At 44.1% G+C, this 72089-nt stretch overlaps 2 protein-coding genes across 2 annotated transcripts; both read right to left on the reverse strand.

The window, feature by feature from the left end:
* Positions 1-16032: 16032 nt before the first annotated feature.
* On the reverse strand, positions 16033-16899 carry LOC132571923 (vomeronasal type-2 receptor 26-like). The gene has a single exon (XM_060238715.1). The coding sequence runs from the start codon at positions 16897-16899 to the stop codon at positions 16033-16035; it is 867 nt and encodes a 288-aa protein (XP_060094698.1).
* Positions 16900-52053: 35154 nt separating this feature from the next.
* On the reverse strand, positions 52054-52977 carry LOC132571924 (vomeronasal type-2 receptor 26-like). The gene has a single exon (XM_060238716.1). The coding sequence runs from the start codon at positions 52975-52977 to the stop codon at positions 52054-52056; it is 924 nt and encodes a 307-aa protein (XP_060094699.1).
* Positions 52978-72089: the final 19112 nt, after the last annotated feature.

The following is a 72089-nucleotide window of genomic DNA, read 5'->3' on the forward strand; positions in this document are numbered from 1 at the left end:
AATTCCACAGGTCAAGCTATTGTGGAAAATGCTAATCAGACATTAAAAACCACTCTTTAAAAACAATTAAAAGGAGTGAAAATGAGGGTTCAAATTGAATTTTGTCTTATTAACTTGGCATGATCCAGTTCCCCCCTTACCTGGGAGTGCAGGCATGCTGCTGTGTTTTCTCTTGCAGGTCTTTTGTGGGTTCTGGCATGTTGAGTTTGCCCGGCTAAAGATGGCATGGCATCAGGGTCTCCCAAATCTGATTCTCAATTTCAATCTCAGCCTCAAATGCTGGAAGAGGCTGGGCAAGAGCCTTCTCCAGAGAATTTGGTGGCTGCTATTTTTGCAACTCACAATGAAATCCATGACTAATCTCTATTGTTTGTATTTATATATTTTGTCTCCTGTTAAGGCTATTAGTTTTACATTTATCACAATTTTTCATCTTCACAATTTTTATTCATTTAAATTTGAAAATTCTTTTTGTTGTTGGTACTAAATCTTTATTTTCTGCAAAGATCAGTGCTTTAAAATTCTACCTCACAAATTTTGGTTCCTACATGACCTCTTTTCATTTGAAGTTATAGCATGTGTTATAGAAGAACATCTGTACCCTTCCTTGGATAAAACTACCCCCTCACTGTGCATTTTCCCTTTAAAGTCTTGAAAAACTAATGCCTTGTCTTATCAGTGACCCAATTACTCTCAGTGTCATGTTTCTCCTAGAAATACCTTTTCTAGATCTGTTGGTGATTCACTAGGCAGAATTCCTGAAAACTCTTGGTCTTCATTAGAAATCTAGACTTTAATAGTGTTCTGCATTCCTCCAATGTATATCTTCATTTGCTCTCTTAATGTCATTTATCGTTATTTCCATCTATGAACTGTACATATCAACCTTCCTTTTTATTTATTTATTTTTATTTATTTATTTATTTATTTATTTATTTGAGATTTATATCCCGCCCTTCCCACGAATGGCTCAGGGCGGCTATTTTAGCTATTTGGTGAACCTCTTACCTGTGGAAAGAGGCATCTACATGCTTATCTATTTTATTTTATGCCTCTATAGTATCTTGTTCGAGTTTGACCTTTTCTGAGTGTTTTGCTTAGAAAATCTTTTCTATATTTCATGTTCTTATCATGGTAAGACTCCAGTTCTGCTTGATTTTGTGTTTCAACCCAGTCTACAGTCCTGGCCAGGCTTGCTACTGGGTAAAACATTTCCATTTGCTTGTTTTAAGTTTCAGCCTTTCCATTATTTCAACCATTCTTCATCAAGGTGCATGTTTTAGCACCCTGCTTTATGCATCAGTTCTAAATTCTATCTTTGCAGTGCCCCACACATCTTCTTGGCTGTGCAAGCTCCTTATTAGGTTTTTTCCTAAGTTTATATATATATATTGCATGCTTATTATAAATAGATTTAAGAATTGTTTTGTGTTTTTGACCAGGTATTAACCATAATTTGATTTCTAGGATTTTTTCATTGTGTTATTGTTTGCTCATCTTTTCTTTCAATATCTGGACCTGTAAGTCAAGTTTCAATACATGTTCATTAGGATGGTTTTAAGAATTGCTGGTATGTCTGTTAAGAATTGTTTGTTTAAGGATTAATTATTATTTGTTTTTAGGATTTTGTTGTTAAAGTTTGTTGAAACCCACTCTCACACCTATGTGAGACCCACAGAACAAATTTTAGATGAGCTGGCACAGAGAAAAAAGGGGTTCAGTTGGACTTGATCAACCCACTGATTTCCAATGGTTTAAATTCTCTGATCCAGTTCTCTAATCATTTTAAATTTGATCCCTCATATACATGCATGTTAAAAGCTGACATTGTTCTATTGAGGCCTCAGTTTTATTTTGTTTGTTTTTAAAGTTTTTTTCTTATTTTTGACAATTTCATATGTTCCATAGCAAAAGTTTTTCTTTCCTTTTTGTGACCATTTTTAAAATCCAGGGGTAATTTCAACTCTGGTAATCTCTTTTTGGCTGCAATAGAAACACATTTCCCCGTGAAAAGATTGTCTTGCATAAAGCATGCAAACTCTCCATGAACTCAAGAAAGAAGACCTTTTGTTAAACTAAGGGGGAAGGGGAACAAAAAATGAACAGTGACATGGTTTTTATATTGTAATAAGAAGCCAGTATGGACTGCCCATTTCTGGCACTGCTTTCACCTATGTTAATATGGCCAGTATGGGTTTCCCATTTCTGGCCATGCTCTCACCTAGTGTATCTTGATCACCTAGGCTACAATATGTTGCTTGCCATAAAGGCACATGAATTGATTCAGTTTATAGCATGTCACTTGCATATGTCCCTCAGTATTGCTTATGTGCCTAGAAGTTAATATATTCATCTTATATTTTTGCAACATAGCTAGTAATGTTTATTGATAAAAAATTTTCAATACCAAGACACATAGCTTTCCCTCATGCATGAAGAGCTTACTTTTTGGTAATTGACATTACCATCCCCCTCTGGTCTCAACTGTGTTTTAACCCTGGTTGTTTGAAACCTAAATGAGAGCACATCATGCAATTTGGCCTACACTCTCCAGGAATGGAACAGTGCAGGAAGGGGGAGAACTGATACCAGGGTGCTATTGTATAAAGAGGGTAGCCTAGTTTCAAAAGAGACCTGGTGGGCCCTCTCATGCGAGAGGGGGTAGCCTAGCCTCAAAAGACATGGTGGGCCCTCTCACGCTAGCCTGCATACCCAGCCCCATGATGGAGACTTAAACAGCTCTATAGTGGAAGGCTGGCCTGCCTAGCCAAAAGTATGCCTCTGAATAACACTTCTCCCCCTATATATATGCATCTTTTCTGGACGGACAAAAATTAAATATTAAGATGTGCCAGTGTGAATGCATAAGTCTGTCATTGTTTGTTTCCCACCTGTGGCTTATCTTTACCCCATCTTTATAAGTACACCTTTTTTGTTACCACTTTTGTAATGTCAATTCCTTCCTTCCTGGGAATGTCAAAATCAAATTGTTATTTTGCTGCCCTTTGCAAGCAGCCATATAATAAAAAAAAGAGAGTGGGATGTAGAACCATATAGCTGAAATGGTATCTTGATACTGTGACTCCTAAAAGCGCAGGAGTGTCATGAGATCAGTTACTCAGACCCTGTAATGTCTGGAAAACGTAGACGCTCTCACATCAGTCACATTGAGACAAGATATTATGGGAACTTGCTAAGTACCGTGGATTTGTTGCATTCTAAGCAGAATATTTTACATGTTTCCTATGAGCATCCTTGTGTTGCTATGACTTAAGCTGAGATCTGAACCCTATAAATTAAAGGCCGCCTGCTTTGCAAGCTAAGCATTTTTCCCTCAACACATGTGTTGTGTGGTTCATTCCAACCGTCTTGCACTTGCTATATTTAAACTGTGTCGTGGGGTGGGACATATGTCTCGTATCTAAGTAAAATAATTTTTAAAACCTTTTAAAAGGGTTGCCATTTATGAGGCTTTCAGTGAAGAGACTGGCCCTTCACGACATTCACTGAGTAAACTAGGGTGAGCTTTAGTCAGAGCACAGCCAGAGGATGTACAGCCTTGGCTGATCCTTTCCAGAAAGCCTCTGCCCAACGGAAGCTAAAATCAAGAGCGGTTTCCAGTCTGAGTAGACAATACTAACTTTGATGGACCAAGGGTCTGATTCATATAACGCATCTTCATATGTTCATCAAACACCCTCCAACAGACTACAGCTGACCATCTTTGGAACATCTTGATTCACGTCAGCAATTACTACTGCAGCAGGCTGCAGGCTTTTCTGTGCCTACTCTAAACTGGATCTATTTTTGTTGTGGCCTCGCCTATACTGGCTTCTGTCCATCTGTTTGCTTGAGTCTGCCTCCAAATGCCTCAGGGATCACAATAGGGAAAGGCTTTGGTCTCAGTACCCTGTCTGCATGTCTTCCAGAGCACCGGATTGGTCAGATCCATCACAGTTCTTATTTCTCCATTTTGTCTTCACAAGAGTGAAGGCTGAAAGCCAAGCTCAGCCTTTCTGGCAGATTGGGGACTGTAGCCTGGGTCTCAGAAGAAGCAAACGTGTTAATGAACTGGGCAGAAGAATCACCTTCCTTTAAAAATAAACAATCATTAAATGAATGATTAATGTTACAATACAGTTTGCTCACACTTATGAATGACTAGGCAGTTGTTTGGAGAGAAAGCGGGAAAGCTGCACTGGTACATCCTATAGAGATGGCTTGAAAATAATGAGTTTAGCCTCAGGCAAAAGCTTCTTACAATATTATACATTATCCTACTTAATAGTTGAGAATGAGCTCTCCTGATGCAGCATTTGAAATCACAGGCTGAGCAGATAGGTTGCCTTACTGTTAGTACAGTCTCAGATCTCCCCAAAGGACAAAGCAGAAACATAAAGACATAGGAGTTATTCTAGATCAGAACAAGCATTCATCAGTTCTAGTACTGTGTTTCTCACACTGGCCAATCAGGCAAATGAGGGATATAACCCCCCCAAGATAGACCCCGAAAACAGGGACCATCCATGGTAAAAAGTACAAATGCAGAACTGGGTTGAGTAGTATTAAATAAATCAACACATCATTACGTACGGCTCAAATTCTATATAGGGAGGCTTGGAGAAAACATGTGGCTCAAAGAGAGCATTTGTTGTAGAAGTGATTCCACTGATGGCAAAGTCCCCCGGTCTGTAATAAATCAGTGGGCTTCTTCGGTACGTTGCTGTATTGAGTGGGCACTTTGCCCTCAGAACCCTGCAGGAGAGATAGGGCACCAGCTGAAGGAGCAGCAACAGCAGCAGTTTCAGGCTGAGTATGCCTGTTAAAGACATGTCCCCCGTGATTGCCCTCAAGCACATATCGCACTAACTAGAAGAAGCCAAACCCTCTTCTTACTCCAAGGATGCAGGCACAGTTACCAGTCAGATGGACTGTGGATTCTGATCCAACAGGATGAGTCTGAATCTTACATCAGCCTCATCCCACACAAGCTTAGGTCTTCTGGAGTTATTTGTGCAGCTGCTTCTCAAGCTCAGCTCAAGAAGTCGCTGTATGTTTTTCTTCAGTCTAGTACTTCCATTGTTGTTCACAAAGGCAATGCTTGGAGAAATCCCTTGAGTATTGGTAAGAGGAAGAGGAAATTACCATGATTTTCTTCATTGCAAGTGCAAGTGCCATCCTCAACACACTGTGACTCCACGTGCAGGTGCACGGCAGGAAAGGAAAACATGTTTGCAAGTCTCATACTTTTGGCTCTCAGTGCTTTAAGGGGTCAGATCTGTGGGGTCAGATTGACCTTTATAGAATATAGATAAATGCTGATCTATTAAGATTTACCTGCCTCTACCAGGGCCAGGCCCTTCTCGGTCCTGGCCCCAACCTGGTGGAATCAGCTCCCTATGGAGATCTGGGTCCTACCTGTCTTGTTAGCCTTTCGTAGGGCCTGTAATATGGAGCTGTTCTGCCAGGTCTTCGGGTGAGGTAGCAGGCATCTATTCATTAGATCGATTGGCCTCCCCTACTGTACTATTGTACTGTGCTAATTTGCTGTATTGTCCTGCTGCACCATCTTGTTATATTGCTCTGCTGGACCATTCTGTTGTATTGAATATTGTAATTGGTTTTATATTATCATGCTGTTGTGATTTTATTATTTATGTTGTACTTCGCTCTGAGCACCTATGGGGGAATGGGCGGAATATAAACAAATAAACAATAATTATATTGTTTATACAACATGCAGCTAAGGCACCCAGGAAGAACCACAACTATGCCGTCTACCAAACATATCCCAGAGCCACACAACTTATGCTGTTGAGCCAGCAACAGTACAGAAAGCAAGGAGGATCTAGAACGTGGTATTCAGTCTCCACTCTGGCTTTATAATCTGCACTCTGCACTCTGGCTTTAGAAAACTCTGGGTTGTTGGTTCCATCTTCAGTGTGAACATTTTGCTAGCAGACCAAAAATACAACTGTGTGACAAATGAATAAAAACACTAATGAAAGTCTGTATTGTGTCAAAATTTATACTGTCTCTGAATCCTTTATCATGCGTACAATCTTTATCACTCTTATACAGTTGTCAGGTCTATGGCTGTCTTCAATTATAACAACTCTCAATTTCCTCAGGATTAGTGTTTATTGTAAGACAAGACAGTACCACTCACAACGCCAGTGGTGGTATTAAGGCGGGATGCAAGTGAGTGAATATATAGAGAAGCAGTTAGCCGTTACATGTGCACCTAACTTTCTGGCGCGAGATAAGTTTAAAACACTAAATTGTTACAAGATAGACATTCTCATAGCACAGTATACATTAGCAAAACACTTTAATAGATAGGGCTGACCTTGAAGGACAGACAGTGTTAGAGGGTCAAAATATTTTCATTTTCCCAGCAGCATAGCAGGTGTTTCAATACACAGCAGGAAGATGGTAAAGCATTAAAAAATGGCAAGGGATTTTGACAAAAATTGCACAATCATACACTACAAAAACACCACAGAATACATATGAGTCCTTTATAGGAGAGATTTAGTATAAAGTTCAGACAGGGAATATTCTAAGCTTCTTGAAATACGCATACACCAATCTCATCAATGCATAGAAAAATAAAAGTCCAGATTATGTTGAACAATAGTTCCTTCGTGTGTTGTATGACAAAATCCACATTCCATAGAAGTCAGCCTTAAAGGATGAAAAGTTTCCCAAGGGGCAGTTCCACTGTATTTCAGGGCCGGTGCGTGGGGTTCTGCTGCCTGAGGCAGAACCCTGACATATGCCTACCCCTCAGCTGCCGAGGAACAATGTGCTGCGCTTTCAAGCCTCGGCGCTCTCCAAGTTTGGAGAGTGCTGATGCCTGAAAGCGCCGTTGTTTCTGGGAGCTGAGGGGGCAGGGGATTTCCTCTGACCCCTTACTTCCAATCGGAGGCTCGGGGATGGCACAAGCGGGGAGGGGGCGCCCGCCCTCCATCCCTGTTGGGAGCTGGCACCCTAGGCAATTGCCTAGGTTGCCTACTCCCATGTGCTAGCTCTGGTATTGTCTTCCAAGATGACTGGAGGATGGACATGTTGCAAGTAGTATTCCCTTTCTGAGTTAGCGTGAGCTACCTCACACATTTTTAGCCTCCAGCTCACAAATTTCTGTCTTAGGTCAGGAAAAATGGCCCCAGAGCACGATAATTTATGCAGTAGCTCACAACTTTAATGCCAGTAGCTCACAAAGTAGAATTTTTGCTCACAAGACTCTGCAGCTTAGAGGCAACATTGATTGCAAGCATCCCTCAGCTGCAGGCCTCATGCCAGGGATGGAAGTAAAGGGCTCATCCTGTGCAACAGCACCCTACATCATGCAGTGCTGGAGTTCAACTTGAAGGGGGCTTTTAACATAGGGACACATTTATTTCTTAACCTCCAGCTTAATAGGAAGTTCTGGAGTACTTGAAAGCTATTCAGGGGTGCATGCTGGTAATTAATAAAGTTACAGTTATGTATTGAATCCCTTATGTTATTGTATGTGTATGGTGTTTGGTGGGGTGGTGCACAGCGGCACACAATTCATGTGGCTCTTTTGGTTGATGAGGCCCTGTGTGAGCTGTACATACAATAGAAGAAGAAAATATTAGATTTATATCCCTCCCTCCTCTCCGAATCTCAGAGTGGCTCATAATCTCCTTTATCTTCCTCCCCCACAACAGACATCCTGTAAGGTGGGTGGGGCTGAGAGGACTCTCACAGCAGCTGCCTTTTCAAGGACAGCTCTGTGAGAGCTATGGCTGATCCAAGGCCATTCCAGCAGCTGCAAGTGGAGGAGTGGGGAATCAAACCCGGTTCTCCCAGATAAGAGTCCACATGCTTAACCACTACACCAAACCGGCTCCACAGGAAACCACAATGTACAGATAATAATAAACCAACAAAACACTGTGTATAAATCATCTCAAATAATTATGCTAAGCCCATCCATATACTTTATCTTTCATCGACTTTTATGCAGTGTAATTCATAACATTTCAATCAAACTGATAGTCGATAGATCCACTTTAAAGAGAAATCCAATCTAGGATGCTTGAAATCAAAACCAGGTACTGATTTCTCCTGCTGTTCTCATGTATTCGGAACCCAAGTAGGTCCATTAGTCTCTGTGGGTGAGCCTAAATCAGCTCCTCGCTTAGAAAGGAGGGGGCTGGGGTAATCAGTGAGCCTTCAGGGCAAATGCTCTGACCATGGCACTGCATCAATAGTAGTCAGATCTATATCTATCCCCATACCAAAGTTCACATCCAATGTGTGACCTGTTTGATGTGTGGGACCTGATGTAATTTGGGAAAGTCCTCTTTATAGTACTAGTTAGATCAGGGGTGTCAAACTCTTGTTATTAGGGCCGGATCTGACATAAATGAGACCTTGTCAGGTCAGGCCATGTTGGGCCGGGCCGTGTGTGTTCCTATTTAAGATTAGGTAGCAGAGATAGAAACTTTATAAAGGACACAAAGTTAAAAAAAAAAACAACTTAAAACATGCTGAAAACATTAGCACTTGCTGGTTCTAAAGGTGCTTTCTTTGTATTTTTCTGATGGGATCCAGGGATCTGGGCAAAGGAAACTCTGTCTCTTTCCTTCCTTCCTCAGGGGACTAGAAGGGTGAGGAGCCTCAGCCAACAGAAGGAAGAGGCTTGGCTCAGTAGGTAAAAAAGATTCTATGACAGCTAGCCTTCCTGTCTCCCCTTGGAAGAGCAATGATATTGGGGAGGGGGAATTGATGCAGCATTCAGCTTGCAAGCATGTATATGTGGTAGGTGAATAAAATGTATTGTACTTGACTGTAGAGGAACAGCCTTGCTAAAATGCCAGTCTTGTCCTCTGAGGTGTCTGAGCATCAGAGGGTGTTTCCCTCCTCTGCTGACAAAAGAGCCATTCTCCTGGCTTTCCCAGCCTTCTCTCCCACTGGCAATACTTGGTCTCTATAGGAATTGCAGACTGAGAGGACCAAGTTGCCAGTTCCCTGCTTAGCATTGTCAGTCCTAAGGGAAATCAATCCTGACTGTTCCCTGGAAGGCCAGATGCTGAAGCTCAAATACTTTGTCCACCAAATGAGAAGGGAACACTCACTGGAGAAGATCCTGATGCTGGGAAAGACAGAAGGCAAAAGAAGGGGGCGGCAAAAGATGAGATGGCTGGACAGCGTTACTGATATAACTAACATGATATGCCACCTGGTGGGAAGGGCGGGATATAAATCTCAAATAAAAAAAATATAAAAATGAGCAGACCAAATGTAATCAAAGGATATTCATTAAAGTGTGCAAGAATATTTCAAAAGAATATTAGCAATAAGAGCTAAAACAACAACAAAAAAGACCAAACAGTTAAAATACTAGCTGCACATTAGGTCATTAATTCATACTTACCAGATGTTACAGTTCTGGGTTGGTCAGGCAGCTCTTGGCCAGGCAAAAGCCTGGTCCATCTTGAGGTTAGCTCATTATACCTCCTTGATAGCTGGGGCTACCTAATGAACAAAGAAAGACTAAGGCTGATTCTCCACTAGCCTTGTCCCAGTTTTGTGCACCTTTTCCCTGCAGCGCTTCTACCCAATTTTGCATATGCTGCTTCAAAGCCGCAACTCACCCCGCCTCTCTCTCAAGTTCCCTCTGCAGCTGTAGGATTCTCTGAAAATCGGATTTTGGAGCTGCGGAGAGAACTTGGGAAAGAGGCAGGGCAAGTTGCAGCTCCATAGCAGTGTGTGGCTCAGTGGTAGAGCATCTGCTTGTTAAGCAGAAGGTCCTACCGTAGGTTCAGTCCCCAGCATCTCCAACTAAAAGGGTCCAGGCAAGTAGGCGTGAAAAACCTCAGCTTGAGACCCTGGAGAGCTGCTGCCAGTTTGAGTAGACAGTAATATAATATAATAATAATAATAATTTTTTATTTCTATCCCGCCCTCCCCGCCGGGGCAGGCTCAGGGCGGCTCACAACATAAAACACACATTACATCAGTTATACTTATAAAATAGTTAAAACAATTACAGAATATTAAAATTAACATAACAGTATGGCGTTAAGATGAGATGGCTGGACAGCGTTACTGCTTTTGATGGATCGAGTATAAGGCAGCTTCATATGTGTGCAAGATCAGGCAGAAGCTCCTTGGGGGAAAGGTGCATGAGACTGGGACAAGGCTAGTGGGAAATGGCCTAACTTTTTAAAGGCCTAAGATTTGAGTGGGCTGGGGCTCAAGCCCAATAAAAAGTCAAACCACTGAAGTTATGTTGACCTGTTGCAACACATGGCCAAAAAGGGGCCACTTTGTGATGGGATGGAGGGGCTATCTGCAATGTAACCCATCCCTGGTGTAGCGTAAATCCCAGCACCAACTGAAGGATGCTTACAGGGCTTAGTCAGGACCTACTATAAACATAAAACATGGCCACAGACCCTTGGTTACATTGCAGTACGATCTCTCCAGGCTGTGAATGGCTGTCAGATTTTGGGAAGGGGGAAGAGATGCTACGCCAGAGGGTGCAGATGCCCACTTGAATAGTGGAACAAGAACAGACAATGACGCTGGCTGAGCTCTTTCCCAGCCATTTCCTCATCCTGCTACCAGGCTTTGAGGCCATGAGGCCACCACAGTGTGGTGAGGCCACACTGTGAGGCCACCACAGTGACAGTTTTGGGCAACACAGAAGAGACAGCAACATGTTGTGGGGCCCTCGAAGCCCCCACTGCCCCATTGGTCTGCTTGGAGAAGACATTATTCTTTTTAAGTCACTTCTTCAAGCCAAGCCAGCCTGCAGCTTGGAGAATGCATTTAAAGTTGCTTTTATTCCACCTCTACCTCCCTCCTCTCTCCCCATCTATTTTCCTCCCTCCCTCCCCCTGAACTGTTGGCAGGACAATGTTGGGTAGTTCAGTGCTGGAAAGTGTGCAGGATCACAGAACCAGCGCATTGCAATGGTTAAAGTGTCAGCCTAGCATGTCGGAAACCCAGATTCAAATCTCCACTCTGCCATGGAAGCTGTCTGGGTGACTTTGGGCCACTCGCACACTCTCACCATAAAGTACCTCTCAGGGCTGTTCTGAGAATAAAACTGTTATGCATAAGGTTTAAGTATGGGTTTCCTGCCTGGCTCACTGGAGCCATGACAGCAGAGCTTGGGGACTGGGAACAATGGGCAGTAGGAGCCAAATACCTGCTGCCCTACATCAGTCACAGCCCCCCTGCCTGTTTGAATGACCCAATAACGTGCCGGCACGGGAACAAGTAGTTGTATATAGGTTTGGTCCCTGGGTTCATTTCTCAGTCTTGTTGGGAGCAGCCCTTGCCATGCTGCCTCTAATAAAGTGCTGTTATCACTGCTGCCTCCTCTCCTCGATGCTTTGAACCCACTATATTATAAAAACAGAACAAATGGAAACTGCTTTGGTCCCCCACTGGGGAGAAAGGCGGGACATAAATAAACTCATAAAATCTATAGTTAAAGTCAGCTGGGGGCCGGGGCTCTTAAAGCTTGGGGAACGCTTATGTTATCTTGAGCGTGTTATTCTAGCTCTGCAAGGAGTCTAGCAGGGATCAACCTCCCCGCCACCATGTTATCCGGCCCTTCTCGTTCAGCCTCGCATCCCTGACAAGGTTGTGTGGCCGCAAGGGAGCGAGATGGGCGGAAAGGGCGGGCTAAACCCGCACTACAGGAAAGGGGACGGCGCGGAGGGAAGTTTGGAAGCGGAGAATGCTGAAGTCGCAAAGCCAGAGCTGGGGCAGGAGCTGAGCGCGGGGTGTAAAGGACCCTTCCCAATGGAAGCGAGCAAATAGTTCTCCTTCAGGAGCAGAAGAAACCTCCTGCTTTAGCCAGCCAGGGGGAAGCTCAACGGGCAGAAAGGGAAGCCCGTCGTAAGACGAGGGAAGCTCTGCTAGAAGCCCTGCGTGAAGAAACCAGGAATTCTGAGCGGCTGCTGGCAGCATCTGAGGACGTGATGAAAACTCTTCGTGAAAGTGATGAGCGGTTCCAGGAACAGCTGTCCAGGCACAGTGACCGTCTGGAAAGGCTTGTGTCCTGGCTGGTCCCCACCAGGAAGCAAAAGACCACCTCCCCCCGCACCGTGTCCTCCATTGGAGAGTCAGTGCTCCACAGCAACCTCGCAGATGCTGAAAGCACACCACCCTCCAAAGCTCCCTGCCTGGAAGGAACATCCCTCATGCATGTGTCTCTTCCCTCCAGCTCCAAAGTCCCCAAGACAAGGAGGGTGCGCCTGGCACGTCATCGGAGGTGAAATAAAGCATTGTAGTGGGTTTGGATTAAGGTTTACTGATGGGGCAAATGCTTCTTTTTTGAATATCTAGGGCTGGTGCATTTGTATGTTGAGACGTTGTTTACATTCCAGAGAACCGTTTTCGTCTTATTATTTGGATACTTTTCTGCAAAACCATTCCTCCTCTCCCCCCTCCCCCATTGTATGACAGTGATAATTGCCGAGAGTTGTTCAAGCTCTTGGGGGGGGGGGGGGATCTTGCCTTGTGGTCATCCTCTGTGTTTGTAGTTCAATAAAGCGTTTTTCAGGAGAGCCTGCTGCATGTTGTCGGTTGAGTGCTCTTTTCTTGCAATACGTTTTTGCAATTCTTTAATCACATAGACCTTGATATATCCTCTTGAGCATTGTTCCCCCACCCCAGGGCACAGATACTGCATTGAAGTAACTTTCTAAACTACCAGTGTTGGGTGGGAGAATCATGTGAGCAGCTTTGGGCAGAGAGTTGCTGAAGGCTTTGGTGACTCTCAACCTGGGTTGTTCCCTGTTATCTTTCTTCTTTTCTTTCAGACTCTTAAAACAGCTTGCGCCCTCAGCATAACCCCCCCTCGTTTTGTTTCTTGGCTTCCGCATGCCTAATTGATAGCTTCCCTGGCAATCCCAGAAGTCCAGTAGTTTCTTAAAGACAAACGTTTATTTCACTTGAGGTTTTGTGACCTGTGATGGAGGACAGCTCACACTGAAATCACTGTTGTTAGTCTTTGAGGAGCCATCAAACCCATGTTGTACTTTGCTAGGATAGACCAACAGGGCTTCCGTGCCACTACTGTTTCCTGGGAGATGGAAGAAGGCTATTTTTGGGGCAGTTGGAAAGTTTCGTTGTTATTATTATTATTACATTTTATTTATATCCCGCCCTCCCCGCCTAGGCAGGCTCAGGGTGGCTAACAGCATTCAATAAAACATTATACAAATACAGTGATTAAAACAACATTAAAATTATAAAACAACATTAAAATATACATAGTTAATACATATCTTAAACTGATGCAGCATATATAATCTGTAGCTTAACAGCAGCAGAGCTGTTCCAGGCGCTATTTATCCATTTGCCTATTTAAATGATGGCGAGAATCGTTGAAGGGTCGCTTTATTGGATCCTCCGTTCGGCCATCCTCTGTCAGCAGTCTGGGAAGGCCTGCCTAAAGAGGATGGTCTTGCAGGCCCTGCGGAATTGGTCTAAGCTCTGCAGGGCCCGCACCTCCTCCGGGAGTTGATTCCAGAGGCACAGGGCTGCCACGGAAAAGGCCCGTGCTCGTGTGCTCTGTAATTTTTTCTCCCTTGGCCCAGGGACAGTCAGCTTGCTCTTCCCTGCTGACCTCAGTGCTCTTTGGGGCTCATATGGGGAGAGACGGTCCTTCAGGTAGCACTTTGTAGCGAATCCGGTATATAACTGGCAGCCAGTGCAGTTCACGCAGCCTTGGCTGTATATGCTCCCATTTTGAAAGTCCTAATAACAGCCTGGCCGCTGCGTTCTGCACTAGCTGCAGCTTCCGGGTTCGACACAAAGGCAGCCCCAAGTAGAAGGCATTACAGTAATCCAACCTTGAGGTGACCGTCGCATGGATCACTGTTGCTAGGTCCCGGCGCTCCTGGAAAGGGGCCAACTGCCTTGTGCGCTTCAGATGAAAAAATGCCGACTTGGCAGTGGCAGCTACCTGGGCCTCCATCGATAGTGAAGGCTCCAGTAGGACCCCCAGGCTCTTGACCTGGCGGCCGCTTTCAGCGGCGCACCATCAAAAACCGGGAGAGGTATTTCCCCTCCCAGAGCACCTCGGCGCACGCAAAGGACCTCTGTCTTCGTCGGATTCAGCTTCAGCCCACTCAGCCTAAGCCAGGTTGCCACGGCCTGCAATGCCCGGTCCAAATTCCCTGGGACGCAGTCAGGCCGGCCATCCATTAGCACATAGAACTGGGTGTCATCTGCATATTGATGACAGCCCAGCCCAAACCTTCGGACAATCTGGGCAAGGGGGCGCATATAGACGTTAAATAGCATCGGAGAGAGAACCGCTCCCTGAGGCACCCCACAATCAAGCGTGTGCCTCCGGGAGAGCTCACCCCCGATTGCCACCCTTTGTCCCTGTCCTTTGAGGAAGGCCATTGTAAGGCCAGCCCCCTAACCCCTATGTCGGCGAGTCGGCGGGTCAGTAGCCGATGGTCAACCGTGTCGAATGCAGCCGACAGGTCTAGCAACATCAGCACCGCCACGCCACCTCGATCCAGCTGCCGTTGGAGGTCATCTGCCAGGGCGACCAGCACTGTCTCCGTCCCATGGCCCGGGCGAAAGCCGGACTGGGAAGGGTCTAGGATGAAAGCGTCATCCAGAAACTCTGAGTTACTCTGAAACTACTCTGAAAGTTTTTATATTAGAGTGAGGGAGAGAATGAAGGAAAGAACAGTGGTCTAACCTCAGTTCTTTGAAATTATAGTAAAATCTAGCCTCCTTTGCAACCGGCTGAGAAAAATAGGAGGGAGTTCATTGTCAGAAACGTCAAAGTTCAGTGGTCATAGTGGATTTTTTTCCCGAGGCGGGGAGCTCCAAACTGTGTGAGTGTGCATGTGCACAAGGGGCCCTGTAGGTGGTGGAGGAGAAGGAATACGCACGGAGGAGGAAGGATTATCCATACACCTGTTGCAGAGTTGACTCTGTTGACATACACCACTTTTTGTTTAGCAACCGCTGCTGCAAAGTGACAGCTCAAACTGGTCCAATGCCTCAGAATGGGCAAAACTGAACACTTGATTGCCAACGGAAAAGTCAGTTTTGTAAAGCTGTGAGACGCTGACACTGATCAGTACTTGGAGGAGAAACCACCAAGGAAGTCCAGGTTAAGAACATAAGAGAAGCCATATTGGATCAGGCCAATGGTCCACCAGTCCAATGTTGTGTCACATAATGGCCAAAAACCCAGGTGCCATCAGAGGTCCATCAGTGGGGCCAGGACACTAGAAGCCCTTCCACTGTTGCCCCTCCCAAGCACCAAGAATACCGAGCATCACTGCCCCAGACAGAGTTCCATCAATACTCTGTGGCTAATAGACACTGATGGACCTCTGCTCCATATGTTGATCCAATCCCCTCTTGAAGCTACCTATGCTTGTAGCCGCTACCATCTCCTGTGGCAGTGAATTCCATGTGTTAATCACCCTTTGGGTGAAGAAGTACTTCCTTTTATCCGTTCTAATCCAGCTGCTCAGCAATTTCATTGAGTGTCCACAAGCTCTTGCATTGCAAGAAAGGGAGAAAAGTAATGACCAAGGGCCATTGGAATATAGCAAAAAGTATGTGAGTTGCACAGCAGGACTCACAAGCTATTAATGAATTGTGAGTGCTCACTGAACACCCTATCTATTTTCTCCAATGTCAAAGCAGTACTGGGTCTAAGAATAAGATGACCTGGCAAAATTATATACTCCTAGTTCAATGATACTAACAAGAACAAACAAAAATGTACAATACTAATGCTTTGTACAAGCTCATTAATTAATATGGCCGGTTCAAACGAACGAACAAAAAAAGAAAATGGAACAGCATTTGTTTTTTCTGCAATGCAGTTTCCTCTCACTAGCACTCAGTGTGTATCTATATGTCCTATTATAGATATGGATATTTAATCTAATAGCAGTTTTGGGAAGTAAATTTCCCCAGATAGTACAATGGATTTTTAATAGCATGGAGACAGATTGCCAACAAGTACAAAGAATGCACTGAATTTACTCAAAATCAGAAACCATCTTTTTGTTTCACCATTAGTTGTTCCTTTGTATTCAGATGAGGCCTCAGTATAATAATGTAGCACTTGGGAAGAAAGATGCAGCCCAGTAAGCCCGAGCTGGAGGCCAAGATAGAGAAGACCTGCACAGCAACCATGTACTTCCCCTTAGTGCTCAGGTACGTGGGCACAAAGGACACCCAAACACTGCAGAACACCAACATGCTGAAGGTGATCAGCTTGGCTTCATTGAATGACCCAGGCAGCTTTCTAGCTAGGAAGGCTACAGTAAAGCAGATAGCAGCCAGAAAGCCCATGTAGCCAAGGGCAGCATAAAACATGGCCACAGACCCTTCATTACATTGCAGTACGATTTGTCCTGACTGGGAGTGTATATCAGACTCTAGGAAGGGGGGAGAGATGCCCAGCCAGAGAGTGCAGATGCCCACTTGAATACTGGAACAGGAACAGACAATGAAGTTGGCCAAGCTCTTTCCCAGCCATTTCCTCATCCTGCTCCCAGGCTGTGAGGCCATGAAGGCCACCACCACAGTGACAGTTTTGGCCAACACAGAAGAGACAGCAAAGGAGAAGATAGTGCTGAAGGCAGTTTGTCGGAGAAGGCAGGTCACCTTCTGGGGCTGACCAATAAAGAGAAAAGAGGAAAAGAAAGAAAGCAGGAGGGAGATGAGGAGAACATAAGAGAGGCTGCAATTGTTGGCTTTGACCAGTGGCGTTTCTAAGTATTTGATAAAGATTCCCAAGACAAAACATGTGATGAGGATGAAGGAAAGAGTAAGTACATTTAGGATGATCCCCAAAGGTTCTTCATAGGACAGGAAGGTGATATGCTTGGGAATACATTGGTCTTGGACCATGTTTGGCTGATGATCTTGTGGACACTTATCACAATGACTTGCATCTGAAAGGACATATTAAGTTTAATATCACCACAGCTACTTTACTTCCATGATAATCTTTGTTCTGTCACATTCAATGAAAATACATACTTAGAGGCATGCACTTCCATGCCAGAAAAGCTGGACAAGAAGAGGAGGAGGGAGAAGTCAGGAACTAAGAATGACTAATGGGTTGGAGGTGGGAAACTTCCAGAGTCAGACTGTATGCCTTCATTGATGAACATCCTGGGTTTAATCTTTAGCGATGCAAGCCAAAGTGATTTCAGATACTAGTGCTGATATAGCCCTCAGACTCTGGACAATGAATACCAATCAAAGTAAGGGCAGTGCAGGCAAAATGGTGCAAAAAAATCTAACTTGGCATAAGGCATGTTGTACATAGCCTTGATTGCTGTAGAGTGACTGGTATAAGCCAATTTGGACAAAGTGAATCTGGGATGGAAGCATTATTTTTGCCCCCTCCCCTCCCTCTAACCGGGGCCCTGTAGTCTGACCTACCTTCCTGAGTGGAGATTGTGCCTTCCCCACAGGGAAAACAGTCATAGCAGCAAATTGGTTTTCCTTCCTTGATTACTTTAGTGTACCCAGGAAGGCAGATCTCAGTGCACCTAGAATGAGGCAGTGTCTAAGCATAAAGACAAGAAATACCAAGCAAAATGTGTTAGGGGCTTTGTTTTGTGTGTTCATTACCTTTATCTATAGAAACCAAGGCTTTCTTTTTTTAGCAGGAACTCACAGGAATGCAATTCCAGTTGGCTTGTTGTCAGGGGGTGCGGCCTAATATGCAAATGAGTTCCTGCAGGGCTTTTTCTACAAAAAACCCCTGTGCAAAACAATGATGGTGTCAGAGGGTGTGGCCTAGTATGCAAATCAGTTCCTGCTGGGCTTTTTTTCTGCAAAAAAAACCCCTGAAGAGACCTGTTGTTCGAGTGCCAGCAGGCACCACTTTGTCTTCAGCAGACGAGCCTAGGCCAGAATCAGGCTGCTGATCTTTAGGTGAAATATAGGTTCTAACAGTCTTAGGATCCGTTCTGTGTGTGCTAGATATATTAGTAGATTGTTTGCCCATAATATTTAGATGCTGAGTGCCAAAAAAAGCGATTAAAAAGGATTACTGGGGGAGGGTGAGATGGGAGCCGATCTAACACAAAGCCTCCATCAACAGCATCACATAGAAGCTTTCATTATTCATGGCTCATGTTTGGGGCTCATGGATGTGACTATCAGAAAGTGTTCCTTTGGGATCTGGATTTGGGGGTTGTTGCCTATAACCCTGACTAGGCCCTTAGACCATCATTAGCATCATAAGAACATAAGAGAAGCCATGTTGGATCAGGCCAATGGCCCATCCAGTCCAACACTCTGTGTCACACAGAGGACTTTGGCCTTTTCTGTTGCAATTGCACACTGTCTTGACATTTTCAGTGAGTTATCTACCACAACCCCAAGATCTCTCTCTTGGTCAGTCTCTGCCAGTTCAGACCCCATCAACTTTTATTTGTAGCTGGAATTCTTGGCCCCAATGTGCATTACTTTGCGCTTGGCCACATTGAACCTCATCTGCCACGTTGACTCCCACTCACCCAGCGTCAATAGATCCCTTTGGAGTGCCTCACAATCCTCTCTGGTTCTCATCACCCGGAACAATTTAGTGTCATCTGCAAACTTGGCCACTTCACTGCTCACTTCCAACTCCAAATCATTTATGAACAAGTTAAAGAGCATGGGACCCAGTACTGAGCCCTGTGGCACCCCACTGCTTACCGTCCTCCACTGCGAAGACTGCCCATTTATACTCACTCTCTGCTTCCTATTAAATAGCCAGTTTTTGATCCACAAGAGGACCTGTCCTTTTACTCCATGACTCTTGAGCTTTCTAAGGAGCCTTTGATGAGGAACTTTATCAAAAGCTTTCTGGAAGTCAAGGTAAACAACATCTATTGGGTCCCCTTTGTCCACATGTTTGTTCACCCCCTCAAAGAACTGTAACAGGTTAGTGAGGCAAGATCTTCCCTTACAGAACCCATGCTGAGTCTTCCTCAATAACCCATGTTCATCAATGTGCCTACTCATTCTGTCCTTGATAATGGTTTCTACCAACTTTCCCAGTATTGAAGTCAGATTGACTGGTCTGTAATTTCCTGGATCTCCTCTGGAACCTTTTTTAAAGATTACATATTTTTGTCAGAAGAGCCACAAGTTCAACTTTGCGTTCTTTCAGAACTCTTGGATGTATGCCATCCGGAGCTGATGACTTATTAGTTTTTAATTCGTCAATCAGTTGTAGGACCTCCTCTCTTGTCACCTCAATCTGACTCAGGTCTTTCAACACCCCTTCCAAAATTAGTGGTTCTGGAGCGGGCAAACACTTCTCGTCTTCCACAGTGAAGATGGAGGCAAAAAATGCATTCAGCTTCTCAGCCATTTCCCTTTCCTCCTTCAGTAATCCTTTTACCCCTTGTTCACCCACTGCCTCCCTGGCTAGTTTCCTGCTTCTAATATATTTGAAGAAATTTTTATTGTTGGTCTTTATGTTTTTTGCAATATGCTCCTCATAGCCCCTTTTTGCCTGCCTGATCACAGTCTTGCATTTGATTTGCGACAGCCTGTGTTACCTTTGGACAGCCCATCTCCAAACATTTAACTCATCATACTTCTCTCTGTCATTCTCATTACTTGTGTTCTTAGGCTATAAAATGATTTAATAGGAATAACATTGATGTTATTAAGAGTTTTTATAGGGCATGAAGTACATTTCTACGTACCTCATTAAACCATTTGGGCCACACAATGACATGATTTGGTAGGAGTAATATTTGAGAAGTTGTTAGGAGTTTTTATGGCTTTCTGTTGTGTTCCAAGTTCGTTTCAAGGTGTTGGTGTTGACCTTTAAAGCCCTGTATGGTCAGGGACCTGTCTATCTGCGGGACTGCCTTTCTCCGCATATTCCCCAGAGAGCACGCTGTTCAGGGACGAAAAATCTATTGTCTATCCCTGGACCAAAAGAAGCCAGGTTGCGTATGACACGAGCCAGGGACTTCTCGGTGGCAGCGCCAGCACTCTGGAATGCTCTCCCAGAGGCCATAAGGGCCCTGTGTGATTTGTCTACATTCCGCAGGGCCTGTAAGACCGAATTGTTCCGACAGGCCTTCGACATTTAACTGAGAGAGAGCTGCCACTGGACATCATATAGAGCACCATGTAGAGTACCGAGGGTCAGCATCGAATTTTTAGAACCACTCTACTGTACTGTATTAATACAGCACCATGAAATGTTTTAAATAATTTAAATTTAAATATGTAATTTAGTTTTATATGTTTTATTGGTTTTAATGGAAGTGAGGTGATGTTGTGAGCTGCCCTGAGTCTGTTTGCGGAGAGGGCGGGATATAAGCTTAACGTAATAAATAATAATAAATAAATAAATTATAAGGCATGAAGTGAAATACATTTTCCTCACCTCTTTAAACCATTTGGGCCACACAATGGCATCTTGATCTATGGTGAACTTTATCTCTGGAGCAGCATGTCTCTCCACACTCCCAACTTTCACTCTTATAAGAGACTGATTGGGCATTGCCACCCAGTTCACAATATCGAAATCCACTGCCATGTCCCCATTCTCATCAAAATAAATTCCTTCTGTGGAATTCTTGTAAGACTGAATGTTTCTCAGGAATGGATGAAGCTATAACAACACAAAAAACCAGCAGTATTTAGAAATATATTTGGACTTCTAGTCTCCTATGGTTCATGGCCTTTGCCAATGGACTCCATACTCAGAAATGTCTTTTTAACATTGTCGATGGATTTGAGGCCCTTTGCTAAGTCTTCTTTCTCAGCTTCAGGGTTTTGAGAAATACTAACAGTGCAATCCTCAGCATAGTTACAGTCTTCCAATTCCACTAAAGTAAATCTGTGTAAAGTTAGATTAATCAGACACATAACTTTGGCCTTGCGTTCCAAAGAGCAGAGGTTTTGTTTTGTTTTGTTTTTTAGCAGGAACGCACAGGAACGCAGTTCCGACTGGCTTGGTGTCAAGGGGTGTGGCCTAGTATGTAAACAAGTTCCTGATCGGCTTTTTCTACAAAAGCCCTATGTGAAACAGTGGTGATATCAGGGGGTGTGGCTTAATATGCAAATGAGTTCCTGCTGGGCTTTTTCCTACCAAAAAAGCCCTGCCAAAGAGAGCTGTGTAAGCAAGGATCACTGTTACCAGACATAGCATATCAAACAGAAGATCTGAAGCACAGTTAAAAGGCAGGGAATTGTTGCATTAGAGTTTTATGGCATGTGTGTGTTTGTGTGGCGGGAACAGAATTTTGATTTTCAGCCCCAGGCAGTTAGTTATGTTTAAGCAACTGTACACAGAGCTTGCTGGATGTACTGGCCTTTTTCCGTCACGTAGACCTAGACTATCTGGTACTCTAGAAAAGGTTAACTTCTGGCGTCCCCCCCATACATCACTGAATCACATGGGATGCCCAATTGGGCTTCCCAGGGGGCTGGAGCCCTAGGCAGTCACCTAATTTGCCTAGTGGCAGGGCTGGCCCTGCCGTCACATCTGTCTAGTGTAAGTAAATGTGCATAGAGGATCATAGAAGTGATGTCATTCAGGTAGCCACAAGGAACTTATATCATGGGACTGAGCCCCCATCCATTTAAGGATGGTCTTTGTAACTTAGGAATCTAAAGATTCTGCACTGGATCCTATGATGTCTTTTCTATGATCCAAAACCAACTGATTTAGGGCTTGTAAGCAACGTAGTTGGTGCCCCTCAGTTCCTTTTTTGATGATATCCGCTTTCTAAATCTTTGACTTTTATAAACCACACACATACACAGACAGACTCCTTCCTTGTGTTCATACTACAATTGTTTGCAAGTGGATTTGGATTTTTCCATTAAACATTGTAAAATCTAATAGCAAATTGCATTAAAATGGATTCTTATGTGTGTGTGAATGCACCTCTTGTTTCAGCTGTCTTAAACAAAGTAGAATGGTGAGATAGGGATGTTTTAACACACCTATTGTAAAAAAATTAATAAAATTAGTCTTTTTGTCTGCATTTTCATAATGAGGAAATCCTATGATGCTTCCATCAGGAGCCTTTACTCCTAAACATTCCCTCAACACTTCAAATTCTGGCGCACTTCACCTTAGGAGGGTTGGTCTCTGGGCACACCTGAGGCTAACCTCCATCAGGAGCCACACAAACTGGATTTGCCTTGGAAATACACAGAATGTCAGTCTGTATTTGGAACTAAACAACTTACAGTGGTTTTCAGTAATACTGTCTATGACTATGGCCAGGTTGTGTGGAAATAATAATAATAATAAACTTTTATTTATACCCCGCCCTCCCCGCCTAGGCAGGCTCAGGGCGGCTAACAAGACATGGTAAAACCATGATACAATAAAACAGTATATAATATAATTAATAATTTAAACAGTAAAACCAATAAAACAGTATAACATTATGGTACAATCAATTATGTATAAGATGGCTTGGTGTTATTGATATTATCAGGAGTTCCATCTTAAAAAGCTAGCTGGAAGAGGGCAGTTTTGCAGGCCCTATGGAACTGGTTAAGATCCCGTAGGGCCCGCACCTCTTCCGGCATTTGATTCCACCATTGGGGGGGGGGGGGCCTTTGTAGAGAACGCCTGTTCTCTGGTAGTTTTTAATTTGGTTTCTTTTGGCCCAGGGATTTCGAGAAGATTTTTTGAGCTTGATCGCAGTGCTCTCTGGGGAACATATGGAGAGAGGCGGTCCCTAAGGTAGGCAGGTCCTCGACCATATAGGGCTTAAAGATAATGACCAGCACCTTGTAACGAACCCAGTAAACAATTGGCAGCCAGTGCAACTCCAGCACTCTGGGGTGACATTGCTTTCACGACGTTTTCACAGCAGACTTTTTATGGGGTGGTTTGCCATTGCCTTCCCCAGGTTGGGTGAATGGGCCAAAAAAGTACAAAGTGGTGTATACTGAGGAAGGCATGTAGGAACAGCAACAGGATCAAAAAGTTTTTGCTGCCAAAAATGGTGTGGGAGGGAAGGCTGAAGTGCCTTGTGATGCTGCAGTCTTTGGCACTTCCGACAATTTTTAAGGTGAGCTGCATTCGGACATAATAAAAAAAGAATAAAGGGGGATTCCATGCCAGGACTGAGAATACAACTGACAAAATAATAGATGCCTAGATACAAGGCTCTGCTGCAGGCACACTAGGAATACCATGTACAGTTCTAATTTAGTTTAGAAAAAAGTTTCACAGTGGGGTCCATAAAATTATGCATGGTATATAGAAAATTAATACAGCAAATGTTTTTCTCCCTCTCCCATAATAGTAGAACTTGGGGTCCACCAATGAAACTGGCTTTTACTGTACTATAAACCAAGTGAGAAATTTTTAAATATAAAGCTGGTCTAGGAATAAACTAAATTCCAATGGTAATAGGTTCAAGGCAGAAGAAAAGGAGCATTTGACACCAGAGGCAGTTGACTTTGGACAAATACTGCCATGATGTGGTAGTGGCCACCCCTTAAAAGGTAAAGGTTGTCCCCTGTGCAAGGACCAGTCATTTCTGACTCTGGGGTGATGTCGCTTCACTGCAGACTTTTTATGGGGTGGTTTGCCATTGCCTTCCTTACATGGATTTAAAATGGGTTGGACAGATTGCTGGAGGAGAAGACTGTTGTTGGGTATTAGGCATGAGCTAAAGTGGGCTTCCAGCTTCAGAGGCTGAATTCCTCTGATTATCACAGGCTGGGAAGCAATCACCAGCTGAGGGCACTTGTTTGTGTGCCTTGCTAGTGAGTTCTGGGGGGCATCAGATTGGCTGCTGTTGGAAACATGACATGAACATGATAACAGTATTGGTCTGATGCAGTGTAGCTACTCAAATACTCCCGTTTTCTTAGAGAGAACACATACCTGCCATGGCTGCAGCTTCTGAAGTCCCAGCCAGCCTCCTCTCAACTTCTGATTAGATCTGGATAAGAAGGCAGCACTTAAGGCATGTGCCACCACCTGGATAGAGTTGTAAATGATGTAGGTATTCTGAGACAGCATCCTTTCAAGATCCTCATGGGACGGGGTTACCCGCTCCTCTTTCTCTCTGCATCTTGTCCAGCCTTTCACAGGCAATCCATCATTTGAATAGGAGCAATGAAATGTTCCCTCTCCAATTGTACTGGGAGTACGGAGAAAGGAGCCCAAATTGTCATAGTCAGTGTTGCTGTTTGCTTGGGTCAGAAAGGAAAAAGAGCCATGGATATCAAACATCTTCAAAAGTAAACTCAAGTTGAAATCATTCAAGATTACTGTGATCCAGACTTTTCCCACAATGGATTTTTTTGTTTTTTCAATGTATTTAATCGAAACCCCAACTGCAAGCATGGAGTAGGAGTTTCCATGGAAAATAAACACATTACATTTTCTTTGCATGTAAATGTAATATGCGTGGGAAAGAAACTTGATGCCATCACCATTTGGTTCTGGGATGCTGTGTTGGAAGGCAATGCAAATCTCACTCCTGAGAAACACATGGGCCATAGTCCTCATGAATCTTTCTCCTTGGGCATTATCTGAAGCAAGGAGACCGATCCACGTCCATCTGAAATGCAGGAGCATCTTCACAATCCCCATGAAAAATGAATCTTGCTTTGGGGCCATCCGGTACAAAAAGGGAAGCTGAGTCTCATCTTTGAACCCATGGTCCTCCAAACTATAGCTGATCTAGTTAAGAAAGGAAGAGACTGAAATTTGGCTTTGTATCTAAGAGAAAACTGATATACAGTGTAGCCAATTAGCAATTCCCCAATCAAGCAGGACATAATTTGGCTCTAGAACAATTTGGCTCTATTCAGGATTCTCTAAACGCATATAATAGCTATAAAGTTAAGGGCTACTCTTACCTTGCATATTTGATCTCTTTTCCAACGTTTGATCTGATTTCCATAGCAGCAACAGGGGGAAGAAGAAAGACGCATTTCTGCTGGGTCATTGGCAAAAGCCCATTGAGGGCAGGGCTGGCTCGCCCACTAGGCATTTGCCTAGGGCGCCAGCAAGGTGGGGCACCAAATTTGGCCAACTCTCTCCTCTCTAGGCAAATGCCTAGTTTGCCTGCTCCCCAGCCTCCTCTTCCCTCCCTTCCCCACTAGGTCTATTTCAATGCCCGGGAACGGGCGGTTGACCACTGTACTCCTGGGCTATTTAAAGGCCCCGCCCTCGCCGATCAGCTGATTGGTGGGTAAAACCGTGCCAGAAGCTCCTAGCTCCTATGCTGGCCCTCTGGCGCACTCACCGTCAGTGCCCCCTCAACCCAGTGCTGATCAGCGAGGGGTGCCTTTAAATAGCCCGGGAGCACGGTGCTCGACCACGTGGGCATTGCAATAGACCTGGTGGGGAAGGGAGTGCTACGACGGGGGCGGCAGGCCAGTCCTGCTTGAGGGGGGAGGCCAATCATTGCAGTATTTCTGCTTTTGCAAATGGGAGTGATTTGATTTACAAACTGCATTTCCAGTTACTTGCAAATTGGTTTCCAAAGACCATCTAATTGTCTTGCTGGATAAGACAATGTTTTTGGACTGGAGAGACAAGCTGCCAGGCTGGCTTTTTGCTTTGGCTTCTACTCTCTGCCTGAGAATCTCCTGGACTTTGGATCAGATCCTGTTCTGCCCTGTCCAACTGGAGCAGCAGACAAGGAGGGAAGGGCTTGGTTTCCAGCATTTTTAAAAAAGTTCTCTTCTTGCTGTTTCTTGTTCTTTAGGCCTTGTGGGTGGGTTGTGGGTTGTGTGGTAGAGGCTCATGGCCTAGGCTGTGGCCTCGTGCCTAGTGTCTGCTTCTCTTTGGTTAGGTTCTCTTATTCTTGATGGGTTTTTTTTTTTGGGGGGGGGGGGTTCCATTGAGTTTGGTTTTAATAGGCAGACGTCTGGTTTCTGGTTGTTGCACTTGGAGTTTGGAGTTCTGTGGCTTCTGCCTTGTTTGGTGATTGTGGAGGGGGGGGGGAGACCTGTGGCCTAGACTGGCCTTCCAGAGAGAAGATGCGGGAGACACAGAGGGCAGAAATGCCCCCCCCCCCTGAGTTTCTGGTTCAGAGTTTCTCTGGTTTGACCTTACTCCTTCTTTTGGGTTTTGGCATTGCTCCAGTGGCGCTGGTTCTGCTGGGCACATTGCACTTGTTCTGCTTCTGGCCTTGCAAAGGTTCCCCCCTGCCCTCCACACACTTCACTTTATTGCACAAATACAATTACTATACCGGAATTAGTATTTGGGACATTCAGTATTTAATGATATTCTTTAAGGCCCAATAAACCCAAATCCAAAAAATACCATTTTTTTCTTTTTTTCACACCCCTAATGCGAAGCAAAAGAAATTAATTTTTAATGGATAAAAGCAGGGCTTTTTTTGAGCAGGAACGCACAGAAACGCAGTTCTGATTGTCTTGGCATCAGAGACTGTGGCCTAATATGTAAATGAATTTCTGCTGGGCTTTTCTTCAGAAAAGCCCTGTGTGAAACAGCGGTGATGTCAGGGGGTGTGGCCTAACATGCAAATGAGTTTCTGCTCATTTGTCTTAATGTCATTTGTCTTAATGTATGGAAACAGAGGGTGTGGTTACATGTTGCCAGAAGAATGCACCTATAGCTAATGACTGGTTGGTGAAAGTGGAGAATTATCCACATTCTGCAGGGGAATGCTGACACAGAGCTCAAGAGGTGAACACCTCATTACGATCCAGTTGCTTGAGACCTGAGTCAGGTGAGTAAATACTGCATTCTATATATTCTGTACAGTTAAAATACGCACCTATGGGGGTGTGATTGACTACATACTCTTCTAAATCCATTGCATCTAATGAAATTAGAAGGATACACACGGGCTTCGGATGGCATTGTTAGACACAGCCTCCCTGACCATATGCCATGTACCTGAGGTATTTTATAGATGCTTAACATGGTAGAAATCTGGTTGGAGGTTTTGGAGTTGACCCCTTCAAGAACGGCCAGGAGCGTATTCCGTCCTCCACAGCTGTAGTTTGGAACATTCTTCTGTCCACCAGACTGCAGGTCTATCACCGCATCATAAGTAAATCTTGCATTAAAATAGTTCTCATAGATGTTGTAACCCAGAGTCATGTTGGGTAAGAGATTGGAATGTTCATTGATTCTCTCAGTGGCAAACACGAAGGGCAGAAGTTCCAAATACTTAATGTGACCTAGACTGCAACACAATGTGTTTAGTTACATTTGTCCTGGTATTCTGTGCTGATATGCTAAAATCTGGCTTCTTTTCCACTCAGGAGCTATGCAGGTAATACAAATATCTAGGTCTTTCCCTCAGAACTAACGCCATGCTGTTCATATTCAGAGCTTGAAGTAGAATAGCTGATTCTATGACAATAGCGTAGGAAGGGGTATATTGTCATTTGCTTTTAAAAACAAAAGAAAAGAGGGCTTAGATCATTCCCAATGCTGAAGAGGAGGAGAGCACAGCCTTTGAAGCATGAATTCTTTATAACAAAATTCCTTTAAGATGTTCCTGATCTAATTGGGGAAGGGGGGCATTATTGCAAGCCACACTAACTTGTCTTGTGTAGAACCATATAGCTGAAATGGTGTCTTGATACTGTGACCCCTAAAAGTGTGGGAGTGTCATGAGCTCAGTTACTCAGACCCTGTAATGTCTGGAAAATGTAGACGCTCTCACATCAGTCACATTGAGACAAGATATTTTGGGAACTTGCTAAGTACTGTGGATTTGTTGCAATCTAAGCAGAATATTTTACATGTTTCCTGTGAGAATCTTTGTGTTGCTATGACTTAAGCTGAGATCTGAACCCTATAAAATAAAGGCTGCTTGCTTTGCAAGCTAAGCATTTTTCCCTCAACACATGTGTTGTGTGGTTCATTCCAACGTGTGGCGCCCGAACAGGGACAGCTCACTGAAGCAAGGACAGGTCACCGAATCAGGCACAGCTCAGCTCCTGGGACAAGGGAGGGCTCCTGCTTTCAGGTATCACTGGCACAGCCCAGCAGCTCAGCTCTACTTATCAAACACCTGGCCGAGGCCCCAAGTGCACATTCCGTCGTTTTCAAACGACCCCTTTCATTTGGTAAGTAATGGGTGGACAGTTTTCTCAGGCTGAGCAGAAACATTTAAGTGAGTTAAAGTTTTTGATCCAAAAGTCCGGCGGGTCCGTGACTTCTGGCCAATTTAAGACTCTGTTACAAGAGATCAGTAAACAATGCCCCTGGTATCCGAAGGGAGGTTCTTTTAAACTTCGGGACTGGGAGAAAATAGGGAAGACCTTTCACACAGAGCCCGAGCTTCTATTGAACTGCTGCAAGTCTGGCATAAATGCAGGTATGCAGTAGAGAATTTTATGCCTGTTTCTAACCCAAGTCAGCTCTACAAAGATTATTCCCTAAAAAGCACTGGTGTTCAACTAGTGCCCCCTGCCTAGCTAGAAACTCATCCTGAGAATTTTTAATTTGATCTAATGTAAGTATATTGGCATACATCCATTGCTTCCATTTAATTTTTTGACACCCAATTTTTACTAAGGGATTGTCCCACAATGTCATTTTTTCATGTGAAAATCTTTCAAACTAGTCTAGCGCTTAATCCTTCCCAGGCCGTCCTAGTTGCAACAATTGCAATTGGTATTTCATTATCCCTATTTACAAACTGAGACCCCAGAGCTTGCCAGCCCAATATTGGATTAATAGCCGCAGTTTCCAATTCACCCCAACTTGTTTCAGGTAATCCCGTTCGCCAATGCTTAATCATAGATATCATATATGTCCAGTGATATAACTGTAAATCTGGAAGCCCAAAACCACCCTCTGTAATCGGTATCTGTAATCTCTTTAAAGAGATTCTCGCACTTCCTACACCCCATAGAAACATTCTAATTAACTTGTCAATTCTCCTAAACCAATAAGCATTAATTACAACATGTAAACCCCTAATTATATAAAACAGACGAGGGAGCACATTCATTTTTAGAGCATTAATCCTGCCCCATAAAGACAGTGGTAGCTGCCCCCATCGTTGCAAGTCCATCTCCACAGCAGACAATATATTTTCCATGTTAATTGGGACAAAATTCTTAACATCCTTCGGGATCTGTATACCAAGGTATTTTAAACTTTCCGATTTAATTTGAAATTGCGCTCTAATTTCTTGTGATAGTGGGGTTCCCTTACCAATTTGCAATAGCTCTGATTTATTCCAATTGATTTTGTACCCTGCCACTTTACCAAATTGGTTTATAATTTCCATAATTATCCGCAGTGACACCTCTGCATTAGTAAGCATTAATAAAATGTCATCTGCGTATAACAAAATTTTATATTGGTATTCCCTAAACTTAAAGCCCTGAATCAACCCATTTTGTCTAATTGCTAAGGCTAGTGGTTCTAGGCCAAGATCAAATAGAAGTGGTGAGAGCGGGCAGCCCTGTCGCACTCCTTTTTGTAGTGAGATCGCCTTAGATATCACACCATTAACTTTTATTCGAGAGGTAGGGTTATAATATAATGCCCGAACCCAGTTAATAAAATAATTTGGAATAGCCATTTTTTCCATTATAGCTATCATGTAATTTGAATAATAACCAGCTATGGTGTTACTATCAACTGAAACATTTATTAAGAGCGCAATATGGACCAGATGCACTGGCTGCTCCAGAGTGTCCAGAGATACTACAGGTAGTAATTGATAAAATACATGAACAGGATGGTCGAAAAAAGATTTATAATAAGCTGTTAATAAAAAATGTACATGAACTGGCTGAATTAAGACATAAATGGAATGTGGAGTTGAATAACGTCTTATTGCCACAACAATGGAAAGCGATTTGTCAAAATGTAAAGAAAACGGCATTTGAATTAAGATTAATACTAATACATCAAAAGATTATTTTTAGAACTTACTGGACGCCGATGCGGCTATATAAACGTGGTATGAAACCGAATTCGAGATGTTGGCGCTGTAATAATTTAGAGGCAGACATAAAACATATGCTATATGAATGCCCAATATTATCAGAATTTTGGCATCAGATTACTCGACATGTTAAACGTGTACTGAACCTACAGGGTCGGTTTCCCTTGACATTATATATTTTAAATTATGTTCCGGCACTGTGGGGGTTAACAATGGAACAGAAAATGTTGTTATATCGGGCAATGATAACAGCTAAAAGAATCATTTTAAGACAATGGAAAGGCCCTTTTTCTGGCTCTCTTCTACAATGGAAAGATGAAATGTTACAACTGGCATGTCATGAAAAAGTATTTTGTGTACGACAAGGACAGGGGGCGAAATTCGAATGAGTGTGGTTAGATTTTGTAAATAGCATTTAGGATATGAGAAGGTTAACTAAATGTTTACGAGTGGCGAAATGCACGGGGTGTGGAGAAAAGTGACACTGGGTGTTTTATGTTGTATGTCTCAATACAGTGATAAAAATAAAAAATTATTATTTAAAAAAAAAACTAGTGCCCCCTGCCCCCCCTCTTCTTCCTCCTCCTTTTCCCCCTCCTCCACCAACAGATCCACCTGTGGGCCCACCATTTAACGCCCTGGGACGCATGGTCTGTGAAGTTTTGGAGAAGGAACTTGATCAGGCTAAATTGGAAGATGTCCCAGAATTGGCAGAAATGTTGTCTATTTGCCCTGTACATTTGACAGGAAAAAATTTGGCTGATGTTCAAGGGCATGACTCTAATAGGGCTTATACTGCTGAACAGCTATATGAATCTGGACAGTTCAATACTGTTAAAACACAAACTGGGCTCCCTGTTACAAACCTTGCTGTTGTGCCTCAATGTGCTTTACAGAACTTTGTCAAGGTACCTACAGAAGGGAAACAAGCCCATAGTTTTGCAACTGTCTGTCAAAAACCACAAGAGCCTTGTTTAGTCTTTATCAATTGTCTTCAGGCAGCAATCAGAAGACAGATTGATAATCCTGATGCAGCAGGAAAATTGATGATAAAATTGGCCAATGAAAATGCTAATTTGGATTCAAAAAGAGCCCCGTGGCACAGAGTGTTAAAGCTGCAGTACTGCAGTCTTGAGCTCTGCTTACAGCCTGAGTTTGATCCTGGTGGAAGCTGGATTCAGGTAGCTGCCTCAAGGTTACTCAGCTTTCCATTTTTCTGAGGTTGATCCAATGAGTATCCAATTTGCTGGGGGGGAAGTGTAAAGGACGCACTTTGCTTTGTGGCAATGCTCAGTGCAGCAGGCTGAAATTGTTATTTGCACTTAATTTGATTCATCAATTTCATGTTTTATACATGTATCTCTCCAAATTGACCTTGTTTTGATTGGCTATATTTTTAATCTTGCAGGTTTTAATTTCTTGTTGTTACTTTTCTCATTGCTCACTATTTAAAGTCATTTTAATCTTCCTGGTGTGATTGCTCAGGGCAATATACATGCTGATGAGATTTTAAAAAGTGTTACTTCTGCTGTTTATTTATTTTTTCTTTCTCAATCATGGCTATTTTTAACTAAAATGCCAAAACACTAGACAAACCATTCTTGTTGCTTTTGACTAGACTTAGCAAATTTTTTTTCTTGTGTTCACATTGGGCTAATAATCCCAGGTTTGATTCCCCGCTCCTCCATTTGCAATTGCTGGAACAGCCTTGGGTCAGCCATAGCTCTTGCAGAGGTTGTCCTTGAAAGTGCGACTGCTATGAGAGTTCTCTCAGCCGCACCCACGTCTGTTGTGGGAGAGGGAGATAGAGGAAATTGTGAGCTGCTCTGAGACTCTTGAGGGAGGACGGAATATGAATCCAATGTTTTTTTTAGGCATACACACATGCACATATATATGCACATCTATATTGTGGCTAATAGCAACTGATGGACCTCTGCTCTATATTTTTATTTGCACTCTTGGGACTGGCTATGCTTGTAGCTGCCACCACCTCTTGTAGCAGTGAATTCCACATGTTAATCACCCTTTGGGTGAAGTACTTCCGTTTATCTATTTCAACCTGACTGCTTAACAATTTCATTGAATGCTTAGTAGAATCCAAAAGCAATTGGCACACTTACCCATTTTTTTCCTCATTGCTAACAACTCTGCTCTGAACTTGCACACCAGCCCTGCAAGGCGGGTCAAGTACAAATAACAGGCTTGTGCAATGAAGAAAGAAAAACAGCCCACAAAGTCTTACTGCCAATAGACGAGCGGCAGACGGACAGATAGCATTACTTTAAAAGCCCCAGCCAGATTTTTTTTTTTTTACAAAAGTTGCTCATTCCCTCATAGAAGCTAATATTTTTCAGAATTAAGATATGGTCTTACATGCACACACACCAGCAGTAAAAATGGCCCTGGTAACTTCACATTGCCCACACAAGCGTGCATCTAAAAACCTGTCCCCTCTGTAAATAGCAGTAACAAACGATGGTTCCAGACATACATCCTCCCTGCTGCAAGAACACAAGGGTGGTAATAACAGATTTTACTATGTTCCTGTTAGTTTTGTACATGCTAGACAAAGCCTCTGTCTATATTTTTATATTTCTTTTGCTGAATCCCATTTTATTTTACCTGTTTTTCTGAATTTGTTGATTTTTGTACACAATGGAACATTTAATTCCAGCATGGCATTTCATGTAATTCCACAGGTCAAGCTATTGTGGAACATGCTAATCAGACATTAAAAACCACTCTTTAAAAACAATTAAAAGGAGTGAAAATGAGGGTTCAAATTGAATTTTGTCTTATTAACTTGGCATGATCCAGTTCCCCCCTTACCTGGGAGTGCAGGCATGCTGCTGTGTTTTCTCTTGCAGGTCTTTTGTGGGTTCTGGCACGTTGCATTTGCCTGGCTAAAGATGGCATGGCATCAGGGTCTCCCAAATCTGATTCTCAATTTCAATCTCAGCCTCAAATGCTGGAAGAGGCTGGGCAAGAGCCTTCTCCAGAGAATTTGGTGGCTGCTATTTTTGCAACTCACAATGAAATCCATGACTAGTCTCTATTGTTTGTATTTATATATTTTGTCTCCTGTTAAGGCTATTAGTTTTACATTTATCACAATTTTTCATCTTATTTTGAATTGCTTCACAATTTTTATTCATTTAAATTTGAAAATGCTTTTTGTTGTTGGTACTAAATCTTTATTTTTTGCAAAGATCAGTGTTTTAAAATTCTACCTCACAAATTTTGGTTCCTACATGACCTCTATTCATTTGAAGTTATAGCATGTGTTACTCTTTCTTGGATAAAACTACCCCTTCACTGTGCATTTTCTCTTTAAAGTCTTGAAAAACTAATACCTTGTCTTATCAGTAACCCTATTACTCTCAGTGTCATGTTTCTCCTAGAAATACCTTTTCTAGATCTGTTGGTGATTCACTAGGCAGAATTCCTGTAAACTCTTGGTCTTCATTAGAAACCTAGACTTTAATAATGTTCTGCATTCCTCAAATGTATATCTTCATTTGCTCTCTTAATGTCATTTATAGTTATTTCCATCTATGAACTGTACATATCAATCTTCCTTTTTAGCTATTTGGTGAACCTCTTACATGTGGAAAGAGGCATCTACATGCTTATCCATTTTATTTTATGCCTCTATAGTATCTTGTTTGAGTTTGACCTTTTCTGAGTGTTTTGCTTAGAAAATCTTTTCTATATTTCATGTTCTTATCATAGTAAGATTCCAGTTCTGCTTGATTTTTTTTTTCAATCCAGTCTACAGTCCTGGCCAGGCTTGCTACTGGGTAAAACATTTCCATTTGCTTATTTTAAGTTTTAGCCTTTCCATTATTTCAATCGTTCTTCATCAAGGTGCATGTTTTAGCACCCTGCTTTATGCATCAGTTCTAAATTCTATCTTTGCAGTGCCCCACACATCTTCTTGGCTGTGCAAGCTCCTTATTAGGTTTTTTCCTAAGTTTATATATATATATATATATATATATATATATATATATATATATATATATATTGCATGCTTATTATAAATAGATTTAAGAATTGTTTTGTGTTTTTGACCAGGTATCAACCATAATTTGATTTCTAGGATTTTTTCATTGTGTTATTAAGTTTCCTCATCTTTTCTTTCAATATCCTGCACAGGAAATCTGGACCTGCAAGTCAAGTTTCAATACATGTTCATTAGGATGGTTTTAAGAATTGCTGGTATGTCTGTTAAGAATTGTTTGTTTAAGGATTAAGTATTATTTGTTTTTAGGATTTTGTTGTTAAAGTTTGTTGAAACCCACTCTCACATCTATGTGAGACTTAGAGAACAAATTTTGGTTGAGCTGGCACAGAGAAAAAGGGGGTTCAGTTGGACTTGATCAACCCACTGATTTTCTAATGGTTTAAATTCTCTGATCCAGTTCTCTAATCATTTTAAGTCTGATCCCTCGTATACATGCATGTTAAAAGCTGACATTGTTCTATTGAGGCCTCAGTTTTATTTTGTTTGTTTTTAAAGTTTTTTCTTATTTTTGGCAATTTCATATGTTCCAAAGCAAAAGTTTTTCTTTCCTTTTTGTGACCATTTTTAAAATCCAGGGGTAATTTCAACTCTGGTAATCTCTTTTTGGAGCTCCAATCTTGTGCACAATTTCATATTTTCTTTTTTTAAAATTCATATCTGTTGCAACAAAATAAAAAGACTCTCAGGAATCTCTAGGTGCGTGCTTTTTATATGGATGTACACTAGCCTGAATCATGCGAAGTGATGCATAGGTTTATTTTGTAAATTTATATTCTGTATAATGTATGGTGTATAAAATTTGCCCTTTAACATTAGAAGGGCAGAGACATTGTCAAACTAAAACTTTATGTGAGGAGAAGAAAGTGTCCAATCTAAAACAAGTGTGATAATTTAATTATGGCAATTTGTGGACAGCCAAGAAAAGCTTTAAAAGAAAAGAAAAAAAATCTATTATTGTTATTTTGTTTGTTTGTTTCTCCAAGTATGTTTTCCAGGCACTTCCATATCTACCCACGGGTCCTGAAATTGCCTGGACATGCCTCATTAATGTTAGAAGGAAGGCCTCCCCCAAAACCCCATCCAAACTGAGTTATGGAAACCACTTATTTCCAGGCAAATTCCTCTGCCTAACAAAAGGCTAGAGGCCCCAGCGAGATCACAAAAAGCAGCCCCATCGCCACTTCCAAGTCGTACTTCCAAATAAAAAGAATTCCTTTTGGCTGCCATAGAAACACATTTCCCCGTGAAAAGATAGTCTTGCATAAAGCATGCAAACTCTCCATGAACTCAAGAAAGAAGACCTTTTGTTAAACTAAGGGGGAAGGGGAACAAAAAATGAACAGTGAAATGGTTTTTATATTGTAATAAGAAGCCAGTATGGACTGCCCATTTCTGGCACTGCTTTCACCTATGTTAATATGGCCAGTATGGGCTGCCCATTTCTGGCCATGCTCTCACCTATGTCTGAATGTGTGTATCTTGATCACCTAGGCTACAATATGTTGCTTGCCATAAAGGCACATGAATTGATTCAGTTTATAGCATGTCACTTACATATGTCCCTCAGTATTGCTTATGTCCCTAGAAGTTAATATATTCATCTTATATTTTTGCAACATAGCTAGTAATGTTTATTGATAAAAAATTTTCAATACCAAGACACATAGCTTTCCCTCATGCATGAAGAGCTTACTTTTTGGTAATTGACATTACCATCCCCCTCTTGTCTCAACTGTGTTTTAACCCTGGTTGTTTGAAACCTAAATGAGAGCACATCATGCAATTTGGCCTACACTCTCCAGGAATGGCACAGTGCAGGAAGGGGGAGAACTGATACCAAGATGATATTGTATAAAGAGGGTAGCCTAGTTTCAAAAGAGACCTGGTGGGCCCTCTCATGCGAGAGGGGGTAGCCTAGCCTCAAAAGACATGGTGGGCCCTCTCACGCTAGCCTGCATACCCAGCCCCATGATGGAGACTTAAACAGCTCTATAGTGGAAGGCTGGCCTTCCTAGCCAAAAGTATGTCTCTGAATAACCCTTCTCCCCCTATATATATGCCTCTTTTCTGGACGGACAAAAATTAAATATTAAGATGTGCCAGTTTGAATGCATAAGTCTATCATTGTTTGTTTCCCACCTGTGGCTTATCTTTACCCCATCTTTATAAGTACACCTTTTTTGTTACCCCTTTTGTAATGTCAATTCATTTCTTCCTGGGAATGTCAAAATCAAATTGTTATTTTGCCGCCCTTTGCAAGCAGCCATATAATAAAAAAAAGAGAGTGGGATGTAGAACCATATAGCTGAAATGGTGTCTTGATACTGTGACCCCTAAAAGCGCGGGAGTGTCATGAGATCAGTTACTCAGACCCTGTAATGTCTGGAAAACATAGACGCTCTCACATCAGTCACATTGAGACAAGATATTTTGGGAACTTGCTAAGTACTGTGGATTTGTTGCATTCTAAGCAGAATATTTTACATGTTTCCTGTGAGAATCCTTGTGTTGCTATGACTTAAGCTGAGACCTGAACCCTATACATTAAAGGCCGCCTGCTTTGCAAGCTAAGCATTTTTCCCTCAACACATGTGTTGTGTGGTTCATTCCAACAGTCTTGCACTTGCTATATTTAAACTGTGTTGTGGGGTGGGACATATGTCTCGTATCTTAGTAAAATAATTTTTAAAACCTTTTAAAAGGGTTGCCACTTATGAGGCTTTCAGTGAAGAGGCTGGCCCTTCACGACATTCACTGAGTAAACTAGGGTGAGCTTTAGTCAGAGCACAGCCAGAGGATGTACAGCCTTGGCTGATCCTTTCCAGGAAGCCTCTGCCCAGTGGAAGCTAAAATCAAGAGCCGCTGCCAGTCTGAGTAGACAATACTGACTTTGATGGACCAAGGGTCTGATTCATATAACGCATCTTCATATGTTCATCAAACACCCTCCAACAGACTACAGCTGACCATCTTTGGAACATCTTGATTCACGTCAGCAATTACTACTGCAGCAGGCTGCAGGCTTTTCTGTGCCTAGTCTAAACTGGATCTATTTTTGTTGTGACCTCGCCTATACTGGCTTCTGTCCATCTGTTTGCTTGAGTCTGCCTCCAAATGCCTCAGGGATCACAATAGGGAAAGGCTTTGGTCTCAGTACCCTGTCTGCATGTCTTCCAGAGCACCGGATTGGTCAGATCCATCACAGTTCTTATTTCTCCATTTTGTCTTCACAAGAGTGAAGGCTGAAAGCCAAGCTCAGCCTTTCTGGCAGAGTTGGGATTGTAGCCTGGTTCTCAGAAGAAGCAAACGTGTTAATGAACTGGGCAGAAGAATCACCTTCCTTTAAAAATAAACAATCATTAAATAAATGATTAATGTTACAATACAGTTTGCTCACACTTATGAATGACTAGGCAGTTGTTTGGAGAGAAAGCGGGAAAGCTGCACTGGTATATCCTATAGAGATGGCTTGAAAAGAATGAGTTTAGCCTCAGGCAAAAGCTTCTTACAATATTATACATTATCCTACTTAACAGTTGAGAATGAGCTCTCCTGATGCAGCATTTGAAATCACAGGCTGAGCAGATAGGTTGCCTTACTGTTAGTACAGTCTCAGATCTCCCCAAAGGACAAAGCAGAAACATAAAGACATAGGAGTTATTCTAGATCAGACCAAGCATTCATCAGTTCTAGTACTGTGTTTCTCACACTGGCCAATCAGGCAAATGAGGGATATAATCTCCCCAGGATATACCCCGAAAACAGGGACCATCCATGGTAAAAAATACAAATGCAGAACTGGGTTGAGTAGTATTATATAAATCAACACATCATTACGTACGGATCAAATTCTATATAGGGAGGCTTGGAGAAAACATGTGGCTTAAAGAGAGCATTTGCTGTAGAAGTGATTCCACTGATGGCAAAGTCCCCTGGTCTGTAATAATTCAGTGGGCTTCTTCGGTACGTTGCTGTATTGAGTGGGCACTTTGCCCTCAGAACCCTGCAGGAGAGATAGGGCACCAGCTGAAGGAGCAGCAACAGCAGCAGTTTCAGGCTGAGTATGCCTGTTAAAGCCATGTCCCCCGTGATTGCCCTCAAGCACGTATCCCACTAACTGGAAGAAGCCAAACCCTCTTCTTACTCCAAGGATGCAGGCACAGTTACCAATCAGATGGACTGTGGCTTTTGATCCAACAGGATGAGTCTGAATCTTACATCAGCCTCATCGCACATAAGCTTAGGTCTTCTGGAGTTATTTGTAAAGCAGCTTCTCAAGCTCAGCTCAAGAAGTCGCTGTATGTTTTACTTAAGTCTAGTATTTCCATTGTTGTTCACAAAGGCAATGCTTGGAGAAATCCCTTGAGTATTGGTAAGAGGAAGAGGAAATTACCATTATTTTCTTCATTGCAAGTGCAAGTGCCATCCTCAACACACTGTGACTCCATGTGCAGGTGCACGGCAGGAAAGGAAAACATGTTTGCAAGTCTCATACTTTTGGCTCTCAGTGCCTCAAGGGGTCAGATCTGTGGGGTCAGATTGACCTTTATAGAATATAGATAAATGCTGATAGATTAAGATTTACCTGCCTCTACCAGGGCCAGGCCCTTCTCGGTCCTGGCCCCAACCTGGTGGAATCAGCTCCCTATGGAGATCTGGGTCCTACCTGTCTTGTTAGCCTTTCGTAGGGCCTGTAATATGGAGCTGTTCTGCCAGGTCTTCGGGTGAGGTAGCAGGCATCTATTCATTAGATCGATTGGCCTCCCCTACTGTACTATTGTACTGTGCTAATTTGCTGTATTGTCCTGCTACACCATCTTATTATATTGCTCTGCTGGACCATTCTGTTGTATTGAATATTGTAATTGGTTTTATATTATCATGCTGTTGTGATTTTATTATTTATTTTGTACTTCGCTCTGAGCAGCTATGGGGGAATGGGTGGAATATAAACAAATAAACAATAATTATATTGTTTATACAACATGCAGCTAAGGCACCCAGGAAGAACCACAACTATGCCGTCTACCAAACATGTCCCAGAGCCACATAACTTATGCTGTTGAGCCAGCAACAGTACAGAAAGCAAGGAGGATCTAGAACGTGGTATTCAGTCTCCACTCTGGCTTCATAATCTGCACTCTGCACTCTGGCTTTAGAAAACTCTGGGTTGTTGGTTCCATCTTCAGTGTGAACATTTTGCTAGCAGACCAAAAATCCAACTGTGTGACAAATGAATAAAAAGACTAATGAAATTCTGTATTGTGTCAAAATTTATACTGTCTCTGAATCCTTTATCATGCGTACAATCTTTATCACTCTTATACAGTTGTCAGGTCTATGGCTGTCTTCAATTATAACAACTCTCAATTTCCTCAGGATTAGTGTTTATTGTAAGACAAGACAGTACCACTCACAACGCCAGTGGTGGTATTAAGGCGGGATGCAAGTGAGTGAATATATAGAGAAGCAGTTAGCCGTTACATGCGCACCTAACTTTCTGGCGCGAGATAAGTTTAAAACACTAATTTGTTACAAGGTAGACATTCTCATGGCACAGTATACATTAGCAAAACACTTTAATAGATAGGACTGACCTTGAAGGACAGACAGTGTTAGAGGGTCAAAATATTTTCATTTTCCCAGCAGCATAGTAGGTGTTTCAATACACAGTAGGAAGATGGTAAAGCATTAAAAAATGGCAGGGGATTTTGACAAAAATCGCACAATCATACACTACAAAAGCACCACAGAATACATATGAGTCCTTTATAGGAGAGATTTAGTATAAAGTTCAGACAGGGAATATTCTAAGCTTCTTGAAATACGCATACACCAATCTCATCAATGCATAGAAAAATAAAAGTCCAGATTATGTAGAACAATAGTTCCTTCGTGTGTTGTATGACAAAATCCACATTCCATAGAAGTCAGCCTTACAAGATGAAAAGTTTCCCAAGGGGCAGTTCCACTGTATTTCAGGGCCGGTGCGTGGGGTTCTGCTGCCTGAGGCAGAACCCTGACATATGCCCACCCCTCAGCTGCCAAGGAACAATGTGCTGCGCTTTCAAGCCTCGGCGCTCTCCAAGTTTGGAGAGTGCTGATGCCTGAAAGCGCCGTTGTTTCTGGGAGCTGAGGGGGCAGGGGATTTCCTCTGACCCCTTACTTCCAATCGGAGGCTCGGGGATGGCGCAAGCGGGGAGGGGGCGCCCGCCCTCCATCCCTGTTGGGAGCTGGCACCCTAGGCAATTGCCTAAATTGCCTAATCCCATCTGCTAGCTCTGGTATTGGCTTCCAAGATGACTGGAGGATGGACATGTTGCAAGTAGTATTCCCTTTCTGAGTTAGCGTGAGCTACCTGACAGATTTTTAGCCTCCAGCTCACACATTTTTGTCTTAGCTCAGGAAAAATGTCCCCAGAGCACGATAATTTATGCAGTAGCTCACAACTTTAATGCCAGTAGCTCACAAAGTAGAATTTTTGCTCACAAGACTCTGCAGCTTAGAGGCAACATTGATTTGAGAAGCCATGTTGGATCAGGGCAACGGCCCATCAAGTCCAACACTCTGTGTCACACAGTGGCAAAAAAATTTATATACACACATACACTGTGGCTAATAGCCACTGATGGACCTGTGCTCCATATTTTTATCTAAACCCCTCTTGAAGGTGGCTATACTTGTGGCCGCCACCACCTCCTGTGGCAGTGAATTCCACACATTAATCACCCTTTGGGTGAAGAAGTACTTCCTTTTATCCGTTTTAACCTGTCTGCTCAGCAATTTCATCGAATGCCCACGAGTTCTTGTATTGTGAGAAACGGAGAAAAGTACTTCTTTCTCTACTTTCTCCATCCCATGCATTATCTTCTAAACCTCTATCATGTCACCCCGCAGTCGACGTTTCTCCAAGGTAAAGATTCCCAAGCGTTTCAACCTTTCTTCATAGGGAAAGTGCTCCAGCCCTTTAATCATTCTAGTTGCCCTTCTCTGGACTTTCTCCAATGCTATAATATCCTTTTTGAGGTGCGGCGACCAGAACTGCACACAGTACTCCAAATGAGACCGCACCATCGATTTATACAGGGGCATTATGATACTGGCTGATTTGTTTTCAATTCCCTTCCTAATAATTCCCAGCATGGCGTTGGCCTTTTTTATTGCAAACGCACACTGTCTTGACATTTTCAGTGAGTTATCTACCACGACCCCAAGATCTCTCTCTTGGTCAGTCTCTGCCAGTTCATACCCCATCAACTTGTATTTGTAGCTGGAATTCTTGGCCCCAATGTGCATTACTTTGCACTTGGCCACATTGAACCGCATCTGCCACGTTGACGCCCACTCACCCAGCCTCAACAGATCCCTTTGGAGTTCCTCACAATCCTCTCTGGTTCTCACCACCCTGAACAATTTAGTGTCATCCGCAAACTTGGCCACTTCACTGCTCACTCCTAAATCATTTATGAACAAGTTAAAGAGCATGGGACCCAGTACCGAGCCCTGCGGCACCCCACTGCTTACCGTCCTCTACTGCGAAGACTGCCCATTTATACTCACTCTCTGCTTCCTATTACTCAGCCAGTTTTTGATCCACAAGAGGACCTGTCCTTTTACTCCATGACTCTCAAGCTTTCTAAGGAGCCTTTGATGAGGAACTTTATCAAAAGCTTTCTGGAAGTCAAGGTAAACAACATCTATCGGGTCTCCTTTGTCCACATGTTTGTTTACCCCCTCAATAAATGTAACAGGTTAAGTGAGGCAAGATCTTCCCTTGCAGAACCCATGCTGAGTCTTCCTCAATAACCTGTGTTCATCAATGTCCCTTCTCATTCTGTCCTTGATAATGGTTTCTACCAACTTTCCCGGTATTGAAGTCAGACTGACTGATTGATTGATTTATTGCAAGCATCCCTCAGCTGCAGCCCTCATGCCAGGGATGGAAGTAAAGGGCTCATCCTGTGCAACAGCACCCTACATCATGCAGTGCTGGAGTTCAACTTGAAGGGAGCTTTTCACATAGGGACACATTTATTTCTTAACATCCAGCTTAATAGGAAGTTCTGGAGTACTTGAAAGCTATTCAGGGGTGCATGCTGGTAATTAATAAAGTTACAGTTATGTATTGAATCCCTTATGTTATTGTATGTGTATGGTGTTTGGTGGGGTGGTGCACAGCGGCACACAATTCATGTGCCTCTTTTGGTTGATGTGGCCCTGTGTGAGCTGTACATACAATAGAAGAAGAAAATATTGGATTTATATCCCTCCCTCCTCTCCGAATCTCAGAGTGGCTCATAATCTCCTTTATCTTCCTCCCCCACAACAAACATCCTGTGAGGTGGGTGGGGATGAGAGGACTCTCACAGCAGCTGCCTTTTCAAGGACAGCTCTGTGAGAGCTATGGCTGATCCAAGGCCGTTCCAGCAGCTGCAAGTGGAGGAGTAGGGAATCAAACCCGGTTCTCCCAGATAAGAGTCCACATGCTTAACCACTACACCAAACCGGCTCCACAGGAAACCACAATGTACAGATAATAATAAACCAACAAAACACTGTGTATAAATCATCTCAAATAATTATGCTAAGCCCCAGGGGCGTAGCTAGGGCTTTGGGGGCCCGGGGCCCAAGATTTATGTGGGCCCCCCTACGTGTGCGCATGCCACCGGAAACAGGAAGTGACGTCACTTCCAGCGATGTCACTTCCGGTGACATCATGCCACCGCCGGAAACAGGAAGTGACATCACTTCCTGTGACATCATTTCCCCCGTGCCACCTGCCGGAAACGGGAAGTGATTCCTGAAAACTTATACTCTGGAACTTTTGTTGATCTCTGAGGAGCCGGTGGACTTTGACCTAGGAGTAATCCAAGTAAAGTTAAGCCATTTTTAAAAAAAACCGGGGCCCAGAAGTATTTAACAGCACTGTGCCAACAGCAGCCATGCCAGCACATTACCTATCATTTCCCCAGGTGATCCAGGTTACTTTTTAAAATCTTCTTGGGGACTTCTCCGTGGCTGCAGAAGTTCTGTACCGATGTTACCTGGAACGCTTTGAAAGGAAGGCCAGGATCACGCACAATCGCTATTGCGGGGGTGGCCGAACTTGCTTAATGTAAGAGCCACATAGAATAAATGTCAGATGTTTGAAAGCCACAAGGAAGGAAGGAAGACAGACAGACAGATGATTTATATTCTGCCCTCCACTCTGAGTCTCAGAGTGGCTCACAATCTCCTTTATCTTCCTCCCCCACAACAAACACCCTGTGAGATAGGTGGCACTGAGAGAGCTCTCCCAGAAGCTGCCCTTTCAAGGACAATTGCTACGAGAGCTGTGGCTGACCCAAGGCCATTCCAGCAGATGCAAGTGGAGGCGTGAGGAATCAAACCTGGTTCTCCCAGATAAGAGTCTGCACACTTAACCACTACAATGGGAGGGAGGAAGGAAATGGATGGGGAGGGAGGGAGAAGTGGAAAGAAATATACTTTAACTTTAAATGCACTCTCCAAGTCACCAGCTAGCTTGGCAAAGTGATTTAAAGAGACAAATGCCTTCTCCAAGCCAGCTACAGGGCAGTGGGGATTTCAAGAAACCTGGACTGGCCACAAAAACAAAAGCTCTGTGTTAGAAACTGCGTTCTCATGGGGAATTTGCAACCTCGAGTGACAGACATGTCCATTCACAACCAATTTTAGATCCAAAACCTTCAGGAGTAACTCAAGAGAGTTTTGAGAGCCACACGATATGTGTGAAAGAGGCACATGTGGCTCCCGAGCAGCAGTTTGGCCACCCCTGTGCTACTGGTAACCCCCAGGTCCTTGAACTCAAACTGCACTCCCCAACAGGCTGTGGCACAGTGGAGCAGTCCCCTCTACTCCAAAGCAATTTGGGGCCAGTCTCCATCAGCCTGACCTACCTCAAAGGGTTGCTGTGAGGACACAACACAGCTCCTTAGCTGAGATCAAAGTGCACTGGACAGAGGAGCAGATCAACACAGCAGGCAGGGGACCCCTCCACCCCCAGCCCCCGGGGCTGTGGCGGCACGGAGGCCATTGGGCGTGGGGAGAGCCAAACTCACTTAATGAAAGAGCCACATAAAGTAAACATCCGATGTTTGAGAGTTGCAAGACATGCGCATCAGGGGAAGGAAGGAAGGAATCACAGAATCCTAGAGTTGGAAGGGACCTCCAGGGTCATCTAGTCCAACCCCCTGCACAATGCAGGAAACTCACAAACACCTCCCCCTAAATTCACAGGATCTTCATTGCTGTCAGATGGCCATCTAGACTCTGTTTAAAAACCTCCAAGGAAGGAGAGCCCACCACCTCCCGAGGAAGATGGGGAAGGAGAGGTGGGAAGAAAGCAACTTTAACTTTAAATGCATTCTCCAATCTGCCAGCTGACTTGGCTTGGAGAAGCGATTTAAAGAGAGAAATGCCTTCTCCACAGATCAATTTTCCATTGTACCCTATGAACTCAGCAAAGAGAAGCCGAGATAGGACAAGGGGGGGAAGTATTCTGCCATATATAGAAGGAAAAAGGCAACAGAGAGATGGTGCAGATGTACCTGTGGGATCAGGGAGTAGAAAAAGGGGGAGGGTTTTGAGAAGCACAGGAACAGAAACACCTGCATGGCTAGGAGGAGTATCTGTATTTCTCATTAGCTTTGTATTACCTTTCTGAGGCTTGTGACACTGGAGTACAACCTCTGAGTGGAGACAGGGTAAATGAAAGAAGCAAATTTATATACATAATTATGTTAGATTTTTTGCGCCGAGCAAGGATACAGCGACTGGGCCAGACTTTTGATCTGAGCCATGAAACTGTCCATGTTGCCCTCAACGCGGTAAAGTCCAGCGGGAAGCTCTCCACCGGCAGCCCTGCCGCCTCGCTCCGCTCGCGGGCCGCCGCCCGCCTGCTGCTGCCCCCGCCGCCTCCAGCTTTTCCTGCCCTCCCTGCCGCCGGGCCCCCAGTGCAGCAGCCCCAAGAGCAGCAGCAGCGGCAGCCTCTGCACCGTCCCTCTGCCCATCGCGCCGCGGAGCCACCGGCCGGGAAGGAGGGGGAGAGGAAGGAGCTGCGGCGGCTCGAGGGCGCCTCGGGGACGCTGCGCTCTGCCCATGGCGGCGAGCGGCGCTTCGCGGACTCTGCGTCGGGGGGGGGCTCCCACCGGCGGCCTGCGCCCGCCCGCCCAGGGTCTAGCCGCGGGGAGGGAAGCGGGAGCCAGTGCCTGACGGTGCCCGAGCGGCCAGGGCTCAAGAGCAGCAGCAGCGGCAGCCTCTGCACCGCCACCGTCCCTCTGCCCATCGCGCCGCGGAGCCACTGGCCGGGAAGGAGGGAGAGGAAGGAGCTGCAGCGGCTCGAGGGCGCCTCGGGGACGCTGCGCTCTGCCCCTGGCGGCGAGCGGCGCTTCGCGGACTCTGCGTCGGGGGCTCCCACCGGCGGCCTGCGCCTGCCCGCCCGCCCAGGGTCTCGCCGCGGGGAGGGAAGCGGGAGGCTGGAGCCAGTGCCTGATGGTGCCCGAGCGGCCGGGGCTCTGCGAGGGGCCCCCCAGACCTGCAGGGGCCCCCGAGACCCGGGGCGGGCCGCCCTTCCCGCCCCCCCTCCCGACGCCACTGCTAAGCCCATCCATATACTTTATCTTTCATCGACTTTTATGCAGTGTACTTCATAACATATCAATCAAACTCATAGTCCATAGATCCACTTTTAAAGAGAAATCCAATCTAGGATGCTTGAAATCAAAACCAGGTACTGATTTCTCCTGCTGTTCTCATGTATTTGGAACCCAAGTAGGTCCATTAGTCTCTGTGGGTGAGCCTAAATCAGCTCCTCGCTTAGAAAGGAGGGGGCTGGGGTAATCAGTGAGGCTTCAGGGCAAATGCTCTGACCATGGCCCTGCATCAATAGTAGTCAGATCTATATCTATCCCCATACCAAAGATCAAATCCAGTGTATGACTTGTTTGATGTGTGGGACCTGATGCAACTTGAGAAAGTCCTCTTTATAGTACTAGTGTTATGTCTCTTGAATAAGCCTCCACACCAGTCTTCAAGTCTGTTTTATTATCTGCACATCAGTCAATACACACAACATAAAACCATATCCTACAGCTGCAATGACCACTCCCTACTTAACTTATATATAACCCTCTTAAAGGGACATACACCACATCTCCCCCTTTGTCAATTCATAACATAGACCTTCATCCAAACAGGTGATTTTCTTGTTCTTCTTGTCCTCTCCGTTGCTACAGCTGGCGATGCCTCTTGAGGTAATGGTTGTGGTACTAGTGTCTCTTGAGATGTATCCAAGAGTTCCGGCTGATCCCTTGAATTAGTCCCCTCACAAACAGGACCAGCCTTATTTTGAATCCCTGGTAACAAGAGAGAGTCGTCTAATTCAAAACTCCTTCCACTAGAATGTGCAGGTACAAAATAAGACGCATTCCATACTCGCCCATCTGCTAATTTATAAGTATGTGGTCCTCTCCTCTCAATAACTTCGAGGGGCGGGGTGAACCGGCATTCCGCCTTTCGTAAGATTCCCGGTCTCTTTACTCTAACAAAAGAGCCACACTCAAACTTAACATCCTTAGCACTTCTACGCCTATCTGTATATGCCCTATATTTTTCTTGCTCCTGATTCATTCTTTTCCTCAATTCTGAATCTGATACAACATCAGTCCTTGCCTTTAGAATCCCAGTAACATTTAACTTAGTACGCATCTCCCTCCCATGCAACAATTCTGCTGGGGATCTTTGTGTTGTAGCATGCCTTGTTGCCCTATATACTTGTAAAAAATCAGTTGTAAAGGTAACCCATGCCTTTCCTTCCAGTTTAGCTGTTTGCAAGCTATCTTTCAAACTTCTATTAAATTGTTCAATCTCTCCATTAGCTTGCGGATAATACACTGATGACCTCCTATGTATAATATTCCGCTCCGCAAGGAATGTTTCAAACTCCACGGAAGTAAATTGGGTGCCATTATCAGAGATCAACTCCTTAGGGTCCCCTTCCCTACTGAAAACTACCGCCAAAAACTTAATCACAGCAGCTGACGTGGCCTGTGATGTAAATGCTATCTCTGGCCACTTACTAAAGTAGTCTATCAATGTAATAGCATAGCGACATTCAATAGGGGCTGTATCAAAAGGACCCACAATATCAATAGCAACTTTTTCCCAAGCAGAATGTGGGAATGCAACCGGCTGTAATGGTGCGGGATGTGTAACCACTGTCTTATCATGTAACTGGCAGGTGACACAAGCCTTAATGGCTGCCTCCACTTGTGAATCCATCCCAGGCCACCAATACAAATCACGCAATCGTTGTTTTGTGCGTACAATTCCTTGATGTGTATCATGAGCAAGGGCTACAAATGTAGGTTGCAATTCTTCTGGGACAAGCAACCGATGTGTACCTCGTAAAATACAGCCATTTTGTAATGAGAGTTCATCACGTACTCTAAAATAAGGCAACAGTTCTAACTCCATTCCCTTATCCCTACTAGGCCATTTATTCATCAAAAATCCCCTTAGTTTCTGCTGAACTGGGCATGCCAAACATGCAGCTTGAAATTTCTCTTGTGTGACTGCAACCAGAATGCCTGAAAGCAGTGCAACTACTTCTACATCCTCTTCTGGCAATGCACCCGAGGATGGCAAGGGAAGCCACGACAAACAATCAGCTGTTACATTTTCTGCTCCTGGTTTATATTCCATCTCATAACTAAAACAAAGCAGTCGTGCTGACCACCTAGCAATTCGATTTCCTGCTCTTCCCAATCCTTTTGATGTCAACAATGTTATCAGGGGGCTATGGTCAGTGCGTAATTTAAATTGATGACCCCACAGATAAGTTCTCCACTTTTCTGTGGCCCAAACACATGCAAGAGCCTCCTTTTCGACCACAGAATACTTTCTTTCAGCCTCAGTCAATGTTCTTGATGCAAACACGACTGTCTTTTCTACCTTGCCTTCATGGAGCTGAGTCAAAACAGCTCCCAGGCCATATTCAGAAGCATCAGTTGTTACAGTTATAGGCAAAGATGGATCAAACAACGCCAAAGCCGGGCTATGAATGATCAAATCTTTTACAGTCCCAAAACTAGCCTGAGCTGCAGATGACCATATCAAGGCTGTACTTCCACGCAACAGTCCTCTCAATGGCTCAGTAACTGAAGCATAATTAGGGATAAATTTTGCATACCATGAAGTCAGCCCCCAAAAAGAACGCAACTTTTGTAGATCAGTTGGAGGTGGTGCCTGCATAATTGCTTTAACATGATCTACATCAGGTTTCAACCCCTCTGCTGAAACACTATGTCCCAAAAAAGGAAGTTCCACCTGCCTAAGTTTACATTTCTCCATATTAAGTTCCAGTCCAGCTGAACTAATACGCCTCAATACTGACTGTAAATTTCTCTCATGTTCTTCTGGGGTCTTTCCAAATACAATAATATCATCCAAATAGCACTGCACCCCATTCTGCCCCTTAAGTATTAAAGACATCATCTTTTGAAAAGCAGCAGGGGCCGAGGCCAATCCATATGGAACACGCTTAAATCTAAACAACCCATCATGTGTAATAAATGCTGTAAGGTCTCTACTTTCTTTATGCAACATAACTTGGTGATATGCACTCTGCAAATCCAAGGTGGAAAACATCTTAGCTCCTGCCAATTCAGAGAACACTTCTATATGTGGCAATGGATGACTATCAATCACCACAGCCTTATTAGGTTCTCTCAAATCTACACAAAGACGTATACTTCTGTCTTTCTTTCTTACCACCACTATGGGTGAGACCCATTCTGATGAGTCCACCTCCTCAATAATATCCTTCTCCATCATTTTCTTAAGCTCTTCTGACACAGCATCTCTCACAGCAAATGGCAATCATCGTAACTTCTGTTGCACAGGGATCACATTAGACCTTACTTTTACTTTATGGACAAACCCCTTTGCACACCCAATCTCCTGTACCAAGGTATCCCCATTTACAGAAGTATTCCCACTCTGTATATACTCAGCCTCCAGTTGTGGGGCCACAACACAGCCATCCACTTCCATCAGCTTTAATGCAGCAAACAAATCCCTGCCAAGAATAGGGGTACCATTAGGCACAACATAAAATTCTGCAGGTGCACAACTTGCACCACAATTCACTTCAGCAGATAGGCAACCACATAAAGGTATTTGGTTCTTTAAATAACAAACCAGTTGTAATTTTGGTTCCACTAATGGTACATTCCCCAAATATTGCAAATACAATGCCTCAGATAGTATAGAGACTGCTGACCCAGTATCTAACATCAACTCAATTTCAGGACTCTCCCCCAAGGGACTAACAGTTATCTTAACAGTACACATAATTCTTTTTGCCTCAGAGGTACTTCTATTTCTATTCACGTTCAAAACATTTACATCAGGTACTTGAATTACATGCACCTGATGATTATTCTGACGGCTATAACAGGTCTTAAAAAAATGTCCAAATTTTTTGCAATGACTACATTGTACTCCTTTTGCAGGGCACTTAGGGTCATTTGCCAGGTGTTGTATAGAACCACAACGGAAACATGTTTTTATTGGCATTCTGTGTCTCTGGTTTCCTGGCTTTCCAGCCTGTTCCTTCAGTTCTTTTACAGAGTCTTGACTTTGTCTTGCCACTTTCTGCAACAATTCCACCTCTTTTATTCCATCTCCAGTGCCCAAACTTATCATCTTGGTTTCATTCAAGCCTGCTTTGGTTTGGGTTGCTATTGTTATAGCTTTATCCAAAGAAAGTTCTGGTTCCAAAAGTAGCCGCTCCTTTATGCGAGGTACAGCTGTCTTTTCAACCAGCTGGTCTCTAATCATCTCATCAGCCAACACTCCAAACTCACAGGGGCCAATTAAGTCTCTCAAAACTGCAATGTATTGTAACGTTGACTCCCCCGGTTTCTGTTCACGCTGACGAAATTTATAACGATTAGCAACCACATTAACCTTGGGCACAAAAAACCCCTTCAGTGCAGTGAGAGCCGTCTCATATTTATCATCCACAAGAGGGAGTGTATAAAAAATACGCTGTCCTTCTACTCCTAGGGAGTGAATAAGCAATTTAAGCTTACGTTCTTCAGACACTGCAGTGTCACTAATTGCAAGCAGGTAATTGTCAAACATACGAATCCATGCAGTAAAAATAATTGGAGGCTCACCCGGATTTTGCAAAAAAGGTACCGGTGGATTCAGAGGCAAAAATGCCATCCCAGCTTCGTCACCAATTTGTTATGTCTCTTGAATAAGCCTCCACACCAGTCTTCAAGTCTGTTTTATTATCTCCACATCAGTCAATACACACAACATAAAACCATATCCTACAGCTGCAATGACCACTCCCTACTTCCTACTTAACTTATATATAACCCTCTTAAAGGGAATACACCACAACTAGTTAGATCAGGGGTGTCAAACTCTTGTTATTAGGGCCGGATCTGACATAAATGAGACCTTGTCGGGTCAGGCCATGTTGGGCCGGGCCATGTGTGTTCCTATTTAAGATTAGGTAGCAGAGATAGAAACTTTATAAAGGACACAAAGTTAAAAAAACCACCCAACTTAAAACATGCTGAAAACATTAGCATGTGTTGGTTCTAAAGGTGCTTTCTTTGTATTTTTCTGATGGGATCCAGGGATCTGGGCAAAGGAAACTCTGTCTCTTTCCTTCCTTCCTCAGGGGACTAGAAGGGGGAGGAGCCTCAGCCAACAGAAGGAAGAGAGGCTTGGCTCAGTAGCTCAAAAAGATTCTATGACAGCTAGCCTTCCTGTCTCCCCTTGGAAGAGCAATGATATTGGGGAGGGGGAATTGATGCAGCATTCAGCTTGCAAGCATGTATATGTGGTAGGTGAATAAAATGTATTGTACTTGACTGTAGAGGAACAGCCTTGCTAAAATGCCAGTCTTGTCCTCTGAGGTGTCTGAGCATCAGAGGGTGTTTCCCTCCTCTGCTGACAAAAGAGCCATTCTCCTGGCTTTCCCAGCCTTCTCTCCCACTGGCAATACTTGGTCTCTATAGGAATTGCAGACTGAGAGGACCAAGTTGCCAGTTCCCTGCTTAGCATTGTCAGTCCTAAGGGAAATCAATCCTGACTGTTCCCTGGAAGGCCAGATGCTGAAGCTCAAATACTTTGTCCACCAAATGAGAAGGGAGCAGTCACTGGAGAAGATCCTGATGCTGGGAAAGACAGAAGGCAAAAGAAGGGGGCGGCAAAAGATGAGATGGCTGGACAGCGTTACTGATATAACTAACATGAATATGAGCAGACCAAATGTAATCAAAGGATATTCATTAAAGTGTGCAAGAATATTTCAAAAGAATATTAGCAATAAGAGCTAAAACAACAACAAAAAAGACCAAACAGTTAAAATGCTAGCTGCACATTAGGTCATTAATTCATGCTTACCAGATGTTACAGTTCTGGGTTGGTCAGGCAGCTCTTGGCCAGGCAAGAGCCTGGTCCATCTTGAGGTTGGCTCATTATACCTCCTTGATAGCTGGGGCTACCTAATGAACAAAGTAAGACTAAGGCTGATTCTCCACTAGCCTTGTCCCAGTTTTGTGCACCTTTTTCCTGCAGCGCTTCTGCCAGATTTTGCATATGCTGCCTCAGAGCCGCAACTATTATTTTGACCTGTTGCAACACATGGCCAAAAAGCGGCCACTTTGTGATTGGATGGAGGGGCTATCTGCAATGTAACCCATTCCTGGTGTAGTGTAAATCACAGCACTAAAGAATGCTTACAGGGCTCAGGGCGTACTATAGGCTCCAGGAGGATTGGCTATATCAGGGGGTGTGGCCTAACTTGCAAAGGAGTTCCTGCTACAAAAAAAGCCCTGCAAACAAACAAAAGTCAATGGAACAGCGAATATTTGTTTTTCCTGCAATGCAGTTTGCTCTCATTTGTGCCCAATCAGTGTGAATCTAGATGTCTTATTATAGATATAAATCTACAGATATGCATGCGTTTGATCTAACATCAGCTTTGGTAAGTATATCCACTAAAATAATATAATGGATTCTTAATAGCATGGAGACAAATTACGAACATTACAAAGAATGCACTGAATGTATTCAGAATCAGAACCCATCTTTGTCTTTCATCATTAGATATTCTTTTGTATTCAGATGAGGCCTCAGTAGAATGATGTAGCATTTGGGAAGAAAGATAAATCCCAGTAAGCCCAAGCTGGAGGCCAAGATAGAGAAGACCTGCACAGCAACCATGTATTTCCCCTTGGTGCTCAGGTAGGTGGGCACAAAGGACACCCAAACACTGCAGAACACCAACATGCTGAAGGTGATCAGCTTGGCTTCGTTGAACGCCCCAGGCAGCTTCCTGGCTACAAAAGCCAGAGTGAAGCAGACAGTGGCCAAAAAACCCATGTAGCCAAGTGCAGCATAAAACATGGCCACAGACCCTTCGTTACATTGCAGTATAATCTCTCCAGGCTGGGAGTGTGTGTCAGAGTCTAGGAAGGGGGGAGAGATGCTCAGCCAGAGAGTGCAGATGCCCACTTGAATACTGGAACAGGATAAGACAATGGAGTTAGCCAAGCTCTTTCCCAGCCATTTCCTCATCCTGCTCCCAGGCTTTGAAGCCATGAAGGCCACCACCACAGTGACAGTTTTGGCCAACACAGAAGAGACCACGATGGAAAAAACGATGCTAAAGGCAGTTTGTTGGAGAAGGCAGGTCACCTTCTGGGGCTGACCAATGAAGAGAAAAGAAGAGAGAAATGAAAGTAGGAGGGAGACCATGAGAATGTAGGAGAGGTTCCGATTATTGGCTTTAACAACTGGAGTTTCTGAGTATTTAATGAAGATTCCCAAAACAAAACTTGTGATTAGGATGAAGAAAAGAGTAAGGATGTTTAGGATGATACCCAAAGTTTCTCGACAGGACAGGAAGGTGGTGTGCTTGGAAACACATTGATCTTGGGTTCTGCTTGGATATTGATCTTCTGGACACTTCTGACAATGACTTGCATCTGGAAAGGACATATTAGCTTCAGTATCACTACATCTGCTATACCTCCATGATAATATTTTCATTTTCACATTTAGTACTTCTCTTAATTATCATTAATTCAATCTACTATCAAAAGATTGCAGGTGTTCTAGATACCTCAACAACATTATCCAGAGTTACTCTATTCCTGATGATCTCCTAGAGGCCAAAAATGACAATTTCCAATTTAGGGGTTGGATATATATTTCAGAGGCATTGCTAGATTGTTCTCTAATCCTAAAATCTAAAGTAGCCCCTTGGTTTAGTCTAATCAAATCTGATCATCTGAGATCCCCTTACCTGGTTAATGTCTCCAGATTTAACATCCTTCACAGCTCTTCGTTTTCAGACTATGCAAACAACTCTGTTAACTGGTTGATATCCTCACACCCCAACAGAACAATGTTTTTGCATTTGTGGTTTGCCCATGATAGAGAACCTTCCTCATTTTGTTTTAACTTGTCCACTCTACAACGCCCCCAGAGTTAAACTTCTGGCCGGAATACTAACCACCTTAAAAGAACATTCGGAAACTGAAAAGTTTATATTTCTGTTATCTGAAAATGATGCTCATATATCCTATAGAGTCTCTTTGTTTGCCCTTGCAGCTAAGAAGATAAGAGCAAGAGTGATATCAAATGTTGTAACTTCTAGAAGTTGGCCCTTCTGGGGAACTTTTAAGATGAAGTCTGGGAACTTTGGTGTTTGTGTTCTGTTTTGTAATGACCAATGGCTATACACAATAAATTTTTGCCTGACTGACTGACATTCAGTGAGAATTTATTCGAAAGCATGCATTTGCTTGCTAGAAAAGCAGGCCAAAATAGAGATGAGGGAGAAGTCAGGAAGTAACAGTGCGTAACAGGGATGGAGCTGGAAAACTTTCAGAGTCAGATTGGCCTCCTATATTGTGGAATGTCCTGGATTTAATGCTCAGCATCACAAAACCAGTCTCTGATAATACTATGGATATAGCCCCCAGACTCTGGACAATGAATGCCAGCCTGTCTTGGAAGCTTAGCAGGCAGCACACCCAATTTACCTTCACCACTGCCCACTAAGCTTTTTGGACCAGGCTTCTGTGCTTCAAACACCCTTTAAAGTCACAGAGTCCCAGTCCAGTTCAGTAGTACTGCCATCAGTCTCTGAGCTGTCGACAGAGCCAACCTCCAACCCGTCTCAGGAGTTAACAAGAACCTGCAAGGTCATCTTGCAGCACAAAACAATGAGATAGCACTTTAATTTGTAGCGAGCAGTCTGGGCAGTTAGACTTAGATTTGAGACTACAAGAGCAAAGATTCCACAAAGACGTTTATGATCTATTATGTTCAATTTATTATAAAAGACAACACTTGTAGGAAGGGAAGAAAATAATAAAAACCTATTCTTATCCAGACTTGATAACGCAGATGTATAATTACCCAAGTCACAGCAAGCAAGCATGAGGATGTATAGAGTTGCCAAGTCCAATTCAAGAAATATCTGGGGACTTTGTGGGTAGAGCCAGGAGACTTTGTAGGTGGAGCCAGGAGACTGAGGGTGGAGCCATAAGTAAAGTTGTGACAAGCACAATTTAACTCCAAAGGGAGTTCTGGCCATCACATTTAAAGGAACCACACACCTTTTAAATGCCTTCCCTACATTAGAAATAATGAAGGATAGGAGCACCTTCTTTTGGGGCTCATAGAATTGGACCCCTGGTCCAATCTTTTTGAAACTTGGAGACCATTTTGAGGAGAGTCATCAGATGCTATGCTGAAAATTTGGTGCCTCTACCTCAAAAACAGCCCCTCCAGAGCACCAGATACCCCCAGATCAATTCTCCATTATACCCTATGGGAATCAATCTCCATAGGGAATAATGAAGCGCCCATTTCCCTCCCCCCCCACTGTTTCTGATGACTCTGAAGCGGGGGAGGGCCTGCTCCCACCAGGGGATTGGCATTTCTACTCATGAGTTGCTGAACTTCCAACTTCTTCAGAGTAACACACAGCAACGAAAGGTTCAATGTTACCTTTCCTATGCAAACAACCTCTGAAAAGATTGTGCAACCAGTGGCGGGTCTGGGCTGCTTTCACAGCCACTGGGAGCAGCCATGTTGTTCTGCCTGCCACCCCTGCCCCCATTCCGCCTTAAAGACACAGACACACCATCCCAAGAGGAAGCCTTTCCAAGTGGAGTCTGAAGCCTCTGGATGTGGAAAGGCACATGGTGGCTGTGGGGGTGGGGCTTCCCCCACCAGCCAGCTGACTGATAGCAGGAAGGAGCCTGGGAAAGTGGGAGAACCCCCACTGGGACCTGGGGATTGGCAAGCCTAAGGACGTAGCACGAAGTAGTTCTTAGCATTCAGCCAGGCACAGGCCCAGTGCTATGGGTTCTGGTGACCGTAGGCCGATGGCTGTTCCCCCACCCCCCCTGTCTGTTTCCAAAAGTGATGTCATCAGGCTGCCCGCACCATGTGCGAGTGCTCACCCCGGCACTCCCCTGCTTCAAAGGGAGCTGGCTGGCTCCCTTTGAACCAGGGGGGCTGGGGTAAGAGTCACGCATGGCCCCGGGAAGCGTCTTCAGGTGTGGGGAGGGAGGTGGGCAAAGGCAGGTGCAGGGCAGCGGCCGCGGGTAGGCAGCAGAAGGTGATGGCAGCTGCGGGGAGGCTTCAGAAGGTGGCAGGGAGGCATCGGAAGGCAGCAGAAAGTGGCAAGGAGGCGGCAGAAGGTGGTGGAGAGGTGGCGGAAGGTGGTGGGGAGGCAGTGGAAGGTGGTGACGGCCACAGGAAGGCTGCAGAAGGTGGTGGGGAGGCAGTGGAATGTGGCAATGGTCATGGGGAGGCTGCAGAAGATGGTGGGGAGGCGGCGGAAGGCAGCAGAAAGTGGCAAGGAGGTGGCAGAAGGCGGCGGGGAGGCGGCAGAAGGCGGCGGTGATCGTGGGGAGGTGGCAGAAGGTGGCGAAGAGACAGCGGAAGGTGGCCGCGGCCATGGGGAGGAGGCAGCTACGGTGAGAGGGGGTGCCTCATGGCGCCCCTAGGCCAAGTGGCGCCTTTATTTATTTATTTATTTAGGATTTATATCCCGCCCTTCCCACGAAGTGGCTCAGGGCGGCTTACAACAGAGAATCTAACATAAAATTAATAACATTTAGATGTATAAATATTTAAAACATTTAAAACCTTAAAACATTAAGCATCATAACAGAAGTCTGGAAAGCTACGTTAAGTTTCTCGTCAGTCAGGTGTAAGCTAGCCGGAAGAGGGTTGTCTTGCAGGCCCTGCAGAATTGAACAAGGTCCCGCAGGGCCCTCACCTCCTCCAGCAGCTGATTCCACCATGTAGGGGCCATAACAGAGAAAGCCCTATCCCTGGTGGATTTAAGGCGGGCTTCTTTTGGCCTAGCGAGAAGGTTTTGGGTTCCGCCGGAGGCGGCCGCCTATTTGGCCTACTCCTACGCGCTGGCCCTGGCCAGGCACAGAGTCTAGGTAGTTACCCATCTGGTCACAACTAGAAGACACACATGAGGACTAAGGGGATCTTAGCCTCAGTAGCATGAAGACTGAAGGACTCAGCCTTAACAATGGCTTCTGCATAGCCAAACTTATGCTCAGTTTGGGTTAGCTGCTGGGCCCTAGCAGCCAACCAGAAGCAAGCATGGTGATATCATACCACTACGCTAATTGCTTTACACTTGCTTGATTTAGGGTGCCCTTGGATTTCACTCCTTGGCTGGATGGAATCTGTTAATTGGGGAGCTAGCACTAGGTTGGTACCACTCCCACCTGAACTCAGCTATCTGAAGGCCACATTCCAATTTACCTATCTCTGCAGGCTCAGGCAGCTAGTCTGCAGTCAATAGGCCTAGTTTGGGAACTTAAAGCAAAAAGGCCTCTTGACCAGAGTTTGACGTTAGGCCAAGAACCAATGTTTAGTGATTCTTAGGGACAGAATCACTACACAGGCAAAGTAGAGAAAATGCTGGCAAAGTGATCTAAAAATCTGATTTGGTATAAGGCACTTTGTACATGGCGGTGTGATGAGCTAAAAGGGACAAATTGAGGCTTCGATGGCACTCTTTTTGTCTCTGCCTCCTCCCTCCAATTAGAACTGTGGTTTGAACTTACCTTCCTGAGTAGAAATTGTTCCTTCCACGCATGGAGAACAATCGTAGCAGCAGTGAGGTTCTCCTTCCCTAATCAGCTTAGTGAATCCAGGTGGACAGTTGTCAGTGCACCTTGAATGAGGCAGGGTCTAAGCACAAAGACCAAGCAAAATGTGTCTGTGAAACAACTCAACAGGATCGCTACTCCCAAATTGGATTTTATCATCCCGTGAACCAAGTGTTCTTTCAGGGCAGCAAGGTTGAATCACAGCTGAATGGAATGAAAACAGCTTTGACATACATGCTTCTACAGCTCTGCTTTGTTGGGTCAAGGGGCAAAAGATGGATTGGAGTTCTTAGCCCGAGCTAGGAAAGAAAATGATGGGCTCTTTTGCATTCTTGTTTTCATGGGTTGTGTGTCCTTATTACTTTTTTTAAAAAAAATTCCACACTTGCAGCAGAATATGCTGGAGATACAGCAATGTAATACTGAATCCACCAACGCTGGTAACAAAATTCATGTGGAAATGAAAAATGAACCCACAAATGGATGGCTGCCCAGATAATGCCTCACACAATTTGGCTATGGTTTGGGAGGCTGTGGTGGGATGGCTAAAAAAGAGCTGAGTGAGATTGAATTGAACAAAGATGGAGGTTCTGTGGCTGGGATGGGGCTCAGGGTTGACTTGGGGCACATACTGACCACTATTGAATGGCGTGCCATTGACACTGGCACAAACAGGAGTTTGGATGTGGTCCTGGATACCTCCTTATCTATGGCAGCTCTGGTCACAAATATTGTTAGGATGGCATTTCTCCATCTACACCAAGCTCGGTAACTTGCCCCTTTCTTGTTGTGCCCTGTCCTAACTACAGTAGTCCATGCAATAGTCACCCCCAGGCTGGACCACTGTAACTTGCTCTATACTGGCCTGGCCTTGAGACTAACTTGGGAATTCCAACTGATCCAGAATGTGGTGGCATGAGTCCTGACAGGAACATTACAGACAACAGTACATATTGAACCTCTGCTGTGCCAGCTACGCTGGCTCCCAGTGGAATACCAAGTCAGGTTCAAGGTTTGGGTATTGACCTTTAAGACCTTGCATGGTCTGGGATCCACTTATCTTTGGGAACACTCCCTGAAGAGCAATGCACTCTGCTAAAGTCTATCTACTGGTTATCCCTGGCTCTAAAGACATCCAACTTTTCTTGAATAGAGCCAGGGATTTCTTGGCCCTGGCTCTGACCTGGTAGAACTTCTACCAAAATAAAAAATCAGGGCCATGTGGGATTTAATGCAATTCTGCAGGACCTGCAAGGCAGAGATTTTTTGCCAGGCTTTTTGTTGAGGACAGCAATGACTAATATGTCTGGCACCCTCCTCTCTCCTTTCTTTCCTGTCTCTCTCTGCCTTCAACTTATCCTGCTCACAACGCAGCAACACAGTTTGAAATTGTTAAACTGGAACTATTGGAGATGGATTCATTAAAGCCATCTGGGGATTGTTTTTAAGGATGTAATGATGTATTTGGTATATTTTATGTTATTTATGATGTATTTTATTTTATTTTTGTTCATCACCCAGAATCCTGTGTACTCAGGGATTGGGTGATCCATAAATCCAAATTACAAATAAATAAATAGAGCATAGGTCACACAATGAACAAAAATGTGACTGCTCTAAATTGGTGCTCTTTGTGCCACCCCACATTTTGGGATCCTACATTGAACACACATTATACAGCAGCCCTAGGAAAGCTAAGCAGCTCTGACAGTTTGGAATTGTTAAACTTGAACTGTTGGAAACTGATTCATTAACACCATCTGGGAATCATGGCTAAGATCACACGTGCTAAATAATGCTGTTTCCATTCACTTTCAATGCACTTTCCAACTGGATTGTACTGTGTGAACTGGCAAAATATAGACCGATTCCCCACCAGGCTTGTCCCGCTCTCCTCTTCTCTGCGGGGCTTCTGTCAGATTTCGCACAAGCTGCCCTGAGGCTGCAACTCACACCTCCTTTTTCACGCAGCAAATGAGATCCTCTGAAAACTGGTTTCTGTTTGCTGCATGAAAGAGGCAAAACGAATTGCAGTCCTGGGACAGCTTGTGCAAAATCCAACAGAAGCCCCGCAGAGAAGAGTAGAGTGAGAGTGAGATAAGGCTAGTGGGGAATCAGTCACAGTTTGAAAGTGCACTGAAAGTGGATTGAAACTGCATTATTTAGCATGCGTGATCACAGCATATGATTCTCCTGATAACACCCAGAAAGATGTTTATTAAGACAAGGGACTCCACACAGAAGTTTTCATTACTCGTGACTCATGGTCTTTGGGATCTGGATTTGGAGACTGTTGCCCATTGCCCTGACTAGGCCCTTTGACTACTAGAAGTAACTCCAAATAATCACCTCATTATACTTCTCTCTTCCGTTCTCATTCACAGTTTTTGCACTTAGCGTTTGCTCCCCTTATTCCGCGGCGCAATTATGTCCGGATCATTTTTCTCGTTTTCCCACTAGTGACTCTTTGCGGAGTCGCCTTCCCTGAAGCCCCGGCTCAAATCGTTTTCCCACTGGCATCGACTTGAGTTCGATGCCCTGTCAATCATTTTTTTTTAAGCGCAAGTCTGGTTGCGTTATGACGTACTAACGTACTAACGTAACATCGAGCTGTTCCCTCCCCTTCTTTTCGTGGACAAACCGCATCACGTGTGCTGCTGCTGCTTATGGATTGGCTGCAGCTGTAGAATCCTCCACAGCCCTTTATGTATTAACAGAAGCATTCACAGTGGAGAATCCTAGCACTAGATTCCCCCCCCAAATTCTGAAGCACTAGATTCCCCCCCCAAATTTCCTCCGCTCTCTTTCCCCTCCCCGGCTGGCGCTTGCAACGGGGACCTGACTGATTCCTGCTGCCAGAGCTCCCCCCCCCGCCCCATTCTCTCCTTCCCCTTCTGTGGCGCGTGTGAAGAGCGAGCTCGCGTCTATTTTCTAACCGAGCGGAATGTAGCCAGGGAGAAGAATGCAGGACTCCAACTTCCCATTTTATACATGGCGATTTTGTGCAGGTCCAGAAATCCTGGTGGGACAGCTGAGGGAGGCATTCCCTTTTTAAAACACACACACATGAACGCTTTGGCCCGCACCGGCACTAGATCCCCCCCCCAACAATGGTCGTTTTCGCATTATCGAGATAACGCAACAGCGAAATAACGCAACTAAAGTCAATAATAATAATAAAAAATTCTAACGAAACCAATTGAAGTGGCAATTGAGGCTATTCCAGGAGGGGTTTTTTTTCTATTTGTTAATTTCGAAATATCGCTATTACGCAAAACTGTGAAGTTTAAAAAAAAATGGCCGTGCCGGCACTTTGGGGAAGCGCCGCGAAAGGCTGATGATTGGCCAAGGGGGTGGATGGGGTGGGAGGACGGAAAGGGAGAGGGTGCCGCCCATACAGCAGTCGATCCGGCGTGGATGGATTTCCCACAGAAAACTCCGCAGAGTGGATCCGGAGTGGATCCGGAGGTTTTCAAAAACTCCGGAAGGAGGTGGATCTAGATACTCCGGCGTGAAAACCCTGCAGCGCCGGAGCAAACCGCAGCGCCGGAGCAACAGGTGGGAAAACCAGGAAAAGATCCGGAGGTAAATGGGGTGCTACGCCGGAGTAAACGCTAGTGCGAAAATGGCCATTCTTTGTGTTCTAAGGCTGTAAAATGATTTGGCAGGAATAACACTTGACGAGTTTTTATCTCATCATACTTTTCTCCACCATTCTTAGTCCTTCATTTTTAGGCTACAACATGATTTGATAGGAGTAATATTTGAGAAGTTGTTAGGAGTTTTTATAGGGCATGAAGTGAAATACATTTTCCTCACCTCATTAAACCATTTGGGCCACACAATGGCATCTTGATCAATGGTGAACTTTATCTCTGGAGCAGCAAGTCTCTCCACACTCCCAACTTTCACTCTTATAAGAGACTGATTGGGCATTGCCACCCAGTTCACAATATCGAAATCCACTGCCATGTCCCCATTCTCATCAAAATAAATTCCTTCTGTGGAATTCTTGTAAGACTGAATGTTTCTCAGGAATGGATGAAGCTATAACAACACAAAAAACCCAACAGTATTTAGAAATATATTTGTACTTCTAGTCTCCTATGCTTCATGGTCTTTGCCAATGGACTCCAGACTCAGAAATGTCTTTTTGACATTGTCAATGGATCTGAGGCCCTTTGCTGAGTCTCCTTTCTAAGTTTCAGCATTTTGAGAGAGACTAACAGTACAAGCCTCAGCAAAGTTACAGTCTTCCAATTCCACTGGAATAATTCTGTGTAAGCACACTGTAAAGTTAGTCATCAGACACATAAGCTTGCTTTTGAATTCCAAAGAGAATTGTGTAAGGGTTGCTTACCAGGCATAGCATTTAAGACAGTCAATATGAGGCACAGTTAAAAGGCAGGAAATTGTTGTATTAGTTTTATAAAGTTTGAGGGATGTGTATGGAGGGAACAGAATTTGGATTTTTGGCCTCGGGCACGGAGTTATGTTTAAGCAAACTCTGACTACAGAACAACTGTTTTTAAAGCCTACTGGAGGTACTGACTCCTCTGAGTCACATCTGTCTACTGCAAGTTAATGTGGGTTGGGGATCATGGGAGTGGCATGGTTCAAGTGGCAACAAGCTGCACTGGGTTCTGACCATTAGAAAGTACCATTTTTGGAATCCGGATTGGGGGGCTGTTGCCCATAGCCCTGACTAGGCCCTTAGACTCAGCCCCTCAGGGGAGGGCGGGATACAAATGTGATAAAATAAAATAAATGTCATCAAATAAAAATGAGCTTTGTCATGTAGGACTTTAAAGATTATGGGTTAGATCCTATGATGTCCTTTCTATGATCCAGAAATGACAGATTGCATAAGGGCAGGATGGTGAGCTTGAAACTTCTCACCATTCTGTGATTGGCCCCATACCGCATACCATTTTATGCATAGCCCTAGCCTATAAGGCAGCCATTTTTGTGATGGCAGTCATTCCCTGTTCTCAAAATCCTAAGAACGTGCACGGGCTCAGCACAGATACACCTGGATTAGACATTTTTAAATTACATTTCCCTGAAAATTTAAAACAGCAAACAAAATTATACAATACACTGTTGGTGTAATGAATCTATCTGCACCCAGTCTGACAGCTATGTTTTGACAGCTGGTGATCTAGCAGGCATGCTAGGTCACAATGACCTTATCAGCAGGCCGGTTTGAGCCGGCAGAAGCCAAGAGAAGAAACCTGCTGAGTCAGCATGACAGTGCACAGCCTTGATTGGCTAGCAGAACTATAAGAAGACTGTGTGTGGACCACACAGGTCTCTCTTTGAGAGTTGGTGTGTAGGCGGAGCATTTTGTCAGTTGGAGTAGGATATTGGACTGCACTAGTGAGCACTTATTGTATATATCTGTAAATACACTATTTTGGCACTAGTTGCAGGTGTCTGGCTGATTTCTTTCCTGAAGCCCTGTGTCAGGCAGGTCACCAAGCTCACTCTGCTAACTCCCGCACCGACATACACTTGGTACCCTTCTGTACCTTTTCTGATGATATCAACTTACTAAATCATGGGTCCTTATGAACCACACACCTACATATGTAGACTCCTAGTTTCAGCTGCCTTGAACTAACAGGAATGGTGGGAATATAAATGTTTTAATAAATCAGTCATAATTCAGTTAATCAAATTAGTCTTTACGCATGTTGAGGAAATCCCAAGACCCTTAGATCAGGAGCCTCTACCCCTGCATGTCCCCTCCACACTTCAAATTCTGGCACATTCCACCTGAGGATGACTGGTCTCAAGGCACACCGTAGTCAAGGTGGAGATCTCTTGGCCATACTATCTGACTCTTCTTTCACACCCCACAATATCACATTAATGAAAATTCTGATTTTTTTTGTTTGTTTTTGCATCAGAGCACTCCAACGCCCTGCTTTAGAGCAGCAGACAGAACCACCTAACCAGCAGCGCATGGTCTCTCTCTGCAGGCAGCACAACCGGCCCTCTCAGGCAGGGCATGAGATGCAGCCTTCCAGGAAGTAGTTGCTCTGTGCACCCTGGACCAGCCCCTACTCGAGCCTGTGGCTCTGGGCCACCACATGGGCATGACTCCTCTTGTAGAAGCAGGAGCTTTTTGGTCAGCCAAGGTGTCTAGGACCCTAGTCTGCCAGCAGGTGGAGGAAGGTGGCATGGGTGGTCCAGCCTCCTCCTCCTGCCAGCCCTGCTGTGCCTCTGCTGCTCTTTTCCTGCATCAGCGCCTCTCTCCTCTGCTTTCGCAGCTGCCATAAGGCTGAGCAGAGGCTGGAGGTGGGGTACTGCTGGGGCTCCTTGGTGGGAACGAGCCAGCTACCCAAGAATGGCACTGTGCAAAATCCCCAGTTCAGCTGTCCCCTCTTATGTGGAGCCTCAGCCCCTCCTCTGGGCAGCTTTGCAAGGGATGGAGGGATTGTCAGGATGGCAGCACTGAGTAAAGATTTGGCTCTCAAATATACTTGATTTCCCTGACACCTGCTCCCTGCCCTCCCTAGTTTCTCAGATCTCATTTCTTGGCACCTCTTTGGGGTGTGAGGGTTGTGTGAAATCCCTGATCCTTAGTCCTATGAGTTTGGCTCATAGGGGATTAGCACTGGGGATTAGTATCCATTAGCTAAATGAAGTAAGCCATTATGTATTCCAAAGCAAAATAATAGAAATTCTCAAATCTAGAAGTTTATTATCTTGAGATCTATCTTTCCTGCTTCTTATGTTTGCCCATTCCTCGTGACTCTGCCAACCCTTCAGGTGTATAACTCAGGTGAATGCAGGAGCAGTGAGAAATCTAAGACGTATTGTTTTCTGGAAAGGGTACACTGAAAACTCTCTGAGATTTTACATGGACTCATTTGGACACTATCCCCCCTCTCAATTCTACAAGTAGATAGAGGGTTGGTGAGAGAATGAGATTGGGAAAGGTGCCAAGGGAAAGTGGAGAATTGTATTACCATCTCTATTCTGCATGGAGAAGCTGCCCTAGACCGATTTCCCACTCACCCTACGCCGCTCTGACATTCCTCTTTTCAGTGCGGCGTCCTTCCAATTTCCCACTATCTGCCCTGGGGCTTCAGCTTGCATTGGCATTTTTGTGCGGTAAACAGAAACTGCTAAAAACCAGTTTCTTGATGCTGTGCAAAAATGGTGACGCAAGCTGAAGCCCCATGGCAGATAGTGGGAGATTGGAAGGATGCCACACTGAAAAGAGGAACATCAGAGTGGCATAGGATGAGTGGGAAATCAGTCCTAGTTTCCAACCAAAGCTACACTAGGCAAAAAGAGTTTGGGGCTCCCAGGAAGAGCACTAGCAAAGGCCAGGAAAACCCAAGCAAGACCTACAAGGCAAATATCCAAGGCAGGCAATGAAAGGGTTGGGAAAACATGGAGAAGGGGGAATTGAGCCAAGTAAGTCAGAGTGCAGTTAAAAAGCCCATAGAATCATAGATTTGGATGGGCAATAGAGGTCACCTAATCCAACTCCCTGCTCAATGCAGGATCAGTCAAAACCATCCCTGACAAGTATTCATCCAGTTTGTCCTCCCCTGATGCTGCCTCCTAGTACTGGATTTCAGATGCTTAAAGTTTACTAGGAATAAGGCCCATTATGGGGGAAAATACAACGGGCTCTAGAAAGAGGCCCTGGGTGAGTGTCCCTCCCCCGCTGTCTTCCCACCCACCCAACTGAAGACATTCACTCCCCCCACCCCTCAACTTCCCACTCCCTACCCCTCAACCATTTCTTCCTCTCAACTACCCCCACACCTTTGGCATTCCACTACTCCCCCCACCCATGACATTCACTCACCCTTGCTGTCTTCCCACCCACCAACCAACCCTTGGACTTCACTCACCTGCCCACCCTTGCTGTCTTCCCATCCACCCTACAGCTGAAAGAGATGCTGGCTCCCCCCATGTGTGTATGTGTGTGTATGTGTCCCCTTGTTTGTGGTGGCTCAAAGCCCAAAAACAGGCCCAGAATGGAGAATAATTATGTGGGGCATGACAATAGTCACACAGATGCTGTGGGGACCAGAGCAGCGTATATCATTCTCCTTATCTCCTTTTGATTTGCACAACAACCTTGTGAAGCAAGTTAGGCTGAAAGTTTGTGGCTGGTCCAAAATTACCCCGTCAACTTCCACAGCAAAAACTTAGATCTGGCAGACCCTAACTGCTACATCACACTGGCTGTCATAGGGGGGCTACTGCTCCCTCAAAGGCCAAAATAAGCATGGAAAGATGCTTCTTCCCCTGCCTTTTTCTGACAGAATGAAGCTTGGGATAGTATGGTTGCCTAGCAATAGCCATTGAGGGACAATGGAGGACCTGGAGGGACAAAGCAATAGGACATGAAGGCAGCTTTGCCAGAGCAGCCACTCAGACAGCAACTGCAGTATCTTCATGCAGAGCAGGCTTCCTCCAGATGGCCGCCACCTGCCAGACTTGCTGCCACCTGAGGAGAGACAGGCAGTTTCAGGGAAGACATGGCAGTGGGTGGGGGAGAGGAGTGGACCCAGCCAATGGGATGTAACTACAACTGATTGGTGGTTGATAGGCCAATGAGTGAGAAGGTGAGAATCACAAGTCAATGGGAGAGTCGGAAAACACAAATATGCCTGGGCTTTTATATATATATATATATATATATATATATATATATATATATATATATATATATATATATATACATATATATATACATACATACATACACACACACAGATTGCTTGACTATGGAAATTCCCTTTACTCACCATAGCTAGTAGCTACTGATGGACCTAGTCTCTAGGAATCTAATTGCCTTTTAAAGCCAGATGTGCATGGACAAACACATAACAGCTGCCCCTCAAGAAAAAAAATGCCCCACAAGCAAAACGCGCCCCCCCCCAAAAAAAAAACTGGCTACAGAGTTTTCCCTCCAAGCTGAGGTTGTGTGAGCTGGATCACAACTTTTTAGCCTCCAGCTCACACATTTTTATCTTAGCTCAGGAAAGATGCCCCAAAGCAAACTAATATATATAGTTGCTCACAGCTTTAATGCCAGTAGCTCCCAAAGTAGAATTTTTACTCACAAGACTCCACAGCTTAAAGGAAGTATTGGCTACGGGCCTTCCTCCATCAGGAACCTCACAAACAGGATTTGCCTTGGAAATACACAGAATGTCACTGACATATAAAATCTTATCATAGTCTGTATTTGATAGTGAATATTTGATATGGTTTGTAGTAATCCTGTCCATGAGTATCGCCAGGTGGAGTGTTGTATATGTGATCTGAAATATGTATAAGGTATGGAGTTCTTGTCTGGCTCATTGGAGCCTGCAGGACTGAGCTTGGGGACTCCGGAACAATGAGCAGTAGGATCCAACTGATTTAAAAGAGGGTAGTAGGTACAACTTATTTAAAAGAGACAGGCAAATGAGAAAGGGTGGAGGTGTAGCAGTATATGTGAAGGAGGTATATACTTGTGAGGAAATGTGTGAGGAACAGGGGAGGGACGGTGGCTCAGTGGTAGAACATCTGCTTGGTAAGCAGAAGGTCCCAGGTTCAATCCCCGGTATCTCCAACTGAAAAGGGTTCAGGCAAGTAGGCATAAAAAACCTCAGCTTGAGACCCTGGAGAGCTGCTGCCAGTCTGAGTAGACAATACTGATTTTGATGGACCGAGGGTCTGATTCAGTATAAGGCAGCTTCATATGTGAATCTGAGCATGGCAGCTCAGTTGAGAGTCTCTGGGTAAAAATAAAAGGAGTAAGAAATAACAGTGATATTATTGTGGGGGGCTGCTATAGACCACAAAGTTAGGCAGAGGACTTGGATGAGATACTTCTACAACAGATTGCAAAGTTCTCCAAGAGAAGGGAGACAGTGATCATGGGAGATTTCAATTACCCGGACATCTGTTGCAAGTCCAACTCTGCTAAAAATAAAAAGTCAAATAGTTTCCTGACTTGTCTTGCTGACAACTTCTTTTTCCAGAAAGTGAAGAAGGAAACAAGGGGATCTGCTAACTTGGATTTGATTCTCACCAACAAGGAAGAATTGATTGAAGAAGTGAAAATAGTGGGCACCCTGAGCAGTAGCGACCATGTGATTTTGGAATTGACAGTCTTAGGGAAGGGACTATATGTAGTCAGACTTATAGGTTGGACTTCAGAAAGGCAAACCTTGATAAACTTAGAACTATGCTGGGTAAAACCCCATGGTCAGAAATACTTAGGAGGAAGGGGGTTCAGGAGGGGTGGGAGTTTCTTAAAAGCGAAATACTGAAAACGCAATCACAGACGATTCCTATGAGAAGAAAAAATGGAAAAAGCCTAAAGAAGCTGAAGTGGCTCCATAAACAGCTCTCTAAAGACTTGAGAAATAAAAAAGATTCCTTTAGGAATTGGAAGGAGGGCCTTATAACCAATGATGAAATCACCAGTGCTTGTAGAGAAAAAGTTAGGAAAGCTAAAGCTCAGTATGAGTTTAGGCTGCCCAAAGATGCTAAAAACAACAAAAAAGAGTTCTTTTCTTATGTTCAGAGTAAGAAAAAGAGCAAGGACAGGGTAGGCCCATTGTGAGGGCAAGAAAGTGAAATTGTAACAGGTAATGAAGAGAGGGCGGAACTGCTCAATTCCTACTTTTCCTCAGTCTTTTCTTCTGAGGAAAACAGTGCTCAAAATGGCAAAAACAGAACATATAAGGAGGGTATGAAGTTCCAATCTAGGATCAGCATAGGGGTAGTACATAGTTTCTTTAAATGAAACTAAGTCCTCAGGGCCAGATGAATTGCATCCAAGGGTTCTAAAAGAGCTTGCAGATGTAATTTCTGAGCCTCTGGCTATTATTTTTGAAAATTCTTGAAGAACAGAGAGCTGCCGGAAGATTGGAGGCGGGCGAATGTTGTCCCCATCTTCAAGAAGGGGAAAAAAGACGATCCAGGTAACTACTGACCTGTCAGCTTGACGTCTATACCTGGAAAAGTTTTAGAACAAATCATCAAACAGTCAGTCCTGGAACATTTAGAAAGAATGGATGTGATTACCAAGAGCCAGCATGGGTTTTTCAAGAACAAGTCATGTCAGACTAACCTGATCTCTTTTTTTGAGAAAGTGACTACCTTGCTGGATCAGGAAAATGCTGTAGACATCATTTATCTAGATATCAGTAAGGCTTTTGATAAGGTTCCACAAACTATCCTTGTTGAAAAGTTGTTAAAATGTGGTTTGGATCCTGTTATCATTAGGTGGATCTGTAAGTGGTTGACAGATCACACCCAAAGAGTGCTTGTGAATGGTTCCTCATCCTCTTGGAGGGGAGTGACAAGTGAAGTGCCTCAAGGATCTGTCCTGGGATCTGTTTTATTCAACATCTTTATCAATGATTTGGATGAAGGAATAGAGGGAATGCCTATTAAATTTGCAGAGGATACTAAATTGGGAGGCGTTGCAAACACAGAAGAAGAAGAAGAAGATATTGGATTTATATCCTGCCCTCTACTCCGAAGAGTCTCAGAGCGGCTCACAATCTCCTTTACCTTCCTCCCGCACAACAGACACCCTGTGAAGTGAGTGGGGCTGGAGAGGGCTCTCCCAGCAGCTGCCCTTTCAAGGACAACTCTGCCAGAACTATGGCTGACCCAAGGCCATGCTAGCAGGTGCAAGTGGAGGAGTGGGGAATCAAAGCTGGTTCTCCCAGATAAGAGTCCGCACACTTAACTACTACACCAAACAGGATACAGGATGACCTTGACAGGCTGGAAAACTGGGCTAAAATCAATAAAATGAATTTTAACAGGGATAAATGTAAAGTTCTGCATTTAGGTAGGAAAAATCCAATGCATGTTATAGGATGGGGGAGACTTGTCTTAGCAGTAGTATGTGCAAAAAGGATCTAGGGGTCTTAGTGGATCATATGCTGAACATGAGTCAACAGTGTGATGCGGTGGCTAAAAAAGGCGAATGCAATTTTGGAATGTATCAACAGAAGTATAGTGTCCAGATCACGTGATGTGAGGGTATCACTTTATTCTGCTCTAGTAAGACTTCACCTGGAGTATTGTGTTCAGTTTGGGGAACCACATTTTAAGAAGGATATAGACAAGCTGGAACGGGTCCAGAAGAGGACGACGAAGATGGTGAGGGGTCTGGAGACCAAGTCATATGAGGAAAGGTTGAAAGAGCTGGGGATGTTTAGCCTGGAGAGGAGGTGGCAGAGAGGCGATATGATCACCATCTTAAAGTACTTGAAGGGCTTTCATATAGAGGACAGTGTGGAACTGTTTTCTGTGGCCCCAGAAGATAGGACCAGAACCAATGGGTTGAAATTAAATCAAAAGAGTATCTGGCTCAACATTAGGAAGAACTTCCTGACCGTTAGAGCGATTCCTCAGTGGAACAGGCTTCCTCAAGAGGTGGTGGGTTCTCCTTCCTTGGAGGTTTTTAAACAGAGGCTAGATGGCCATCTGACAGCGATGAAGATCCTGTGAATTTAGGGGGAGGTGTTGGTGAGTTTCCTGCATTGTGCAGGGGGTTGGACTAGATGACCCTAGAAGTCCCTTCCAACTGTATGATTCTACGATCCAGATTCCTGCTGTCCTGCTCCAATCATGGGCCCCCTGCTGGTTTGAATGGTCCAATAGCATGCTAGTGTGAGAACCTTGAGTGTATATATAGTTGGCCCTGTTGGCCCAGTAGGCATTTTTAGAGTACAGCCCTATACTATGCTGTGATAATAAAAGAGCTATGATCACTACCACCTCGCCTCTTCATTGCATTGAACCCACTATATTATACAGAGTGAATGGGCAAAATGAGTACAAAGTGGTGTATCCTGGGGGAGGCATGTGGATACAGTGGCAAGATCAACAGTCCCCTCCCCTAGCTAGTTTGTGCTGTCAAAATCAGTGTGGGAGGGAAGGCTAAAGCTCCTTCTGCTGCTGTACAGTGTTGGGCACCTCCAACAATGTTTAAAGTGAGCCCCATTCAGACATGTAATGAGGCCCTCAGTAAGGGAGAAAAAGGGGAAATTTTGCTCCAGGACTGAGAATAAAACTGCAAGGATAGTAGATGCCTAAATACAAGGCTCTGCTGCAGGCACAAGTAGGGATATTGTCTACTATTCTAATGTAGTTTCAGAAAAAGAGTGACATCATTGGGTCCATAAAATTATGCAGTGTATATAGAAGATGAGTAGAGTGAACACTTTTCTCCCTTTCATCGTAGTAGAACTTGTGCTCCACCACTGAAACTGGCTTTTTGTTGACTTTGTATTTTACTGTACTATAAACTACGCGAGGAACTTTTTTAGTTTAAAGCTGGAATACACTCCAGTGGTAACAGTTTTAAGACAGAAAAATGGGAGCAGTTTACCTGAGACTGTTGACGTCTGTCACACGCTGCCACAAGATCTGGTGGTGGCCATTGGTTTAAATGGATTTAAAAGGGGTTGGACAGAATGATGGAGAAGACTGTTGTTGAGTATTAGGCATAACAGCTGAAAGACACTTCCAGCTTTAAAGGCCAAATTCCTCTGATTATCTCAAGCTGTGATATCCCCATCTATTGACTGTGTGCCCCACTAGTGGTCTTCTTGGGGGCATCAGACTGGCCTCTGGTAGAAACCTGACAAGGGACTTGATAGACTATTTATCTGATGCAGCGTGGCTACTCAAACGTTCCCTTGTTTTAAGAGAAAACAATTACCTGCCATGGCTGCAGCTTCTGAAGTCCTAGCCAGCCTCCTCTCAGCTTCTGACCAGATCTGGATAAGAAGGCAGCATTCAAGGCATGTGCCACCACCTGGATTGAATTGTAAATGCTGAAGGTATCCTGAGACAGGATCATTTCAAGCTCCTCATGGGATGGGGTTACCAGTTTGTCTTTCTCTCTGCATCTTGTCCAGCCTTTCACAGACAGCCCATGATTTGAAAAGATACAATGAAATGCTCTCCCTCCAATTCTAGTGAAAGTAAAGAGAAGGGAAATAAAATTGTTATAATTGGTGTTCATGTTTGCCTTGGTCAGGAAGGAAAAAGAACCATGGATATGCTGGATGTCAAACATGTTCAAAAAGAATCTCAAGCTGAGATCATGCAAGACTGCAGTGACCCAAACCTTCCCCATAAACGATTTCTCTCTGTTTTTAGCAACTTCAATCAACGCTGCAAGTCCACCCATAGAGCTGGAATCTCCATGGTAAACAAACACATTACATTTTCTCTGTATTAAAAGTGAAAAAGTGTGGAAAATGAACTCCTTGGCATCTCTTTTAAATTCTGGGATTCTTCTTGTGAAGGCAATGCAAATCCCACTCCTGACAACCACGGGGGTCATGGTTCTCAGGAATCGTTCTCCTTGGGCATTGTCTGGAGCCAGGAGGCCTATCCACGTCCATCTGAAATGCAGGAGCATCTTCACAATCCCCATGAAATACAATTCTTGCTTTGGAGTCATCTGGTACACAAAAGGCAACTGAGTCTCATCTTTGAGCACAGGATTAGCCCAACTATAACTGATCTAGTCAAGAAAGAAGAGATCAATATTAGAGTAGACTTTTTATTTAAAAAATTGTAATATATGTTAGCATGTAAATCTTAATACCTTTAACTATCAACTATCCCTTCGTTATGACACATAGTCTGTATGGAGATATTCTCCCTCACATAGGGCATCCTTCTCAATATCTTATGCACTCACTAAGATACATCACAGTCCCTGCAAGTGGCAATTAGAACCAGGCCATTGTTTCTTCAAAGTTTTGGAACAAACTCAGGAGATCCATCTCCTGCTGAGCTCAGGTTTCGAGGAACAACTGGAAAATTAACAAACTTCTTAGTTCCACCAACTATGAAGTTTCTTGGTCACATATAAGTGCAAAATGCTGGAAATTGGCTGTTTGATGTGTGTGTATATATATATATATATATATATATATATATATA

This window comes from Heteronotia binoei, chromosome 5, assembly GCF_032191835.1.
Source record: "Heteronotia binoei isolate CCM8104 ecotype False Entrance Well chromosome 5, APGP_CSIRO_Hbin_v1, whole genome shotgun sequence".
Classification (NCBI taxonomy): Eukaryota; Metazoa; Chordata; class Lepidosauria; order Squamata; family Gekkonidae; genus Heteronotia; species Heteronotia binoei.

Coding starts and splice junctions, on each gene's coding strand:
- LOC132571923 (XM_060238715.1), bottom strand. CDS start 16,899: ATGGTCCAAGACCAATGTATTCCCAAGCATATCACCTTCCTGTCCTAT.
- LOC132571924 (XM_060238716.1), bottom strand. CDS start 52,977: ATGTCCTTTCCAGATGCAAGTCATTGTCAGAAGTGTCCAGAAGATCAA.